Source organism: Nicotiana tabacum, chromosome 19 (assembly GCF_000715075.1).
Source record: "Nicotiana tabacum cultivar K326 chromosome 19, ASM71507v2, whole genome shotgun sequence".
In the NCBI taxonomy this organism is placed as follows: Eukaryota; Viridiplantae; Streptophyta; class Magnoliopsida; order Solanales; family Solanaceae; genus Nicotiana; species Nicotiana tabacum.
Window position 1 is genome coordinate 37,535,480 of NC_134098.1, and position 72,089 is coordinate 37,607,568.

The window sequence follows — 72,089 nt, forward strand, 5'->3', positions numbered from 1 at the left end:
GATGCGATGAACTCAAAAAATATGACAAACATCCTTTGTTACGTGTCAAGCAGAAATTTAAATCTAAGAACTAATGCTTAATCTTTAAAAATTGTAAATTATTGATCTTTATACGTCTTTAATGAGAGGATTTTGATTTAACTCCAAGAACGATGATTTTAAGTTTCGGTGAAGAAGAATCCTATCTTGAGTTTGAATTACCAGCTAAACTTCTATTCTAGAAAGTTTTCTCAAACTTGTCTGCAACTTCTCAAGTGTCCTTGCTAGTTTCTAAAGGACCGTACGACATCTTCTAAATTTGTATAGGTTTTATATTTAAACCACATAAATGTTTTAGCCTATTTCGCGATCTTTATTCAATAGATGAAGAACATGTGTTGGTTTTAATTAATTGTAGAAGCGAATTACGCAAAGGAGTGTAATTTGACTTGAAACAAGTTTAGTGTATCAATGACCATATGATAAATTTACACATCGCTGATACATTTACATAGATAACGCATGTTTATTTAAGCAATTATATAAACCCTTTTATATTAGTAAGCAACCACGTATGTTGACTAAAAAATTGAACAGAGATGAACCTCAGTCATGGCGAAAAGTTATACTAATAATTTGTACAAAGTATAAATATGAAAACTTAGTTACAAATAACAGTATGTAAGTGTCAAGAAACTAAATTTTCCATCTTCCAAAGAAGAAGAACCTAAATTTTCATCTTCCAAGTTCTTAAACCACAAAATGGGTGGATTACAAGCTGGTACCGTATTTGGTTCCAAGAGGCTGAAACAAATTAGATTTGTATCCTACTGCTATCAGTCAAAATTTTGTTTTATTTTGTTCCATACTGACGTCTCTATTTCTGTGTAAATACAAGAACGTCACAATTTACAACTTACAAAATCACTACAGGCTGATTGCCTCTTCTCAAATACACTATAAGCCGAGCTCTCAATCTTGTTAAAGCACTGTTATGTAGAATGGATGGCCCTGACATGTTCCCGACAAAGCTCTCAATTTGTCTCCATTGTCCCCTTGATAACTCGGGGATGAAAAACTCCAGTGCAACGAATAGTTTGATAGATCAAATGTGCCGGGTGAGAACACGCAAATTTCAATAGGAATTTCCCTAGAAGATAACGGCTCGAGTGCAAAATGAGTAGAGCTTGAAGCTGACCAAATGAACGGTGGAACTGTGTCAGACGACGTTGGCTTCACGACTCGAGCTCCCAGGACATCGGATGTGATTTTGATGTCATTCGACAGTGACAAATCGTGCCAGCCTACTTCATTTCCAGGAGCTGCAGATGCATTGCCTGATACTGCAGAATCAGAGGGATTACAGCGAATGGACACAACAACATCAGAGGAATTATGGACAACCATTCTTAGTGTTATCGCACAGAAAGGTTCCTTAAAGTCATGTTTCACAGTTCGGGGGCCATCCATTGTCCACCATATCCGGCTACTGGTCCTGACACTGTAAGACGAAAAAACAAGATCATATCCATAAAAAGTGAGATACATGTATGCGCACACATATTTATCATTTCATCTCAGAACACTTGCCTGCAGTGACAACTGTGATGTGAGAAAATATTTGCACATTTATTCTCCTCACTTTGTGATCTGGATACCAATATAAAGTCTACTGTGTCTTCATGCTCCTGATCAATTCAAATAAAAAGAAATGTTTAAGTACAGCGTTAAGGCATAGTAAGGGACTATACATCCATTTCCCGGTCATAAATATAAAAGCCAAGTGAACTCAGAAATATAATAGTAGGACAAATTTATTTCTCTGAACCACGGAGCAATCAGAAGTATCAATCATTCCAAGTTCCAACTGTCCATTTAGTACTCTAGCAGCTGTTTATAGTTCAACTACCACTACAAGCCCTAGAACCACACAATTAATAATCCTTTGAGGAATTACAGGACTTCCCTACTGTAGAACCAGGAATATATTCCACAGCGAAGGGCAAGGAAAGATGATGAAAATAATTTACTCTTAATCGGTATTGATGACAATTTAAATACTTCCCTAATTACTGAGGAACACAGCAAAATAATGAATGAACCTGATCCAACATTCTCTGATGTACTCTTTCATAATGGTGAAATTCTGACAAGGGAGAGCTGTATAGATCAAAAAGCATTTCACTGCCGCGGAGCAAGTTGACGTCTGCCTTCTCCAGAGGGCGAAGAGAAGAAACACAGTCTTCATCAGTTACCAATCTACAATTCTGTTAGCAAAAATGAATTCCATTATATAAAGCAAAAGCAACTATTTGATAGGTAAAAAATAAAAATAAAAATGAATCCCAATATCAGATAGGGGATATATCTGGGAAGCTGAAGTAGGACTGCGTCAAATTAGTAAACAAACCAAGGAAACGCTCCATTTCTAACCTTGAGCTTGAAAAACCATGAAATTGCTTGACCAGCAAGTAGAGAATCTGAAGGGAGGACCTTGGTTGGTTCGAGCAATGATATCTCCCATTCATTTCCAACAGATGACAATTGGTGAACCTGAAAGCCTTTTGAGCTAGACCTATTGACAATATCCATTCGGACAAGGAACTCCCGCAGTCTAGATGGACGAGGACTGATTTGGAAAGAAACATCCAAAGATGGTAGTACCTATCAAATGATATATAAGATACTTCACAGCAAGGAAAATACTCCAAATACTTGTAAGAGAATTTTGGAAAAGCATCTCATACTTCAGAACAATACACACACCAGCTGAGAAGACGAAAAAAAAACTGTAAATCTAATAATACTTGCTCAGATTGTGATACTAGTCTCAACTGGCAACATTAGTAACAAATCTACACAATCAATATCTAGCAAATAACAGGTATCAACCTCTATATTGAAGTGCAAGCGTAAGGTACGATATGTCATAACACTTGATATGTCTCCCATCTCGTAGTATACTGCTAAATGTAAGGATATCTTTCCGGGAGCTGCAGCCCTAAGCCAGAGAGGCCATGAGATTGGAGCTCCATCCGCAATTGCTGTGTCCTAGAAAACAAAATAAAAGGCATAAAATATAGGGATCTGATCCCAGCTTAAAATGTAGATGGCTGACATCTTTAGCCCGCACTCACCTCAGGAAACAGAAAAATGTCATCTGTTACTTTATCAGTCTTTGACCTCAAAGAACTTTGTCTTGAACTTTTCCTTTCCAAGCAAGCAGGAAACTGAACTTCCAAATCTTTCTTGTGTCCAATTTGGAGAAATCTTGGTGGACTGACCTTCATCTTTAACTTCTGCCAGGACATTACAGCTATCATCATTAGAACTAGAAATTTTTCTAACTTCAATCCAATATGACGCTCCAAATTGATATTGCTAGTTTAACAACCATAAATGCTAGTTCATCTTCATGCAATAAAATGCATGTATACATTTAGAATACACATGTGGCTTAATTTATATGTATCTAAAAACATTGATGTCGGTGACTATACGTTAATTTGGTGAATCAGACCTGTAACCTATTCGCTTGTAGTAGGGCAGATTCTTATTAAGACATATCAGATGCTTAACCCAGAAATATATTAGGTGGTCACAATAGCAATTGAAGATATGCAGTTTGGTAGATTAGCTGGTAACTCTGCTACTTGGCTTAGAAAATATATAGTTATATTTTATATGAAGGTGATGGCATCGAAGGAAATTTTTTTCCCAAGAGTTGCTCTTCAGTTTCCTACTTCTTTAGCTGTAAATGCTGAGTCTCTATGAACAAGAGAACCTCCCCTTACATTTCCAAACTTCATTGCCAGCCTTAGTTATAGTTACAGTGATTCTGTATTTGAGAATTACTGTTTCGCATAGAATATCCTCCAAGATATAACAGCAAGGCAATGCACCTCTCCCAAATTTAATATAGGCCTCTGCTTCTGCGGAGTCCTGCCTAACGAGCTTTCTTTGCCCAAATATTAGGGAAGGTATGAAAACTGCCTTTTGAATCACGACCCATTTTCAGCCAATGCAACAGCAACAATTGCGCTGCTAAGATCAGCTAAGATAAGCCAATCTCTATTGAAGTGCATTCTACATCTTTATTAGTTGATCACATTTAGGGGAAAACAAAACCTAGGCATGTTTCTCTCTCTGACGTTCAGACATGAGGAAATGCTTTACATGCTGCAAAAGAAGAACCATACTTTAACTGGAATTTTAGATGGATTTTTCAACTCCAGAGTAATACACCGCAAATCCCCAACAAAAACTGTTTCGGGGAGGTGATGAATGACGCCCTCAAGCTTCGGTAGACTCTGCATATGGTCAAGTCATATAGAAATGTAAATGTGGCCATCCAAGTTAAAAATAAATGCTAAAAGATATTAAACTGGCTGCATCACATGTAATAAATGCATAGACTTGGAAGGAAGAAATCACCTTTATTACTAAGAACTTCAGGTTATCGATTGTAGATCGTTTAGATTTCCTGTTTCCTTTCACAACTTTCTTTCTGACTAAGTCGGAATCAAAAGTACAAAATCCTGCCACGGAGCCTGACAGCTTCCATCTTATACCGACTATCCTTAGAGTACCTTCTGCTCTTGGAGTAACTGTTAGCTGTACCTGAAAGTTGAAACAGAATTATGATAATTAACATGACAGACGTGAACTATAACCACGGCACATCAGACTCATGCTGATACTGAAAGCAAGAAATGCGTATAAGATGCTGGAACAGCAACACAGAACTGCACCCAAGGGTGCGGCCTAGTGATCAATGAAGTGGTAATAAAGGCTCTTGAGACCAGAGTTCAAATCCCAGCAAACACCAGGTGATTTTCTCCCATTTGCATATATCTTGGCGGCCAGCGTTTCCTGATACCCGAACTGGGGGGAGGTAACAAGTTAACCCTGGATTAGACAAAATGCGCATAACCTAATCCGGACATCACCGCTATCAAGAAACAAACAGTGATACTTCAATCAAAGAAATGTTATCCCCCTATCCATAAACCTAGATATCGCACAGTCATCTCCAAGAAATAATCTATTCCTACATAGTACTTCTGTAATAACCCTATCCTGAGCATGTTTTATGTATACAAATGCCATAAAGGACATGCATGAAGGAGTTGTCACTAGCGTGAGAACAGTTGGAGATACACAGAGGAGTTTCTGGTAACAGTGGGTCCATACCAGGGATCAGCAATGAGCCCCTTGTTTACCCTAGTTATCATACAAGATGAGGTCTCATAGTGTATGCTATTTGCTGACGATATAGTGTTAATTGACGAAACAAACTAGGGTGTCAACTAAAGGCTTGAACTATAGAGAAGCACTTTAGAGAGTAAGAAATTTAGGATAAGTAGAGGTAAGACAAAATACATCCATTGCAATTTTAGCTAGTAGGAGAAGAGCAAAGTTGAGGTGAAACTAGACAGGATTGGGGTGTCAAAAAGCAAACAATTTAGATATCTAGACTCATTATTTCAAGAGAATGAAATGATAGATGGATATGTTACTCATAGAATTAAACTAGGGGTGGCAAAAGTAGCCCAAACCTATTTGACTCGCCCAACCCACCCAGGTTTTAATGGGTTGGGCATGAGCTACTTTAGTGATGGGTTAAGTTTGGACACAACCCAACTAAACCCATTTATTTTCAATAGCCCAAATCAGCCCATGATTTCAGCCCAAACTGACCCATGAATAGCAATTGCCTTTAAAGCTTCGAAGGATGTGTTGGGGATGAAGGAAAATGTTTTCCTTAAAAAATATTTTCCTGAAAAATATTTTCCTAGAAAATGAGTGATTTCATCACTTATTTTCTCATATTTGGTTGGTGAGTGGAAAACTTTTTCCGTAAAATATTTTCTAGTGTTTGGTCAGAGAGTAGAAAATAGTTTTTAGGAAAATAATTTTCTATGCTACTCTCCTCAACCCCCCTCCACCCAAATCCCCATTCAAGAATCCCCCTTCCCCTCCCCTCTCCCAATATTTTTTAAGAAAGTACTCATTTTATTGAAATGAAAGAAAATACTTTTTCTACAACATGAAATGAAAGTACTCTTTTTGTTGAAATAAAATAAAATACTTTTTCTATAACATGAAAAGAAAGTACTCATTTTGTGAAAAAGAAAATATTTTTTCCACGTCATGAAAAGAAAGTACTTATTCTGATCTTTGTTGGATAATAAGATAAAGAACAATAAAGTTCTAAATCTAAATTGAGGAAAGAAATCATTAGGTATGAATTGGCATTTATTCCAAAACATAAGACAAGAAGCAACAGGAAAAAAAGAAAAAATTTCAACATCATAAACCATTCCAAAATGATATTTACGAAAAATGAAAATAAAAATCATTATATATTTGTGAGAATATTTTATATATGCTTGTTTAAGAGTTGAAAATATTGCAAAGACTTGTATCAATTTGGGCGGGTTGGGCTACAACCCATTGTTTAGCCCATCTTAACCCAGCCCATCTTAACCCAAGTGAACTTTGAGGAGGGTTGGGCAATGACCCATCTAATGAGTTAGCCCATCTTGACCAGCCCAAATACAGCCCAAACAGCCCATTTGCCACCCCTAAATTAAACTGGATTGAAAGGGTGTTTTGTGATAGAGCCTATTGTAGTGAATGGTAAATTCTACAGAATAGCTATAAGATCGGCAATATTATATGGTAGTGAGCATATGGCCACCAATGACCAACATATCCACAAGATGAGTATTGCAGAGATGCGGATGCTAAGATAGATGTGCATCCATACAAGATTACATACTATTAAAAATGACCACATCCGCTAAGAGATACAAGTAGCACACATTAAGGATAAAAATGAGAGTAGGTTGCTTGAGATGGTTTAGTCATGTCCTAGGTCAACCCAGATACACCGATACGTAGGTGTGAAATTATAGTGAGTGAAGGTGTTAAAATGGAATGAGGTAAATCAAAAATCACATGAAAGGAAAATTGTCTCAAAAGACCTACAAATTCTTAGAATCAATACAAACTTGGCTAAAGATAGGACACAATGAAAGAAAAGATCCATATAGGTGATATCTACTATTGGGACTGAAGTGTAATTGTTTTCTTACAAGAAAATTATATTACGTTTTCTCCCCAACTTGCTCGGTATTATGGCATAGTTGTTGTTTATCCTTACTTGGAATAGAGTGGTATAATAAACATGCTCTTTTGAGACTAGATTTACCATAAGAAATTGACATAAAATATTCCTAGATGTTTTACCTTCTTCAACCAGTACCAAGAGGAAGTGGCATATAAGAATTAACTAACAAAGTACTCACCTTCAAAATGTAAAAATTAATATATATATAATAATGACAGAAATATTTTCTAATTGGTCTTACTAGGAAAAAATGAGGTTTCTAGAATAATGATTTACTTGACTACTTAATGATTAAGCATCCAAGACTCAACTCCTAAACATTCTAGAAACCTACCACCACCGCCATTTGAAAATCTTAATAGCTAAAGCACCACATTCCTGACTTATATTGCATCTCTCATTCAAGCATGCACGTTAGTATGTGCTTTGCTCCAAAGTCCATTCTTTCCATAATTCAAAAACCTTCCTTTGATAGGTAACCTTTTGTATTTTATATGTTAATTATTTTCTACCTCATTTGTGCAATATAAGCATATAACAATACTATTTAAACAAAAATAACTATTGTTGTATTCAGTATGTAACATGGATACCTAGCCTATCGGATCCGGATGAGAAAGTACATAGCATGGATACCTAGCCAATCGGGTTGGGATTGGACTGCTGAAATAGAATCCCTGATGCTCATGATTTCTGACTCTTGAGATGTGATTATCCATCAAAATATGAACATGATATTTGTTTTAGATTCAGAAATGAGTAACGGGGAACAAATTTACTTTCATTACGGATTGTGAATGCCTTTTTCAGAAGTACTAGTACAAGCATGTTTAAATTCTTGTCCCAACAGACAAGGATGATTATTGGTTCAGTTTTCGACCTTAACGACAGAAAATAGGATTGATCAAATTCTATTGAGTCTGACTATAGTGATCATTTATCAACTTGCTCATTGGGTCAGTAGACTTACTCTTCACTTTCGTGTTTTACAGACACAGATTTAGACCCATAGATGAACAAGTAGAAGCTAGTGCTTCTAGCATCAGTGAGCCCCAATTCTTCATCGCGGGCACTAGAGTTAGCTATTCTGTTTTTGTTCCAAACGCTTCGAGTGTACAGAAATCTAGTGTAATGCTACATGTACTCACTGGTGATATATCTTTTTTTTTTTTTGGGAAATATTAGCAAAGAAACATGATGTTATACATTTAACTGCATAATTAACAATGATTTTGAAATTTAAAAGACTCTGGTCAAAGGCTTTGGGTCAGCCCATAATAAGTATCTTCAAAGAGAGAACTAATTATAACAGTGAAACCACCGCTCCCATTTTCTCATTGACTTCAGTTCCCAGCAGTTGAGCAAACATAGCATAAGTCTCCGGCTTCCCCAACTCTATCTCAAATTTGTGCCCTTCTTTCCCCGCTCTCTTACACGTTTCTATCTTTTCCCTCCCTTTAATGCCTCCAGAAAATCCAACAACTCCTCTGCTATGGTTTCTTCATTGAAGTGTCCCAAGACGGACAATCTCATTACTAGAAAATGAACGTCAAAGTCATCAACTCACTTGCAAAAGAAGGTACAGATCTTTCCTCCCAACAAAGAAGGAGCAATGGCCACCAAAGAAACTACAGGCATCCTGCTAAGCATAACAGGTGCAACCTCAACATAAAAGGAATAAACCATGCTAGACCTATAATTTTCCATAAAACACCTTAGTGTGTCGAGTTATATAGTTGTACGAAATTGATTGTTTAAGGGCTTCCAAAGAGATCTATAAGGGTCTTGGGATACTTCCTCCTGTGCCTAAAGGTTTTGAGTTGGATGCTCAAATTCTATTGCATGGCATCATAGCCAACTTTTGGCCGATACAAACTTTTGGTTAGTCCATTCTCACTTATGTAAGTCCGCATCGAAGTTTATGTGTGAACCCCGAAATGAAGTTACACGTGCTGGAGGGAGTATATAAAGACCTTGGGTTACTCCACTTATTGCCTTAAGGTTTTGAGTTGAATACTCGAATTCTTTCAGACAAGTCATGGACAAAATGGCTAGTTTTTTCAATGTTACTCGCATTCTGATTAAACCAATATCTACAAAGAAAAACCTAAATCCTCAGTTCTTACAGCATCATAAAACTAGATATATAGAAGTACTACACACACACACACACACACACACACACACAGAGAGAGAGATTTAGGAAAGAGGCAATCAACATACAGCAAATTACTATTTCCTTACCATTAAAAATACGCAAATAGAACTGGTAGTTTAATGTAAGAATGAAAAGGAAGTACTCCGCGTGCAGCTAATGCTTTGTCTGTTTGACCAGCAAACAACAGAGAGCAAGGCAAAGGGCAAGTCTAGTTCATGATTTAAGCAAAAAGATTGATGGGATAAGTTTTGTTAGTAGAAAACACAATAGTGAACCCTAATTTAATTGAAAAATCAGATAGAAAAGTAGTTTGTGCTATTTGAATCTGAAATCATAATCCTCGGACCTCCAAGCTTTGGACAATTTAACTGATTAGCCATGTAAAAGGTAATGGAGAGCTTCAACAGTGGAGGAAAGGATATAAAAGTGAAGATGTAGCACTTCCTTCCATCTACTTGAATTTTGCTGAGGCCCCAAATTTACAAGCTCCAGTCTTTCATAAATAATCTTTGTTGCTAGACGGTGGATGTTTATTACGCCTATGTTACTACACTAGAAAAAAAGATTATGCCATCTTTACCAATAACAGCTTAAGCACCCCTCCCAAGTAGAACGGGGAGGACAAGAAAAAGAAAAAATGAAATCTACAAGCAGCCCGATAGACATGTTCAATTACTTGTCAAAAACTCACCAGTACTGTTTCACCATCTCCTAAGGCAACGTCAGCCTCAGATAATGTAAATAAAGATGTATCAGAAGTAAAATTCCTGAAGGATCAAACAACATGAGCAGCATGATAAGCATGTGTAAAGGGGATAAAATTTTCATCTTAAAATACACAATCGAGCTGGAAAGTCGAACTCTGGAAGTTTTTATACACTTACCCACTAGTGGCTGACTTGTTAGATGTCTCACCATTTTGATCACCAATTGAATTATTCGCATCTACATCATTCACAATAGAACTTACTGTAATTGGGGATATTGCAATAGTCGAATTAAGGGAGACGATATTTGTGAAGGAACAAACTGAAAAAGCTTATTAATTTTATTGTCGGGTGGAAGGGAATGAAAATAAGTTATTTCTTCAACCAAAAACTCTTAAATTTATGCTTTTTGAAGGAAAATTTGACCATTGCTACAAAAAAATTGCACAAAATATTTGGATATCTGAAAGCTACATGACAATTATTACAGGGGAAAATTATTTCTTTTTGAAATATAAAGCTGTTAAGATTGTGGTCAAAGTTCAATAAATTGACTCTCAAAAGAAAAGGGTGAGAATTTTGGGGCAGGCATGGAGTTGTAGAAAGAAGATAGCATTTTTCTTTTTCGACAAGTAGAAAGAAGATGGCATTAAACTGCCTATTCTACTTACTAGGTTCAGATACTGCTGGAGAATGTTCACAAATTAGGGTAACACCAGATACTGAAACAGGTATTTGGAGTGGATTTTTGAATTCAATGGCTAACCCAATCGCCTCTGCAAAAATGAAGCAAGAATAACTCAGATAATTAGGAAATTAACAAGAAGGTAATGCAGAAAAGCAAAAAACCAATGTATGTATTGCTTGGAGAAAATCAAATTCGTTAATTTGAGGCCATTGCTAATCACCCCGACTTGTCTTGAACTTACTATTATGGTAACTACGAGTTCTACCCTCCAATAAACAAATTAATTCATATGGAATACCTATTGCTAATCCTCCACCTCCTTGTTCTTCTTCTGTACATGTTTTTTTTATCATCCTTACAAGAAAATTCCATAAATAAAAAAAATCAGACAGATCATAAGTCAGTCAAGGAATTCAGGGTATATTAGAATTGATCTGGAAATTCCTGTTCAATTTTGATCCCATCTATAAATTCCAGACAATTTGACGAAATTATGCCTTTTAGATGCATTTTGCAGCCTATCTTTTAATGACACAACAAACTCAACCATGGGTTAATAACAAAAGCTCATCAGCAAAAGACAGGAGTAAGACATTCAAATTTATCAACAGTGAAATAGGATCTCACTCACCTCCAGCTACACAAATATTTGATTCTTTAAACTTCTTTGGCAAAATTTTAGATTGCAGTTCCAGCCAATTACTCTTACTTGACAATGTTGGAATCATGTCTTCCTCTAACGATCGCCACAGACTTTCTTTTACATGAATCTGAAGTTCCCCCAAAATAAACGGAGGAAGAACAACAAAGATGGTATCAGAAATTTTAAAGAACTAAAATTATATATAAATACATATAAGCAATTACATAATTAAGTCCAATAACTTCGATTTTGTTCATTGACTTCAATTAACCCTATATACATACACCAGTAACAGACAATAGTCTGGGTGGAGTTGAAAAGATAAAAATACTGAACAAGAAAGACAAATAAAAAAAGTGAAGACCAGAGAAGTGTGTAATTGAGTCAAGGATTTGAAAATATGGTGTTGAGCATTACGAGGTGGAATAGTTGATTCAGAAGCAGGGTTTTTTAACGACATTCATGAGATGCACATCTGGAGTTGTTAATTGGGCAACTTTGAAGGCTAGAAGATTTACAGTAATTAACTGAGAAATTATACAGCGGAAAAAGCACACCCGCGAAGTAATAACCAACAGCAAAAGGCAAAGAGAGGAAACCCAGAATGTTGATCATACAAAACGGTCACTATCAAAGAGATGAGGAATGATTCCCCAATCTTCACGAAGAATACGTTGAACCAGAAGCAGCGAAGAACACAAAGTAACACGTCCAATGAGGATACTGGGACACGCATTACTAGAAAACAAAGATATTTCATGGTGCAAAACATTTTATTTTCTTTAACAATTGTAAGCAACAGGAATGTCCTAAACCAAATTAGAATATATTCCCAGGATACATAATGTTTTGGGCTCATACGTCTTAGATGTTATTATCGATTAGCAACAGCAGGTTTAGAATAAATGTTGTTTTACGAACTTACCTCAGTAACTAGATGCTTGATCGTTTCATATCTTGGATAATACTATGAATAATATATTTTTTATGTTTTTCAAATTGAAAAAGTGGAAAAGAACATTAGCTGATGCAGATCGTCAACAAATTCTATTATAGAGTGTTACAGGCAAGTCGAATGCAAAGACAAATCACAAGTTTGCCAACTCATCAAGTTAAAACATGAAATCATTCATGCGCACAATTTTTGGAGAGGATTTGTGACAAAAATCAGGACAGTAACTGTGACCATCAGAAGAAACAATTAATGAACTCTGGGCAGATATAGAATTAGGTAGAGGATTTCAAGATTAAAATGTTACAGTTTATTACATTAACGAGACTCTGCAACGTTAGCCCAGACTTGCAAAAATGTTTTCAGTGTATTCCCTAACAGTAGAAGGCGTTTGATTTGGTGATAGTGAACTCGAGCTTTCAGAAGAGGGATGAGCACTTGGTTACCTTCCAGAGTACGGGGGCCAAGACCCAAATCAATTATCTCCTTCTTAGGAGGTATGATAAAGGTCTGTGCACTGACTGCAAGGTTATCCCGAGTGAGAACCTCGCGACCCAGCATAGGATTTTGGTGACGGACTTGGACATCGTGATGATGAGGAAGAAGAGGGTTGGGTGGGGTCGTTCGAAGATCAAGTGGTGAGTCTTGACTAAGGATAAGGCTCAAGAGTTGCAAGAGAATATGTTGGTTGTAAGTGCTTGGAGGAGTAGTGGGGACGTGAGTGGTATGTGGACGTGGACGGCGAACTGCATTAGGGAGGCGCGAGAGAGGTGTTAGGGGTCTCTAAAGGTTACGCCGGCAGCCACAAAGGGGACTGGTGGTGGAATGAGGAAGTCCAAAGGAAAGTAGAAGCTAAGAAAGCGGCATATTTGAAGCTTGTAGAGAGCACGGACGAGGAGGAGAAGATGACCAACAAAGAAGGGTATAAGAAGACAAAGAAGGAGGCGAAGCTAGCGGTCACGGAGGCTAAGACTGCAGCGTTTGCTCGTTTGTATGAAGAACTGAGGGACAAAGGCAGGGACAAAAAGTTGTTTCGGCTGGCCAAGGTGAGAGAAAGGAAGGCTCGTGATCTGGACCAAGTGAGGTGCATCAAAGACAAGGAAGGCAGAGTTTTAATGGAAGAGGCACAGATCAAGCGAAGGTGGCAGACTTACTTCCATGAACTCTTGAATGAAGAGGGGGATAGGAACATTGTGCTGGGCGATTTGAAGCACTCCGAGAGTCATCGTGATTTTAGGTATTGTAGGCGCTTTAGTTTGAAGGAGGTCGCGGGGGTTGTGCATAAGATGAGCAGGACAAGAGCGACCGGACCAGATGAGATTCCGATTGAATTCTGGAGGTATGCGGGTAGGGTTGTCTTGGAGTGGCTGACTGGGCTATTCAACATTATTTTTAGGACGAAAAAGATGCCCGAGGAGTGGAGGTGGAGTACGATGATCCCGTTGTACAAGAACAAAGGTGATATCCAAAATTATAACAACTATAGGGGTATCAAGTTGCTTAGTCATACTATGAAAGTTTGGGAGAGGGTGGTGGAAGCGAGGGTTAGGAGGACTGTGTTTATTTCCGAGAACCAGTTCGGTTTCATGGCGGGACGTTCAACTACAGAAGCCATCCATCTTGTTAGGAGGTTAGTGGAACAGTACAGGGATAGGAAAAAGAATTTGCATATGGTGTTTATTGACCTAGAGAAAGTGTACGACAAGGTCCCGGGGAGGTCCTTTGGAGATGCTTGGAGGCTAATGGTGTTCCTGTAGCATACATTAGAGTGATTAAGGACATGTATGATAGAGCTAAGACTCGGGTGAGGACAGTGGGAGGTTACACCAAGGATCTGCGCTCAGCCCGTTCTTATTTGTTTTGGCGATGGATGCACTGACACGTCATATTCAAGGAGAGGTGTCATGGTGTATGTTATTCGCTGACGATATAGTACGGATTGATGACACGTGAGGCGGTGTGAACGAGAAGTTACAGGTTTGGAGACAAACCTTAGAGAGTAAAGGTTTCGAGTGCAAGTTCAGTGTCGTGACGGGGGGAGAGGATATAGACGTAAGGCTTGACTCGCAAGTCATCCCCAAAAGAGGTAGTTTCAAGTATCTTGGGTCAATTATCCAAGGGAACTGGAAATTGACGAGGATGTCACACACCGTATAGGGGCGGGGTGAATGAAATGGAGGTTAGCATCCGACGTCCTGTGTGATGAGAATGTAGCACCAAAACTTAAAGGTCAATTCTACAAGGCGATGGTTAGACCGATTATGTTGTACAGGGCAGAGTGCTGGCCAGTCAAGAGCTCCCATATCCAGAAGATGAACGTAGCTGAGATGAGGATGTTGCGATAGATGTGCGGGCACACTAGGTTGGATAGGATTAGGAATGAGAATATTCGGGAGAAGGTAGGTGTGGCCCCAATGGAGGATAAGATGCGAGAAGTGAGGCTTAGATGGTTCGGGCATGTGAGAAGGAGAAGCTTAGATGCCCCAGTGAGGAGGTGTGAATGTTTGGCTCTGGCGGGTATTAGAAGAGGTAGAGGGCTGCCTAAGAAGTATTGGGGAAAGGTGATCAGGCAGGACATGGCGCGACTTCAACTTACCAAGGACATGACCCTTGATAAGAGGGTATGGAGGTCGAGGATTACGGTAGAAGGGTATTAGGTCGTAGTGTGTTTCTCTGGTCCGTTCCGGGTTTATTAGGGCTAGTCTACTAGTACCTTGTCGTTGTTCTTAGAGTGCTAGTATTAGGGTTGCTTTCGTAATATCTCCTGCTTCGGTTTTCTAGTACCTTGTCGTTGTTACTGCTTGTTGCTATTGCTATTGCTATTGCTTTCTTCCATCTATTTTGTCTGGTTCATACATTGTTGGTATCATTTTCCTGGCCTTGTTGTTGATATTTGCTTGTTTCTATCCTTCCTCTCGAGCCGAGGGTCTTTCGGAAACTCTCTACCTTCCCAGAGTAGGGGTAAGGTCTGCGGCTCTGCGTACATGTTACCCTCCCCAGACCCCACTTGTGCGATCCCACTAGGTTAGTTGTAGTTGTTGTTGTATTCTCTGACAGTAACATGAATGCAAGAATATGAGGAAGAACACAGTGGATCAATGGCTGGAAACTAAGGGTAAACACATAATCAAGGGCAGACAAAAGGCAACAGTAATGAAAGAGACCATTGAATAGGAAGGCTAGGCATGCATGATTAAGTAGCGGCAAAAATTTACATCACTCGCTGACTTAAACCTGATGAAGGACAGAGTAACAAGTCAAAAGGCCTTGGGCATGGATTCCAGAACAGAATAACAAGTCAAAAGGCCTTGGGCATTTAACAAATTCCAGAAAACAAAAGAACGGAAAGAAAAGGAAACGACAAACAAATAGAAAAAACTAAAAGATTGAAAAAGTTCTAATTAGCTTACAGCTGCTTGGGATGCATAGGTACGATGATCCTCGTAAACCACTTTGACTGAAGGGATGTTGATTACCGGTAACTGAAGCTTTGGAACCTCATATGTTCTGCCTGTTTGCTTCAGAATATTACAAAATAAAAGAATAAACAAGGACAACTTAGCTTTCGGATCAAGAATGATAATGACTAAAAATAGGCAACACAACTAGATGAGAGAAAAAAACCAATCTCAACAAAACTAGATGAGAGAAAAAACAGAACATATGTTAACTCTTGTAAAGCAACCAGTGTATGTTTCACACACTTGTCGACTAATCCATAAATAATTCAAATTAAACAGAAATGGCTGTTACAAACCAAGATTAACTGAAGTCAAAATCTAAATAGAGGTATGAATTTATATTGAGAGAACTATTCCACATGTCAAATTTTTTTCTCGGTATACCTGAGAAAGAAAAACTCGACATTGTGGATGCTTATCTAGTCTAGATAATTAAAAACAAAAGTCAAGAAAATTGTCTCTGGCAATGCTGAAGCTAATAAATACTAGCACACCAAATTATCTTCGGCAATCTTTAGCAATTACCATTTTTTAAAGCCAATAGTGGGCTAAATTAAACTGCTCAGTTTAAATCTAGAAGCATCGCATCCTGCAATCAAGGAATCTTTTTTCCTTCTGGTCTGTGAATTACTATATAAAGTCACTAGCATCTAACTTCCATTGGATGTGTTAAATTGAAATTTCATCTGAATTCTGTTTCTAAGTCCTGATTGTTCAAAAGATTAGAGTCGGTACATGGTAATTTATAGCCTGTTTGGCCAAGCTGCAAAAATCAGCTTATTTTGAGAAGTACTTTTTCTCAAAAGTGCTTTTCTCAAAAGTACTTTTGCTGAGAAGCAGCTTGTGTTTGGCTAATCAACTTGAAAAGCACTTCTGAGCAACATTTAGTATTTGGCCAAGCTTTTAAAAAGTGCTTCTATGTGTATTTTTCTCAAAAGTGATTTTCAAAAAAGTGCTTTTGAAGAGAAGCTACTTTTTTTTGCTTCTCTAAAACTGCTTCTGCTTCTACTCAAAAGCACTTTTTTTTCTTCTAAAAGCTTGGCCAAACACTACAACTTTGAAAAAAAGCACATTTTTTGAAAAGTGCTTTTGGCTTTGGAGAAGCTTGGCCAAACAGGCTATTAATCTCCGCAAGGAAAGTAAGCAACCAGTACACCTGTAAATCCAGAACTCCATGACCTTTTAACTGGTGATCTAATGATCTGTGATATATAACCAGTTTGACTGTAGAGAATAATATTTATCAACAAATGCACTAACAACATTGTTTTGAAGTTGATAATCTTTCCAGGAACCAACCAGGTGGGGAGTTCATCGGTAAGACAGAGGCTGTAAGAAACAGGAGAATATCAGGACGCAAAACTAATGCTTACCTGAATTATCTGAAAGAAATCCTTTAGGAATAACTCCTGTGTCGTCTTAGATTGATGACCACAAGCTAGAACCTCCAACATATTTTTAACAGCAACATCACAGATCCCCAAGAAACCATACCACCTGAATAAAATGACAACCTTATTACATTGCCCCCTATTTCCCTAATGCTATTAACTATCTTTAACGATTGTAACAAGTAACAGCGGAGGGAGGAGATCTTTTGCTAGATTAGTACAAGGATATGCCATAACCAAAGGCAATTAGAGAGTTAGAGGAAGAAAGACATCAACAAGTAGCCATGGGGACAATGGTAACTATCAACTGCTTTTCTGAGCAGTTTGTCTGTAGACAGGACTATTACGATCTAGGTACGATTTTGCAAAAACAAGGAGGTTGTTAATAACTTACTTCCCTATGTGGAAATGAACATGGTCTCTAATGTGCCTCCATGTAGTTCCTTCAAAAACAGAAAGAGCGCCTTTGTATGTTCGAATTGCATGTTTTGTCTGATAATGGAGACAGAAGAAATAGTTATACTCTAGATCACTGCAACTTTTTGAAAATGGTAACAAGAAGATCACAGCATTTTAAGCAGCTATATGCATGATTGGGTGAGAACAAATACCTGATCACATTTTTTATACAGGTCCCCAGAAAGAACAAGATGAAACCCGTACTTGCGCAACATGGGGGGAGTGGAAAACAAGTAACAATAGGATGCTTGCTCGAGCATTACTGCTGAATGGAGGGGTTCCTAAAGAATAAACCTCTTCAGAACAGGAAATAAAGATTGTCATCCACCAAAATGTCAAAAATTGGGCATTACCTCACCAGAGATACGGAAGTATACACTGGCAGCCTCCTTATACTGATCTCTGGCCTTCAACATCTCTACCCACCATAGACCACAACGTGTAGCATTTCTCTGACCCGATGATCCGATTTTCTGCAAAGAAATTATGTGTCATCGATCTACCAAAACCATACAAAACCTTAGATCATATTATACCAATCATATAAGGCCAATAATAAGCCAAAAAGTACAAAAGAAGCAGCAACAATAATAGAAAAACACTTGATCCATAATATCATTACCTAAATAAACTACAAAGAGGCCAATAAAACTTACTTTTGTCAGAAGTTGCTACGTCACTTAAAGAGCCTAACACGCAGACCTTATAAAAAATAGGTTTCTAAACAATTAGGGGCAGTGAATACTACCATTTTTTCCTTGATTTTCAAAAAATAACTTTTATACCCAGAAATATTAAAAATCGTTAAATACATTCTCTTCCTTTTTTCTTTTTTTCAGTGGTCGCTGGTGAAGAAACTAAAAAGACAACTGAAGTAAAAATGACAGACCAGAGTATAGTTGATATAACTGACACAGAAGAGGGATGCGTACATACTAAATATGTGGTAAATGCATTCTCCATGCAATATTCACCATCCTTTCTCGACTGATCCAACATGAAGTAGGTCAGTCCCATCATTTCCTGCAATATGAAAAGAATGAGAAGAAAAACGTTAAGGGCAAGATGCATCAAGAAAAGCTTGTAATCACAAAATTGGATTTGATATCTGTTTTAGGCAGTGTTATTGAAAGCCCTTGCATCATCCTTTAAAGTAATGCAAAGCGAGAGGTTACTGCTTCATGGGCGAAGCCAAGCGCTTTAAAAAAGTGTACGCTTCAAACAAGGACACCAAGTTGATCCTAACAAGAAAAGTTGATTCTTTGAATCTCAACTTTGAGGAATTGGATTAATATCAGCATTCTCGTAAACTGGATGTTAAAATTAGCTATTTTCTTTGCAATTTGATCATTATAATACTCTATCCGTACATTTTTGGTGTTTTTAAAATTTTCTGTAACTTGTGCGCTTCATTTCTCGCTTTTCGCTTCAAGCCCCATGGACCTTGTTGCTTTTTTTGTGCTTCTTGCCTCTAAAAACATGGTTGTAGGTGAGAACACAATGGAAAGGTTATAAAACCAAACAAAGCATTAAACAGAAATCTATCATGCATGCCCTTCCTATTATTCCAGTTGATTATAGATGTATGTACATCTATATCTATATTATATTAAAAGTAAGAATCCCTAAATTAAAAGGGTTAAATTACTTTAATGCCCTTCTTAAATCTAAAACTACCCTACTTAAAAAAAGAAACTAACTCTTGAAAAAGGGAAAACAAAATAACGCATGCAGAAGAGTTGCCACTGTTTCAAACCCCACAGCAGCAATACTTAATTAGGCGACAAGCTTTGGCAATATCAATTTATTCACAAGGAAGACAAACATGGCTTCTTTCTTCTACACTCTTTTTTCGATCAATGCTTCATCGCTTTTCATCATTGTGCGTCCACAAAGAAATTCCGCGTTGCCAATTCACTCAGTAAGCCAATCTCTTATCTTTGTACAGCTTCTATAAAATAAATGTTAATCGAATTTCTGTACAGCTTCTATAAAATATTATTTTTATTCGACAACATTTCTTTATATGTACGCCGTGGTAAAAAAGGAAGCTATGGTTTCTTAAAGACAAAGCAGAAACTTTAAGACGTGAAACATTTGCAACCGTAGTCGACATTGCACATACACATTTAAAGTGTGTTTTTGAAGTATCTAAAAATAAAGAAACAGTCAAGTTGAATATTTGATATATTAGAAGAACTATTGTCGTTCGAACAATACTTTTGTTGAATTGAGGTTTATGTTCAACACAATATTAACAACATATATACAACACATAATGGTAAAACAAAAAATGAATTTAAACAAGTGAAAAAGATAAAACAAGTGAGAAAGAAAGGAGAGAGGACACTATGTTGAAGACAAGCATGACTCCAAAGAGGAACAAAGGTAGTCTGGAAGTTCAAAATTTGGTCTTTCACATGAATATTCCAGAGTCTAGCTCGAAGAACAGGGGGAAATCCGTATGCGGCAGTTATCAATGAAGATTAATATTATTTCATGGAATGTTAGGGTATTGAATCGTAGGGATAAAAGAAGAGTTGTTAAATTGCTAATTGAGAAGTGGATGGCAGATATATATTGTTTACAAGAATCCAAGCTGGAAGGGGATGTACAGGGATTTGTGAAACAACTATGGTCAAATAGATGGGTTAAATTTGGGTGTTTGGAGGCCAATGGGAATAGGGGAGGAATTCTAGTGATATGGGATAGTAGCAGGGGCGAAGCTATGTTGGCCCAAGGGTGGTCGTCAACTGACCACCCTTCGCCGAAAAATTATACTATGTATAAGGTAAAATATTACTTGTTATTGATTAAAAATAGTCTTTGAACACCCTTGCATAGCCCACTGGCAAAGGGTGCCCCTTATTGAATTTCCTGGTTTCGCCACTGGATAATAGGGTATGGAGAGGGGAAATGATTAATGTAGGAAGCTACACGATTACTTACAAGTTTGATTCTGTGGTGCAAAATTTTTCATGGCATATGACTGGGGTATATGGGCCTCATTGCAGAATCGAGAGAAGGAATGTTTGGTGGGAACTAGCTTGCATCCAGAGGAGTCTGTGAAGGTCCATGGGTTATTTGTGGGGACTTTAATGTAACAAGATTCATGGAGCAAAGGAGGGATTGTTATAGAGTAACAAGAGCTATGAGGGATTTCACTAAGTTCATTGAGGACTTAGAACTCTATGATCCCCCACTTATAGGGGGAATCTTCACTTGGAGCAGGAGAGAAAATTCACGTACTTCCTCAAGGATTGACAGATCTTTGTTCTCTTGTGAGTGGGAAGATGAAAGTAGTTGAAATGAGGAAGTTGAGATGGATGTGTGGGCAAACTAGGAAAGACAAGATTAGGAACGAAGTTATTAGGGACATGATGGGAGTAGCCCCTGTGGAGGACAAGTTGCCGGAATCAAGGCTGAGATGGTTCGGGTATATGAAGAGACGAGACATAGCTGCCCTGGTTAGGAGGTGTGAGAGGTTGACCATGGCGGGTCTGAGGAAGGGCAGGGGTAGGCCAAAGAAGTACTGGGGTGAGGTGATTAGGCAGGACATATCATTGTTTCAGCTTACCGAGTACATGACCCTCGATAGACCAGTACTAGTACTATTTTTGTATTTTCTTATTCCTGGTTCATTATTATTACATGTTGTGTCATTCGCTTCCGCTACCCTATTACCTTATTGTTGCAATTGTTTGTTGCTTTATTTTCACTGTTTCTTGAGCCGGGGGTCTACCAGAAACAGCCTCCCTATCTTCATAAGGTAGGGGTAAGGTCTGCATACACATTACCCTCCCCAAACCCACTTGCAGTTGCACTGTGTTTGTTGTTGTTGTTCTAAGCGGGATGACTTTCAAAAATATCAAGCAATCTGTTCTTCCTAAGGTTGCCTCTGATCATACTCCTTTATCTCTACAATGTGGTGACTGGGAAAGCAATAAGTCCTATTTCAAGTTTGAAAATTGAGGGTTAGGGAAAGAGGGATTCAAAGACAAAATAACAGTTTGGTGGTCCTCCTTCAATAATCAGGGCAAACCTAACTTTATACTTGCCAGGAAACTCGGATTGCTTAAAGGCAAATTGAGAGATTGGAACATAGCACAAGGGGGCAATCTGGAGGTTATGAAAAATAATTGCTTGAACAAGATCCTAGAACTCGATTTAGCACAAGAAATCAGGGACCTTGACGAAGATGATTATTACAGAAGGCTGGTTTGCATATGGAACTGGAACACATTGCTAAAAACGAGGAGTCATCTTGGAGGCAAAAATCTAGAGTTCAATGGTTAAAGCGGGGAGATAAAAATACCAAATTTCTTCGGAGAGTGGCTAATGCTAACAGGAGGTTCAATACTATTGATAAGCTAATTATCAATGAGACTTTAGTTGGTGATATGAATGTGATTAACAGGGAGATTCTGGATTTCTACCCGCAGTTGTACACTGAGCCGGAAGGTTGGAGGCCTGATTTTGCATGCCAAGATTGCCCAAAAACTAATGACGAAGAGGAATGATGGCTACAAAGAGAATTTGATGAAAATGAAATCTTAGAGGGTCTCAAGGCTTGTGCACCAGACAAAGCACAGATGGGTATACCATGTGTTTCTTCATTCATTGTTGGGATGTGGTAAAAGCAAATTTGGTTAAAACTTTTCAAAATTTTCATTCTCAAGAATATTTTGAAAAAAGTTTCAATGCTACTTATGTAGCATTAATCCCTAAAAAAGTTGGAGCTGAGGAGTTGAAGGATTACAGACCTATAAGTCGTCATCTCAAAGGTTCTAACAGAGAGATTGAAGATGGTGATTCACAAGCTGGTAGATTCTCAACAAATAGCCTTTATCAAAAATAGACAGATTATGGATGCTACTTTGATTGCTAATGAGTGTGTTGATTCTAGAATCAACGGCAAAATTCCTGGGATTTTGTGTAAACTACAGATTGAAAGGGCTTATGACCATATTAACTGGATCACAGTTAGGTTCTCTATTCTAGTAAATGGATCTCTAGAGGGATTTTTTCATCAGGAAGAGGATTAAGTAAAGGTGACCCTTTGTCACCTTTCCTATTCATCATTGCAATGGAAGGTCTGAACGGTTTGATCATGAAGGCTAACCAGGAGGGATGGATAAAGGGTTTTAAGGTTTTAAACAATGTTAGCAGCAATCTGGAAATCACTCATTTGTTATAAGCTGATGATTCTCTAGTTTTTTGTGATGCTGATGAGGAACAAATCAGACACTTGAGGATGATTCTTTCTATCTTTGAAGCAATTTCAGGCTTGCATGTAAATTGGAGAAAGTCACAGATGCAAGATGCTTAAAGCCTTTCGAGCTGCTGTCGCTCATTCTTTCGTTGTTGCTAGCTTGCGGTCACTCGTCTCTTTGTTGCTAGACGAGGCTTTTCCTTCGCTCATGTCGCTTGCCGGTCGCTCGGTATTGTACCTTAACCTCAGTACACTTCACACCCACCCAATCGTGAGAAAATGACGATTCACTAAAAACTTCTCTTTTTGTTTTGACGTTGTCAACATCCCGAAAGAAAATTCAGGAAGTCAGGTTAAGACGTCGACTTTGACAGGGGAGATGAAAAAGAATTCCTGTCTTTAGAAGTAAATCCCACTAAACTAGACCCACCCGAAACAAAAATGAAGTCCCCAACATTCAGAGACTAGCTGGAGTTTTAGGTTGTGAGGTGGCAGTGTTACCAACCACTTACCTGGGTTTACCTTTAGGAGCAAAAAATAAATCTGGAGTGAGAGTGCTGGAGAGGTGTGAAAAGAAGCTTTCCAAGTGGAAAAGTAACTATCTATCATTAGGAGGAAGGGTCACCTTGGTGAATAATGTTTTAGATTCTCTTCCTACTTATATGATATATTTATTTCCTTTGCCAGTGAATATAGAAAAAAGACTTGATAAATTGAGGAGAAAGTTTATTTGGCAAGGAAATAAGGAGAAGAGGGGTTTTCATTTAGTGAATTGGAAGACCTTGACAAACAGCAAGAAGGATGGAGGATTGGGAATCAGAAATTTGATACATCACAACAAAGGTTTACTAATGAAATGGCTATTGAGATTTCCTGTGGAGGCACAAGCTCTTTGGAGACAGGTAATTAAGGAGAAGTATGGGGCAGACGGTCTCTGGTGTACAAGAGAAATTTCTACCAGTTATGGGGTAAGTGTTTGGAAATTTATAAGATCTTTATGGCCAGCTTTGAAAAGCAATGTCAGCATAAAAGTGGTAATGGTGTCAAGGCTATTTTTTTGGAATGATGACTGAATTGGAATGGTCCTCTCAAAGACAGTTTTCCAGATTAGATCAACTTAGTGTAACAGCCTCAAGCAACAGCGGCAGAGACCTGGAGTCAACAAGGGCGAAATTTTACCTTCAGAAGACTTCTAAATGACTGGGAAGTTACTAGAGTGACTGAACTTTTAAATCTTTTGGAAAGTTTCAAAGGCACTACAGAACAAGAGGAGAGTCTAGTGAGGGAAAGAAACAGCAGTGAAGTTTTCTCGGTGAAGTCAGCTTATAGGGTGCCAAACAGGTCTGGATTACATCATATTGGGCCTTGGCATTGGAAGAACATTTGGAAGGTGAACATCCCTTTCAAAGTGACATGTTTTTGCTGGCTAGTGGTTCAGGAGACTGTCTTGATACATGATAGTTTGGTGAAAAGAGGAATACAGTTATGCTCTAGATGCTTTATGTGCGGGAGAGATGGAAACAAACAGTCACTTGTTTCTACATTGCAGAGTAATCAGCAAGTTGTGGCAGTTATTTATGAGTTTGAAAGGATTAATCTGGGCAATGCCCAGGACAACTGCAGATATGCTAGCATGTTGAAATGATCCAGTCAACTTACCGAGGAACAAGACTTGGTGGAACATGATCCTGCATGTATTTGGTGGATAATTTGGAACGAGAGGAACTTAAGATGCTTTGAAGGTATAGTCAACTCTTAACAGAAGATCATTATGAGTTGTCTATTTTTGTTTTTGTTAGATAGTTATGTGTAAATAGTCATATGTAGTAGGAGCAGAATATGTCCTAATCTCATATGTAGTAGGAGTAGAATATGTATTATATATAGGGCTCATTGTATCATTATTAATAAAATAGATTTTTTTCCCGTGCATTCTCACATGGTATCAGAGCTTCAGTGACAAAATTATCGGTGTGCGTCATTCCAGCGACATCTGGGAAGAAAGATCTCATCGCCGTGCAACAAGTTCATCTTGTTCCCAGGGTTCATCACTGCTACAGTGGAACTGTGCATATACCAGTACCACCATCAGATCCAAAACCCTTGTGCGACCAAACCCCAGAAATCCAAGTCCCATCGGAACAGAAAAGTCAGTCACCGTGCGGCTTTCTAGTTGACGACTCAAGATTGATTTGCGTTATCTCCTCACCGGTAAGTGTTGTGCAAAAGCCAACACTACCATCTTGTTCGGAAAAGTCAGGCGACAAAACCCCAGTCAATCGGTCTGGCAGAAAGTCGTGTCGCCAGAACTAGGGTTCCGGTGAGCTACAATAACTTTTCCGGCGCGTGTGATCCATTCCGGCCGCTTTTTGACAAAATTTCTTCAAGACAACTTGCTCGTCCAGTGATTCCAAGCCTACAACAACAACAACAACAACAACAACCCAGTGAATTCTCACAAGTGAGGTCTGGGGAGGGTAGTGTGTACGCAGACCTTACCCCTACCCCGCAGAGTAGAGAGGTTGTTTCCGATAGACCCATATAAATTACATCGAATTCTGACAACTTTTTTTAAAAAAAAATCCGGTGTGAACAGTGCCCCTTTTTCGGCGTGAACAGTGAGATTCCCGGCGTGAATAGTAATTTCCAGAAAGTTTCTGTGTTTCTAGTGGTGTTTTAGAACCTATTTTATAGTATGGAATTCGGCTTAGTCTCACTATTTTTAAATTTTTCCGGCGACCTTTCGGCCAACTTCTGTTTATCAGCAACCACCTGGTTTTGTTGCTCAGGGAGAGTCTATGGCCTTGTATGTTGAATGATCAGCTTGTAGATATTTTTACCAAGTCCCTCACTGGTCCTCGTATTAGTTACATATGTAACAAGCTCGGTACATATGATTTGTATGCACCGACTTGAGGGGGAGTGTTAGATAGTTACGTGTAAATAGTCCTAGTCCCATATGTAGTAGGAGTAGAATATGTCCTAGTCTCATATGTAGTAGGAGTAGAATATGTATTATATATAGGACTAATTGTATCATTGTTAATAAAATAGATTTTTCTCCCGTGCATTCTCACAGTTTCATTTTTGGTGCAAAGAAACATTAGTAGAAGATGTAGATTCAGTAGTTGACATCTTGGGGTCTTTGAAACTAGCACAGGACTAACTTTTTGTTCTTTTTTGGGGTCCAGTAACTCAGGTTCTTCTTAGCAAAGTCTTTGTGCTAAGGATTGCTTTCATTGTTAATAATATACATGTTATCTGGTTCAAAAAAAAGTGATACCTACTCAATTGATTATGTACAGCTGCAAACTATGACGGTGACCGAAGTAGAAAACGATACTACTAAAGAAACGTCTCTTCTCCCCATATTTAACTTTGATTGTTCATTTTTTAGGTCTAAACGATATTCAGTCATCTTGACCTTGAACAAACAAGTCTAGCATACGACGATCCATATTGATCATTCATACAAACTTATAATTTATTACAACAACATGCCCAGTATTATCCCACACTGTGGGGTCTGGGGAGGGTAATGTGTACGCAAACCTTACCCCCTCCCTACCTTGTGAAGATAGAGAGGTTGTTTCCAATAGACTCTCGGCTCAGAAAAGTATAAGCACCACATTAATGAAAAAATAGACAAAAAGGACAGCACCAAAAAGCCATGTAAAAGCAGCATAAAAACAACAAGTTAATAAGATGACCAAAATGAAAGAAAATGACGGGTAGTCATAGAAACCTACTACCAACAGAATGCGAGAGTGTGTACTAATACTACCGGTATGAACAATCTAGACCACCTACCCTACCACCCTAATCCTCGACCTCCACACCTTCCTATCAAGGGCCATATCCTCGATCAGCTGAAGCTACGCCATGTCTTGCCTAATCACCTCTCCTCACTTCTTTTTCGGCCTACCTCTACCTCTCCGTAGGCCCTCCAATGTCAACCTCTCACACCTCCTCACCGGGGCGTCTATGCTCCTCCTCCTCACATGTCCAAACCACGTAAGTCTCACTTCCTGCATCTTGTCCTCAATAGGGGCCACTCACCTTGTTGCGAATAACCTCATTCCTAATCATATGTAACCTGGTGTGTCCGCACATCCATCTCAACATCATCATCTCTGCTACCTTCATCTTCTGGACATGGGCATCTTGACTGGCCAACACTCAGCCCCATATAACATAGTCGGTCTGACCACCTCTCAGTAGAACTTACCTTTAAATTTTGGTGGCACCTTCTTGTCACATAAAACACTGAAAGCGAGTCTCCAATTCATCCATCCCACCCCAATACGATGTGTGACATCTTCATCAATCTCCCCATCCCCCTGTATAATAGACCCAAGGTACTTAAAAACTTCCTCTCCTAGGGATGACTTGCGAGTCCAGCCTCACCTCCCCTTCCCTGAGTCTCACCACTGAACTTACACTCCAAGTATTTTGTCTTGGTCCTGCTCAATTTGAAACTTTTAGACTCAAGAGTCTGCCTCCACACCTCTAACCTCGCGTTCACATCGCCTCGTGTCTCGTCAATAAATACAATATCATCTGCAAATAAATTGCACCACGGCATCTCCCCTTGGATATGGCGCGTCAGTGCGTCCATCGCCAGGGCAAACTTATAATTTATTCTTTCAAGTATAATTATTTACTCAAATTATTGTTTTAATTATAATATTAATACTCTTTTTACAAAAAATTGTATATTAAATTATTGGATATACATGTGCATTGCGCGTGTCGAGAAGCTAGTTCATTCAATATGCTTCAAAACAAAAGAAAGGAGTCAACGAGAAGTTAAACTGCTTCTCGTGTCTATTGGATCTCCCCTCCTAGGAAGACTACATGATGGAAAATGCAGTATTTGGATCGATCTTATAACACATCAAATAGAAAGCCAAGATATTTCAAGTTCTCCCCACCAACAACATACTCTAGCTCTAGTACAATGTATTTAACACTCCAGTTCTATCAAAATGTTTGATAACCTTCACATTATCCGATAAGTAGGCTTTATCCCAAAATAAATTGGATATGCAACTACATTCATGAACGGTTGCATGTAAAATAACAGGTAAATGGAAAATAGCTAATTTTATTAGCCCAATCACTTTCACCGCACCAAATATGACAATCGCAACAAATTTCTATTTATCCCAAAAAAAAGACAGCCATGCATCATAAGGTAAGCAGACTTGTTTTATGAGCACAAACGAAGGGTCGATATTCGAAGAGCATTTTTGTTTTCTAAAGCAAACACGGAGTTGTTAACTGTTTCTGGAAAACCAAAAACAGCGAAAGGCTATTTTCCGAAACCAATTCTTCCACCATACAAACCAATTCTTTCAAACCAAATCCAAACACATGTTGTTCCCAAGGATCAAAATCAAAACAAAACCAAACTGTTTTCTAATCCAAATCCCACACGTCAAACTCATAATGAGTAAAGGTCTATTTCTTCGCAAATTTCTTTCACAAATAATTGTGAAAGTAGTGGTTTAAAGCCAAATAAGAAAAAACTTTTATTAATGCCACAAGACATGAAGTTAGAAATATACTAAGAACTTCCGAAGTAATTATGTTCAGAGTAAATATGTTATCTTTTCATTGTTTTAAAAGGATAGGTAAGGTGCATTATAGTATTTTATTCTAAAATGGTAATCTGAGGATATAAATAGAAGACACACATAAGGATAGTAATAGAAGACACACATGGGGCCTAATTCAACCCCAAAAGCTAGCTCATGAGATGAGGATTGCTCAAGAACATATAAGGAGACCAAGGATCCTAATACCCACCGACGTGGGACAATTAACAATACTAAAACATTTCATTGCTAAAAACAAAAAGTATAAAAGAAATGTGCATTATTCAAAGATTATTAAATGCTTTTGAGCCCATATTAAGGATGGGTTGGGTACCAGGGTATTAGTACCAAACATTCATATATGAGGTACGTTAATCTCTAAGGTTGGAATATAGATGTGAGTAAATTATCAAGGAGATTTCTCCAAAATCTACCCAAAGCCGAGGGAAAGTATCTTCTTTCCCTTGTCGAATCTGAAAAGGAATTACATAGGATAAAGACGTAACATCACTCTTGTGAAACCAAATTTAACTATTCAAGTGTCAGCCAAAGAGGAAACTGTTTTCCTCCGTTTTCTTTAGCCCATTCAGTCATAAACAAACAAATAAGGAAATTTCGGAGCAAACAGTAACCAGTTTTGTGAACAAATTATCATTAACATATTCTCAAACTTAGGGGCACTATGAATAACCATAGCCCCACAGGAAAACATCAAGAATACGCCAGTAAGAAAAGAATAACCGACATTCTTAATCATCTAATTGCTTAGCATAGTGATCATAATAAAAGGTTGGTTTGGGCCAGCACTGGAGTTATATTATGCTCCAGTACAGTTTCAATAGTTAAGATAGACTATTACAGTTTTAATAGTTAAGAACAAACAATCTGAAGCTCAAACCATTAATCCAGCAAAGCCAGTGGACAGTAGTTCATATTTTTATTCATCTTTTAATAAAGTGCTAACAAATCCAAGCAATTCATAACAGAATTAGCCAAACAATGTAAAAGACCTAGACCCAAATGGAATTTAAAGTTCAGCCTGTACAAGAGTAATAAGAAAGCAAGTACTCTTTATTTTACAGGACAGAGAACATAGAAGTAAATTGTGACAATGATTTTCGTTAGAAGGAAAACACTACTTAGAGCATCCAAAGAAAGCACAAGTCCTGAGCAGAATCACATAGTCTACATGGTACAGAGGTGGATCTTTAAAAGTTATATATGCAATGGTGGAAGATAAGAAATTAGTCACCCATGCTAAAATGTGGAATATAGAGGAGGGAAGCTAATTTACATCAACATCCATTATTTTGTTTTTAAGAAACAACATCAACCCAGTGAATTCCCGGAGGGTAGTGTGTACGCAGACATTACCCTTACCCCGAAGAGTAGAGAGGTTGTTTCCGATAGACCCTCGGCTCAAAAAGACGAAAAGAGACAATATATCAGTACCATCAACAGAACCATAGGAATAATAGCAACATCATAAGAACCAGAAAATAGATGAAAAACAATAACAAAAACCAGTGAATAAGGCCCGGTACTATGAACAACGGAAGAATAGTATGAACACAACAAAAATCGCTAGCAGCCTAGGACAAAACTTTATGAGACTAGCCTCACACCCGGTACGAAATAGAAAAATGCCCAGCTACCTCCTAACCTACCCCCTAATGCTCGACCTCCACACCTTCCTATCAAGGGCCATGTCCTCGAAAATCTGAAGCCACGCCATGTCCTAATCACCTCTCCCCAATACTTCTTAGGCCGCCCTCTCCCTCTTCTCGAACCCACCAAAGCCAACCGCTCACACCTCCTGACCGGGGTATCTGGGCTTCTCCTTCGCACGTGCCCGAACCATCTAAGTCTCGCTCCTCGCATCTTGTCATCCACAAGGGTCACACTCACCTTCTCCCGAATATCTTCATTCTTAATCTTATCCATCCTAATGTGCCCGCACATCCACCTCAACATCCTCATTTCTTCTACTTTCATCTTCTGGATATGTGAGTTCTTAACTGGCCAACACTCTGCCCCATACAACATGATCGGTCTGACCACCGCTCTATAAAACTTACCTTTGAGTATCGGTGGCACTTTCTTGTCATATAGGACTCCAGATGCTAACCTCCATTTCATCCGCCCCACCCCTATACAATGTGTGACATCCTCGTCGATCTCTCTATCCCCATGGATAACCGATCAAAGGTACTTGAAACTGCCTCTTTTGGGGATGACCTGTGATCCAAGTCTCACGTCCAAGCCCGCTTCCCTCGACTCAGCGCTGAACTTGCACTCCAGGTATTCTGTCTTAGTTCTGCTCAACTTGAAACCCTTAGACTCAAGGGCCTGTCTCCAAACCTCCAGCCTCTCGTTAACGCCGCCTCTCCTTAACGCCGCCTCGCGTCTCATCAATCAGAACTATTTCATCAGCGAACAACATACACCATGGCACAATTTCTTTGTTTTTAAGAAATTGTTTAAGAAATTATGATCAAATCATTTTTTATGATTGAGCTATAGATGTAATATAGAATTAAAAGATCTATTAATTTTAACATAGTGAAAATGAATTTTTATATGAAACACAAGTTACATTTCTTTCCAAGTAATATTCATAAATCTCAAAGTAAGACAGTGAAAGAAGAAGAACATTAATAATTTGTGAGGCACATTTTGCCAATACTTAGTACCCAGCATTTCTTCTAATGAACCAGCTAAGACATTAACAACTAGAGAGACGACTAGCATGGATCATTTTAAATAAAATGAAAAACAAGTTGTTGCCTGACGCACCTAAAGGATTAAATGAAGGCACATATGTTGCCCGTATGAGCTCATCAGCTAGCACTTACTATTTTCCTAAGTTGCTCGGGCTCTTAACTTTCGGTGCCGCACCCGTGTAGACACGACATGAGTGTGGGTGTGGGATCCGTAGTGGATATGGTCAATCGATTTTGGGTACTATCACCAAATTCGAAGGTGAAACTCGGGACAGATACAATGATTACTGAAATCAAAATAAAAGCTAAGGTGAAATTGAAGAAAATTGAATATGAATTTCTATGTCAGTCTTTTTTCCTTTTATCTCCTTCTCGGATTCTCCTTTGGAAACGTAGAAGGGCTACAAGTTCCAATTAGAAAATGCTTTTTTGTTTTCTTATTAGCTTAGTTCAAATTTTAATGTTCTTCATTCTTTATGGTTATTGAACTTGTGGTCCTTTTCCTGCACTCTACAAGCACCAAGTAAGTTTTCCTTATAATGTCTCATAATTTAGGCATATTTTTATAACTCTACTTTTAGATATTTGAATTATTTTTAGCCGAATCCCCGCACTCTATCCATACCCTCGAATCTTAAAATTTAGATCATGAAGAATCCAACCTCTAGATCCACACCCATGTCGGACACCCGCACCTGAGTCCGAGGCTCCGAGCAACTTAGCTATTTTCTCAATTCCAATGCATTTAGTGAAAACGTGCAATAAAGACACAATGCTTCATATTTTCGAAGACATGTATTTATGATTCAAGAATGTGCCAATTGAATAACTCCTTAGGCCAAATAGACATAAGAACTTACAAGAGAATTCATAATCAAGCAAAAATACACAAAAGGACCGAGGTTTCATTGGACATTAGTTATTTTGCTCATCTAATAGTATGGACCAGCAACTGCACCTTGGAAACCCAAGTCAAGAAAAGACACATATTTCATTAAGTGAAGGGCATCATACCAGAGCCATGTATTATCCAGAAAAGTAGCTTACAACAAGTACACTGCTGCCTAGTAAATGGAAGCTCAATACATAATCTCAAGAACTACCTGAACACCAGCATAGTGTTTCCATGCTTTGTCGAGCTTGTAGTCGGTAGAAAGTAGACGATAGTTAGACAATGCAAGCTCATAATCATGTAACATGAAGGCGTAATCACCCAAAACTCTTATTTGTGATTCAATAGAGCTGAAAGTATACCTTGAAAGGCAACCACAAACTTTGATTAGTCATGAAAAGAAAAATGAAAACAGAACCATGTAACAAACTAGACAAAGGATGAGCTTGCAAGCAAACTTACGTTGGACCAGCTGGGTTTTCTGGTGTATCTTCTTTCCCCTTTCTCCACCACAAGTTCTTTATTTGGTTTCTAAAACCTTTTCTTGTTGCGGAAACCTGCAATTTAGCACTGTAAGTCACAAAAAACCACAGAAGCAAACAGACATGTTATCATCACCTTCCAAAAAAAAATTATTTTTTTTTTTTTTTTTTTGGGGGGGGGGGGAGGGGGGCGGAATACCTGCTGATTGAGAAGACGGATTTTTTGCTCCATATGAGGAATAATATGTTTAGACGCTAGATCTTGTATGAATTTCTCCAGCTGCTCGATTCAACGCATAAGTAAATAATTACTTACATCAAGGAGAAAGATATTAATAACCAGCTATCCTAAGAAAGTACCTCAAAGGTCAGCCATACAAGGTTCAGGAACAAATACCTCATCCAAGTCATCTGAGCTAAGGAAACAGCGCAACTGCTGGCCATGTGAAATATCAGTTTTCTGTCGGACAGAAGAAGATAAACTTTGTTTACTTCATCTAATAGACAAAGATAATAAATCCAATAAATATGATGTGAAAAGGATAAACTCAGGAAGATTATCTTACAAAAGCAGCCCACAGATTTTCATGTTCTCCTGACCCGCCCTTAGAGGAGTTGATACACAGCAAATGACAACAATTAGCCCCAAATGTGCTCCTCATCTCTGCCAAGGTTTTGGTTGCTCTGTAGAAAATACAGAATATCATTAACAGTGACATCATGCAAAATTGAGCTCTATCTTTTTGTAACCAAAAGACCGCCACAATACGACTAAACCATAAGCCTAGAAACAGCTTTGATAGTTTGAGAGGCAATAGGGAAAAGGACTATATGATAGCCCTACAATAGTAGGAACTCCTCTTGTGCCCCTTTTAATAGTTGTGTACCGTATATTCATTCCAAGACTGAGTTTAATGTGAAACCCTTGATGATACTAGATGAACTTCGCATCAACATGACTTAGAGAGGCTTTGGAACTTGTTAAGTGATGAATGCCATGTTGTGACTGAACAGTGAACACTGACAAGGCTCCTTGTTGAGTGTGAAAGTTATTCAAACAATGAGATAGCACTTGCGAGATCTAGGAAAAGAAACGAATGACAAGAGACAGGTATCAGAGAGCCGAAGAAGCAAGAAATGACCTGATGGGCAGTACCTAGGCGCTATCTCAGCAATACTGAGGTGCTGAAAAGCAGAAAAAGAAGATTAGCACATGCCAAGTGCTTCAGAGCAGGAAAATTATGCTTCTAAAGTTCTCCAACCGCTAGGCACCACATGCCCAGAGCCTGGTTCTAGGCAGCAGGTGTATGTTGTGGCTGTTGGTCAATGACTAGGCACTCCAACAACAGCTCCTAGGTGCTGATAAGCATTTTCTAGGTTTCCATTAAGAACAACGACAAAATTGCCTTCTGTCTGTTGCCATGGAATGTATAGGTAGGGATTTTTTAATGCTTGCAAAGCCCATTGCGCGCTCTCTATCCCCTTTTTGGGGCGTTCCTAAAGAGAAGAGAGTTCAGTCTACAAGAGCCGTTGGGCCACATCCATCCATCCTAAACAGTAACCCTTTCCTTGTTTGGTCTTCGGAGAGGGAGCTAGACGAGCACTTGCAAGAGAGCGACCGGCAGATCTAAAATTGCTATAGTAGAGTAGTTAAAAAGTACCTCCCAAAGGTTCTAAGGTTCTACCTTTTCTTGTGCGTTTGGGAATAGATAGAAAGTTTCTAAATGAATAAAAGACTCTTGATTGATTGAATGTAATGTTCATGAGGTTCTACATCATCCTCTTCACCATAAATGATCCGCTTGCCCGAAAATGACATGGATCAATATGGAAATCCCAATTCATTTGGCCTTTCGATACAATCAAATAGAAAGCCCCAAAGGCGCCATATTCTAGGAGCTCAAACTATGTGCTTGAATAAATCCTCCTATTGGCCAAGGGACAAGCCTTTCCATGTTCTATGTTATATATATATATATTGAGGTTTTCCACTGAAGTAAGATTTTGAGGATGCAATTCGTTGAATGAAGTGTTAGAGAAATCATAGTCCTAGATTTTATATTGAATTCCATAACATCGCAACTGCCTTGTCTGTCATTCGGGGTGGACGTCGGGTTCGGTTTGGATTATGAAAACTTAAGCTTTTTTCTTTGGTAAGGTAAAGTTTAAATGTGTCTGCCGGGAGTCTGATTTTTTAGAGTTCGGGTTCGAATTTCGGTTTGCTTATTTCAGATTTTCATTTGAACCTATATGTTGGGCTTCTTATTCTTCTAACAAAAAAAATGAACCTCCAAATGCTAGTCATGTCAATTTGCCTTAATAAATTCTCATCCCCACCACAATCATCTAGAGATTTGGTAATTGTAACTTTGTAGGTACAAATGCAAACCCTTGATATAAGAAAAGATATTACAAGAAGAAAAATAATAATAATAATATTATTAAAATAATAATAATAATAATAATAATAAGACACTTGTCATTATCCTTTACAAGTTCAGTTCTAAAATAAGTGAAAAGTTGTGGGTAGTACCAAAGATTGTCAACCTATTCTTAAGTGGGTTGTTGGCCTTTACTAATTATTTAAGCTAATATTGGCTTGGGATTGGGCTAATGTCTAATGGATATGCTTGACTGATTTAGTTGTTAAGGCCTATGGGCAAAACATAAGGTACAAAAATTTCCGGATTTTTGGATATCTGAAATTTATCACCGCGATTCTGAAATCCGAATTTTTCAAAAATTAAAACCAAACACCAAACCGTAATTCAAAAAATATGAAAAATCCAAATTTTGGTTTTTGACCAAACTATTTTTGGTTTGGATTTCGGTTTTGCCCAAACTATGCCCACCCCTATTTGTCATTAGGTTAGTACTTACAATAGATTTAGTTGTTTGAACAAATCCTAGTTGTTGTCCTTAGCAATTAAATTAGTGCCAATTCGTCATGGGACTGCACTAATACGAACTGTATATTACTTGTGTACATCCACGTACACTTATGTGTTTGTTGAGACAACACTAACTTTATTTGAGCCGGTCTCAGAAGTATGTTTTGTTTAGTTCTAGGTTCAGATAAAAGCATTTATTCTTATTTAGGGAGGTTGCTTGAAACTTCTCAGTCAGTTTAAAATGCCTAGGGTATTTTGAGTTTAGCAGTTAATTCAGCATCAGGAATCAGACGCTCAAATCAGACATGCTTGTCTCAACTCCCAAAAAGAATTTGCACTAAAAGTTCTGTAATCTGATTAAAGGCATAAGGTCTCTAAAGAGGTCTCTAAAAAGTTCTCCAGTTGTGTTCAAAAAGCACACACCAACAAAGGCAATAAAGTACGACTTCCTTCATCTTTTCTTTTCTTGTTTGATGACTAAGGCCAACTTCCCTCATTTCAAGCTTCTTCCCGCACAGGAATCTCAGGACTTCCAATGTCTTTAATTTCTGTGTGTCCCTAGCCTTGTGCAACTTAGGGAAATCTTATGTTACTATTTGAATTCAATACAAGCAGAATTATGAGTTTATTTCATGGTTTCCTTTAAAAATCTATGAGTTCTTTGACTGCTAAAAGTTAATGAAATAATTTTTTGCAAGTACAGTTAAGTAAACAAACTTGTTTCTTTATTTTCAAATACTTTCTCGTCTTTCTAGAAACATCTATCCTTTGCTTCACAACAGCATTATTTCAAAAACTTATGCTGATCAAAGTATCTGGTTTTATTAAAGTACTTCAATTTCCACTCTTCAAGATCTGTGATTGTGATGTTAACAATCTCAGTGTTATAAATCACCATGTCAGATTACATTGGACAATTTCAGAAGGAAGGAAAGAGCATCAAACCTTTCTAATGAGGCGTCCTCACCATCGTGTACCAATACAAAATGCTTTAGAATTTTTGGATCCATTGCACCAGCATTGAGAAGGGAAGGCAACTGATTAGTGTTAAATAGGTCAACAAATTTGTTGATGGGATCTTCATCCCGTGAAGAAACAGCCAAAAGACCTATATTGTTATCACCACAGAGGTAGAAGCACTGTAAGCTAGAAACGGATATTCAGAGAAGTGAGATGGAACCTCATTTCTGAAAAAGAAAAGAGAAGTGAAAAAGAGGGAGTACATTGGGGGGAGTGACTCAAGAAAGTGTCAGAAAAAAAAAGGTAGCTTACATGTCACAGGATGGTCAAAAGCTTCATGTTGTGAAAAGGAGACCGTATGTACTAGCTCATTGTTGAAATATTGGAACCATGACGGTAGGAACTCGTTTTGCGAAGCTACATTGGAACATCATAGGGGAATTAGTCCAACAAAATTCCATACTTCCAGACAGAAAATTCTTTTTTAACTCCAAATCACAGAAAGTAAACTAATTGGTTATGGACTACAAATACAGCAAAAAACTAACTGGGCCAGTATCAAAACTGCAAGTTATAAATCTAGCTGTCCACAATGAATTGTAATCTTGCCAGGCCTATGATTTATCTGTTGATACACTTTTGTTAATAATAAACTTGGAGATCACATATCATTCTTTTTTTAAGATGAGAAAGAATTTAACAAGTTTAATGTAGTGGGCAAAAAAATTACAGTTGAGCACAGTCTCAATTTCCAGAGGTTCTGAACATAAGTCAGAAAGATCTTTCTCTCCAGCATCAGTGATAACTTGGTTTAACCGCTCCTTTGCAACCTTGAGAAGAAAACATGTCAGTTCTAAAGCAATAAGCTTATACAGAAAAAAGATATCATCATTCAGTTCTCAGGTCATAGAAACCAACAAATAGAACATAAACTTCAACTTTAACGTATTGCCCTCAACAGAAACAAATTTGAATGGAATAGGCCAATTTGACAAGAAAGTAAATGAAGGGGGAATGTAACCCAATATTTTCTATGTAACACTAATTCCTTCAGAATACTACTCGCAGAAAATGTTTTGCTAAATTCAATGCATGTTTTGAATGAAGGGGCCGCTTGGAGGCTTGAAACTTGAGAATCTGTCTAAAAAAAGGTTATAAACTTTTCTGACTCAAAAGAGATGTAGACATTTCTAGTAATGCAATACTTTACTCACTTTTTGAGCTACTCTACATAAGTGACATTCTAGTCATGTTAGGATGCTCATACATAGAGCCACAATAGGTTTGTTTGTTATGCTTTCAAGAATCTTCACTTTATCAGGTCAAAACTTGGTTCCAAAGCTTCAAGAGTCTTTCTTGTGTTTACTAATAAGGTCCTCAAAATGTATCAAGGTTGAACTAGTTCTCTAAGTCATGATTTTCTCCAAGACATAGTGTTTTATCTATGAAGCTCAATGTTCTATTCCAATGGGTAGTAAGAACTGCCTTTGCAGAATGTGAGGTTACTGAGGTTAAACTAACTGTGTTCCATTGGTCCCAAAAGGTTTCAATCCCCCAGCCCTCATATCCTTCTCTTCTGTCTTTGCTGCTTTCCCACCTCTTTTTTCTACACTACAGCTTTTCAACAGCTTGCTACCTTCACTATTCACATTGAACAATAACCCCCACCAACTCCCCCCCACCCCTTTATTTCCTCATCTCTAATAACTTTGAGTTTAATAACAGTTCACGTATTTTGCACCTCTTCTCAATTTAACCCTCCAAATTCCCAAGGATCAAGGCAATAAGTGCACCCCAATCCAATTAATTTTTTTTTGAGATGGTAACAAACCAATTAATTTTTATTTTTACCTAATGTACAAACGTAGAGAAAGATGGTTTATATTTTGGATGAGGAGAATGCTCTTTGGAAGGAGGTGTTCCGGAGAAATATGGGGTTTTCGAAGGGGGACGGAGGACTAAAAATATTACACTTCCCTACGGATGATGTTTATGGAGCAATATTTTGAAAGGGTGGGAAGAGTTTTTTGGGAATATATCATTTTAGGGTTGGTGATGGGAGTAGAGTAAGCTATTGGGGACACAGATAGGGTGGAGGTAACATTTTGAGTATCACTTTTCCTTAAATGTACACAATTTCATGCCAAAAGAAGATGTCAATTCAAAGCATACGGAGGCTGCTAGATGGAGAAACACATAGGGATTTGACATTTAGGAGGAACTTGCAAGATTCGGAGATCGTAGAGTTCTAGAGATCAGTGTTATCAAACGCGCGCTTAAGCCCTGAAGCGAGGCTCAAAAGAAATTGAGTGTTTCGCCTCGCTTAGCGGATGCTTTAGTGTTGTCATCAAGGCTCTAAGTCATAATTTTCCTTGACAACGAGCATAATCCTGAAGAGGCGACACTAAACAATTGATATTTCACTTTATCGTAAATTTTCTTCAATTTCTTTGTCCATATATTTGGTATTCATGCTAATAGATATTAGTCTTGGACTACACATATATATTTATAGTTTTTCTCCATTTGCGCCTTTCTTCATTAAAGCCCACGCTTTATTTGCGCTTAAGGCCCCAACAGACCTTAAAGCTTTTTGCGCTTTTTGATAACACTGACAGAGATTGATGGAGTTGCTCCATTAACAGAATATTCCACACAATAGCCATGATGCTTATAGATTTTGTGTGTGGGTGGGTGGGGGGTGGGGGGGGGGGGGGCATTGGTTTTTCCCGTAAAGTCTTATTATGGTTTGCTACTGGGTAGGGAGGAGGCAGTCTTTCCTCATCTTTCGGTTCGGATTCCTAAAGTACTGAGAAAGGTGTGTTTCTTTACATGGCTAGCTACAAGGGGGGTGATTCTACCAGCTAAGAATTTGAGGAAGAGGATTACATGTGCTAGTTAGTGCTTCATGTGTAAGTGCTCGGATGAAGATGTAGATCACCTACTAAATACACTGTCAAAGCTCCACGGCTGAAGGTTGTGTGCATCACTTCCAAATCAAGGTGAAGTATTACATAAAAGTTCTGTGCAATTACTTCATTATTCAGTCGTTTAGTAGCTTCTGGTTGAAGCACTACATGAATTTAGTTTTACGACAATAAAGATTGAGAAGCAATGAAATCATTAGCAAATGATTTAGTAGCTTACTAGCTTAATACTCCATTAAAGTAATGTGAAATAAAATTACCACTCCCTCTTTCCCATTTTGTTCCACACAATCACTATTTCAAGAATCAATCAAATAACTTTTTCTTTGACTACACTTATCTTCTTCATTTTTTATAAGTACATTTAATTATCCAAAATCCAATTATAGTAGTACTCTTCTGTAAGTAATGAATATATATTCCAATTTTATTTTCAGCTAAGAAAGTACCTCAATATTAGGCTGCCGAATATCTGAAGCATAAAACAAGCGCAATTTAAACTTCTTGAGCCTGTAAGGCTGATCACTTGCAGTTCGAACTGGCACTGCATATTCCAATAAAGTAAAACATTTCACAAACAGTTAATTCTACGAAAAAATTACAATTAAATTTACATTAAGATTTTATTGAAACGGAGTTGACCGTCGATATTGTTGAAATTGCAGAAAGGAGAAAGCAATTGGATGAAGGAGAGTTGATTCTTCTGAGAAGATTCCTCAACGAGAGGGGTGCGTAGGACCATGACCACTGGAGTGATCTCCTCCAATATCATTCGCCCTAGAGTTGAGTTCGCCGGATCCATCGTCGCCGGTGACTGGATTGCAATGACTCGTGACTCACCAACTCGCTTGAGCTCACCGGCTAACTATTTTGATGGGTGTTTATGCTCAGAAGTCAGATCCGGAGCTGTTGTACAACGAAGTGAAATGAAGTAATGGAAATCTGGGCTACTAGTCCAAACCAACTCTATTTAAAACATTTTTTAAAAATATATATAAAAAAAAAATGAAATTGAAAAATAGTCAGATTTATAGAAGTGTTAATTGAAAAATAGCCACATTTTCAGAAGTAATCGAACTTTTTATGTAAAGATAAATCTGAACGAAAATATTATTAAAAAATCGAAAAATATTCCAGCATAATATACTAGAGTTCCAGTATAATATACTAGATTTTCATTATAATATACTGGAGTTCCAGCATAACATACTAGACTTTCAGTATAATATACTAGAATTCCAATATAATATACTAGACTTCCAGCATAATATACTAATCCAACATAATATGTTGAAAATTCATACACAAGTGCTTCAATCTCCAGTATATTATGCTGGAACTTTCCGTGTGTTGGAGTTCCAGCATAATATGTTGGAAGTTCATACACAAGTGCGCCAACCTCCAGTATATTATGTTGGAACTTTTCGTGTTACAGCAAAATAATGGCTATTTTTCAATGACTTTACAAACGTTGACTATTTTTTAATTTTTAGTCCGAAAACTGGCTCGCCCGTGCTATTTTCACAAAAAAAAAATGCTAAGAGCCCTTAAAAGTTTTATGACCAAAATATAATATGGCCATTTTGAACATTCTATTACCCAGTTGTCCCATCACTTCTTATACCTCTCTTTTTGTCTTTTTCTTTTTTGTTGGTCTATTTTACTTTCTTTTTATTTTTCTTAGTATATATTTTTTTTCACTATATTTTTTTATTTTTAATAAAATTTTACACTCTTTTTCAATTTTTTATTTATTTTCTTATTTTTTTAGTTATATTATTTATTTTATTTTACTTTTTTGTATTCTTTTTTGTTCTCTCTAGTAATCTCTCTTTTTTATTTTTTATTTTTCTTATCTTAATTTTTCATTATCTTTTGATGTATTTATTTATTTTCTTAACTTTCATCCAAACTATTTGTCACTTTTTTCTACTTTCTTTTTTTAATTATTTTTTTCTTGTATTACTTTTTCAAGTAAAATTCCTTTGTCCAAATATTTTATCACTCTTTTTTACTTATTTTTTTGTTCTTTCAAATTAAATCGGTGAATCCTAATATTTTTGTTGGGTCACTTTATTTTACAGTATTTTTGAAATTCTTTATTTTATTTTATATTGTAGATGGTTTTCTTTTATAATTTTCAAACAAATTTTAAGATTTAATAAAAATTATCTCAAAATTTTTATATATATAATTAAATATAATATTAGTATATTGTGAATATCGTTTAGCATAGCACTAACCACAGTAGACAATGATTCAAAACTAATAACAGTATACCATTTTTCTACCGGATCGCTTCAATAGAATTAGAGGATAAAATTTTACTAAGACACCAGCCCTGTCAAGCAAACCTTAAACCACGGTCATGCTCATGACTCTCTCAATGCCCACATGGCTAATACGAGTCTTAAGGACCACTGGTTATGTTACCATAACCAATATTTACTGCCTGGACTGTTAAACTGCCTAGGCTCTACAGTCTTAACCTCGGAACCATCGGGTGATACAGTATAAAACTAGCAACAAAACATGTTTTAAGAATAGACTAGTATGCATAAGTTCAACACAGTATTATTTAGCCTATCATTTAGGCTAAATGAATATCTAAATTATAAGAAACAAATCAAATACCTGAGGCTGCCGAGATTGTGGCCAAGTAGCCTTTTCTGATTTTTATTCCAAATATAAAATTGTTACAAAGGGAGATTTAGAAAAGATGAGATTCTAGAGAGATGGGAGATTTTTTTAGAGAGAGGTGAGAGCTATTAGCCGAAGCCTGGCTCTAAACTAAAAATTGAGATCCTTATATAATGGATTTGTCTCTAAAACAAACAAACAAAAACTAAACAATAAAATGGTCGACACAATAATTATATCATGGTCGACAAGATAAAAAGCTAAAACCTAAAAGTCAAAAAGAGAAACGGACAAACTTTATAAAAGTAGATTCCCCTACAGTGGTGGGGTCTATTACTTTATTAAAGTTATTCGTCCTTATTACCCCAATTATTCAATGATGGGGCCTTCAGTGTCTCTTTCAGTGTTTGTTTTTTCCTTTAGTATTTTTGACGGAAGATTCTTTCGTGATTTCTTTGAATTGTTGCAGAAATCTTTCTACACTTTCGAGGTCTACTTCTTCATTATCTTCAACCTTTTGAGATTCTCTTGCTATGACTGTGTCATCTTCCATAGTGTGGTATGTTGGGCCTCACGAGTCATGAGCAAGTCTAGTAGAGTCTTGCGGATTTGTACAGAGACGTCTGTACTTATCTTCGAGAGGCTACAAGACTGTTAGAAAAACTTCTCTTTCTTTTATTATCTATCGTGCAGATTTATTTATCCCGAAGTTTGAATCTTTTCTCTCATCTCTCACTGATGGTAAGGACACGTTCTTCCGGAGCAGCTAAGTAGGCGTTAGTATTCCAGGCCAGAGCCGTGAGAGGTTGGGGCTGAGGTAAAGATGGAGCACGCGCCACAGTTAGGGGATCTGCTAGAGTAGCCATTGTAGATCCACTAGTAGCTTCAGTTGAGGAGCAGATTCCTGATCATATTAAGCCGGTGGGACTAGCTCGGGATCCTAAGGGACCTACTGCTACACCAAGACTCCATGAGACTTTGGCTCATTTTCTGAGCATGTTTGAGGGTTTGACTCAGGCGGGTACGATCCATGTTGCTCTAGCTAGTTCACGGGCTGGGGAAGGAGCTAGACTCCCACCGCACATACACCAAAGCAGTTGGCTCATGGTTATCAGACACTGGGAGTTCTACCGATATATGCAGTCATTGCAGTTCAGCCCGGGATTAGACCAGCCTTCACTGTTGAGGAGCAAAAGAGGATGGAGAGATTTCAGAGACTTCATCCTCCTTATTTCAGTGGAGAGCCTACTAAGGATGCACAAGGTTTCCTAGATTAGTGTCATCAGATTCTGCGAACTTTGTGCCTGGTGAACTAGAACGGGGTTGACTTTACTACCTTTCGGTTGTCAGGGCTAGCATACATATGGTGGCCAGATGGTGCAACACCACTCACTTGGTCTCGGTTCTCAGTTCTCTTCTTGGAGAAATTTATTCCACACACTTGCAAAGATAAGTTGCACAGTGAGTTTGAGCATCTACACTAGGAGGGTATGATTGAACCCAGTACAAGATGAGGTTCACGGAGTTGGCTCGACATGAAGTATTTTTATTCCCTTATTGAGAGGGAGAGAGTCAAGATATTCATTGAGAGCCTCAACTACGGTATCCAATAAGGGATGGCCTGAGAGGCCAACTGGTCTTACTTTCCAAGATGCGATAGAGATTTCGAGGTGCTTAGAGCCTGTCCACAGATAGTAGAGAGAGAGGGGGGGATGCCAAGAGGTCCCGTGATTCAGGTGGTTTTAGTGGTGCCTCATCTGGAGGCCAGGGGCATCATAGTAAAGACCGTCCTTTTAAGCCTGCTCAGTCAGCCCATCAGGTTCCTCGTGATTCTTCAGTCTGTCACGATTCATACAATGCTCGTTCAGGCCAGTTATCTTTCAGTGCACTTCCAGCACAGAGTCCATACTATGCTTCATCGATTTAGGGTTTTTTCGGCAGATATTAAGGTCCTCGGGTCAGTCTTAGAGCTAGCAGCCTCACCAGATGAGAGGTTGCTTTGAGTGTGGAGACTTGAGTCAACACAAGAGAGATTGTCCTAGACTTCTGAGAAGTGTACCATGTCAGGGCACCCAATCTATGATTTCGAAGACAACAGCTACACTACTCGCACAACTATATAGGGGTGGAGCCTAGTCTGATCAAAGCCGTCTTAGAAATGGAGGTCAGTCCGGTGAAGGACAAGCCTATTGTTATGCATTCTTGGGGAGGCCAGAGGCAATTGCTTTAGATATTGTGATCACAAGTATTGTTCTAGTGTGCCACATAGATGCTTCGATATTTTTTTACCCTGGTTCCACTTATTCTTATATGTTATTATATTTTTCTTCTTGTCTGGTTATGCCACGTGATTCTCTTAATATTCTTGCTTATGTATCCACACTGGTGGGAGATTTTAATATTGTGGATCGAGTCTATCAATCTTGTGTGGTCACTATTTGTGGTTACGAGATGAGGGTAGACTTGTTGTTACTGGACATGGTTGAATTCAAGATTATTTTGGGTATAGGTTGGCTATCTCTGTACCATGCTATTCTTGATTGTTATACTAAGACTGTGATGTTGGCTATGCCGGGGTTGCCAAGGTTGCAATGGAGGGGGGTTTTGGGTCATATCCATAGTAGGGAGATTTCATTTTTGAAGGCTCGACGGATGGTTGAGAAGGGTTATTTGGCGTATCTGGACTTTGTTAGAGATGTTAGTGCGGATACTCCTACTATTGATTCAGTTCCAGCAGTGAAAAAAATTTCAGATGTGTTTCCTGCAGACCTATCGGGCATGCCACCCGATAGGGATATTGATTTGGTGCCGGAAACTCAGCACATATCTATTCTATGGTATCATATGGCTCCAACTGAGTTAAAGGAATTGAAGGAGTAGTTACAAGAGTTGTTGGATAAGGTGTTCATCAGGTCGAGTGTTTCACCTTGGGGTACACCAATGTTGTTTGTGAAGAAGAAAGATGGTTCCATGAGAATGTGTATTGATTACAATCAGTTGAACAAGGTCACTATCAAGAACAAGTATCCACTGCCTCGCATTGATGATTTGTTTGATCGACTTTAGAGTGCCAAGGTATTCTCGAAGATTGACTTGAGATCAGTTTATCATCAGTTAAAGATTAGGGGTTTCGGCATCCCTAAGACGGATTCAGGACTCGCTAGGGGCATTATGAGTTCTTAATGATGTATTTTGACTTGACTAATACCCGTGCAACTTTCATGCATTTGATGAATAGTGTGATCCAACATTATTTGGATTCTTTTGTTATTATGTTCATTGATGATATCTTGGAATGTTCTTGTAGTAGGGAGGAGCACGAGCAATATTTCAGGATTGTGTTTCAGATTTTGAAGGAGAAGAAGTTGTATGTAAAGTTCTCCAAGTGGGTATTTTTGTAAGATCAGTGGCATTCTTGGGCCACGTAGTGTCTAGTGATAGGATCAAGGTGAATCTGAAGAAGATTGAGGCAGTTCAAAGTTGACCCAAACCTTCTACAGCTACATAGATCAGGAGTTTTCTAGGTTTGTCTAGCTACTATCATCGTTTTATGGAAGGGTTATTGTGGCTCCATTGACCAAGTTGACTCAGAAGGGCGCTCCATTTAGATGGTCTAACGAGTGTGAGGAGAGCTTTCATAAGCTCAAGGCTGCTTTGACTACAACTCCAGTATTGGTTTTGCATTCAGGATCGGGGATGCATATTGTCTATTGTGAAGCTTCGCGTGTTGCTATTGGTTATGTATTAATGCAGGACGATAAGTTGATTGCCTATGCATTTTTCCAGTTGAATCCCTATGAGAAAAACTATCTGGTCCATGATTTAGAGTTGGCGGCAATTGTGCATGCGCTTAAGATTTGGAGGCACTACTTATATGGCGTATCATGTGAGGTTTACACTCATCATTGGAGTCTTCAATATATGTTTAAACAGAAGTATTTGAATTTGAGGCAGCGGAGGAGGTTGGAGCTATTGAAGGATTCTGATATCATTATTTTGTATCATCTGGGTAAGGCAAATATGGGAGCGGATGCCTTGAGTAGGAAGGCAGAGAGCATGGAAAGTTTGGTATTTATTCCAGTTGTGGAGATGCCTTTGGCTATGGATGTTCAGGCCTTGGCCAATCAATTGTGAGATTGGATATTTCTGAGCCTACCAGAGTTCTTGCTTGTGTTGTTATGCATCGTCCTTGTTTGAGCGCATTAAGGATCGTCAATATGATGATCCCCATTTGCTTATCCATAGAGACACGGTGTTATGAGGTGATTCTAAGGAGGCGGTTATTGGTTATGATGTTGTATTGCACTTCAGGGTCGGAATTGTGTTCCTAATATGGATGGTTTGAGGGATTTGATTCTTGAGGAGGCCCATAGCTCGTAGTATATTATTTACCCAGGTGCTACAAAGATGTATCGTGATTTGAGGTAGCACTGGTGGTGGAGGATGAAGAAAGACATTGTTGGGCATGTTTTGCGGTGTTTTGTCAGCAAGTAGAGTACGAGCATAAAAAACTAGATGATTTGCTTTAGAAGTTAGATATATCGGAGTGGAAGTGGGAGCGTATTACTATGGACTTCGTGGTAGGCTTTCCACGGACCTTGAGGAAGTTTGACGATGCCGGGTCATTGTAGACAGACTAACTAAGTCTGCGCATTTCATTCCGGTCATGACTTCTTACACTTTAGAGAAGTTGGCTTAGATCTACATCAGGGAGATTTTCTATTTATATAGAGTGTATGTTTCTATCATTTCGGATTGGGGCACTTAGTTTACATTGCACTTTTAGAGAGTCGTTCAGCGTAGTTGGGCACGCGAGTGAAGCTGCGTACTGAATTTCACCCTCAAACGGATGGACTGTCTGAGTGGACCATTCAAATCCTTGAGGATTGGGGCACTTAGTTTACATTGCACTTTTGGAGAGTCGTTCAATGTGGTTGGGCACGCGGGTGAAGTTGCGTACTGCATTTCACCCTCAAACGGATGGACTGTCCAAGTGGACCATTCAAATCCTTGAGGATATGTTGAGAGCCCGTGCTATTGATTTTGGAGGCCAATGGGATCAGTTTCTACCATTAACAGAGTTTTCTTACAACAACAACTACTAGTCTAGTAGTCGGATGGCTCCGTATGAGATATTATATAGGAGGGATGACGTTCTACGGTTGGTTGGTTTAAGCCTGGTGAGGCTAGGTTTTTGGGCACGGATTTGGTTCGTGATGCCTTAGAGAAGGTGAAGTTGATTAAGGAGCGACTTCATACAGCGCAATCCATATAGAAGAGTTACATTGATAGGAAGGTTTGTGATGTGGCCTTTATGGAGGGTGAGAAGGTTCTTCTTAGAGTTTCGCCTATGAAGGGTGTAAGAGATTTGGGAAGAAGGGCAAGTTGAGCTCTCGGTATATCGGTCCATTCAAGATTCTAGAGAGAGTTGGAGAGCTAGGTTGTACGCTTGCCTTGCCACCCAGCTTGTTGGGAGTTCATACGGTATTTTATGTTTCCATGCTTCGTAAATATCGTGAACATCAGTTGCATGTGTTGGATTTAAGTTCAGTGCAGTTGAATGAGAACTTGGTATTGCACCCTATTTTGCACAGGTCAAAATAAAATATAACTTTTGGTTTCCCTGAAGTTGATAAAGAAGAGTCACCACCTAATGTTTAAAGGTATACTAGGGTACCTATAAATCTATAACGATCATTATCTTAAAGGTCTACTAAACCAGTGAGATCTGGGTAAGTGTTCTAGTTATTCTAAGAGGAAGGTGTTAGGCATCCCTTAAATTCTACCTGAGGTAGTTCCTTAAACTTAGGTTAGGTGCAGGGAAGGGATTGTCTATATCCTAGTTGATTAATTATTTAAGCTACTAAATGGGCTTCTATAAAAGTCTTGTATAAATGAAGGAAATATTTATTTTTGAGGAAAGGTTTGTACCTCCTTTAAAATGGCAACATTTTCTTTTAAAATCATGTCGTAAGGTCTACGAAAACAATGGATTATTTGAAAATGTGTACTCTATGCTACACCCTATATAAAATAAAATGTACCTTGTTTGTTTATTTGAAACGTTGTTTGGCAAGATCAATACATTTCCCAAAGGATATTTGATTTTGTTTCTTTGCAAAATTGAATCCCTCTGTATAGCGAAATTGCCTCTTTGTTTTAAAGTAATTCATCCACCTATGTGATTCATTTGAATGTTTTCAAAGAGAGATTCTTGTCTAAACTCAAACAATTCTGCCAAGGCCTATAGAACAAGCAAAACTCATTAGACAAAGTAAGTAAACGAGGAAATATTATTTTTGCTAAGCGATTAGTTTTAAAACATTCAAATTCCAAAAATGTTATGATTGTTAAAATGATTAACCTTATTAGTCACAGTTACCTTATTAAACTCAATTTGCCTAAAGTCTTCCTAAGTGATCAAAGTAAAAAAAAAAAAAGATTCCAATGTCAATGTTAGTTCATATACAAAAATAAGACAATAATAATAATAATCGTTTCAGATGAAGGGAAAGAAAGTTAAACTCTCATATTGGGCTGACTGATCAGTCAGGCCCAGCTAGGCTCTAAGCGGCAACAAGCTTCAGTAGACAGCAAGGATACAATCTAATTCTTTGAACTTGGGCCTGAGTTCTTAAGTCGGCCCAATGATCATGCAAAGAAAAAGAGAGGAAAAAAAAGAAGTCAATTAGTATGTGTAAATAAAGGTAAAGTAAAAATAAAGTTTACAATAAACATGATCTAAATATAACAGAGCTAAATTTTTCTTTGTGCTAATCCCCTGATGATTAATTAAGGTTGGTAATTATGGGCTTAGGGTGAACCATATTTACTTATAAGGTTCCTCTGTGAACCCCTGGCACTTCAGAGTTCACACGGATCTCTTGGACCCTGATCAGTGTTTGTGCCAGGGAGATGTACCTTAATGGTAAAGTCAAGCCCTCACCAAACACCCTTAAGTACTGAACCTCAGTCTTCTACAGAGGTTTAAACACAAAGAAACCTCAACCTGACAGTCTCACATAATTAGCATGAAATAAAAAAGTACTGAAGATCCATTATAAGACTTTTTAAAGATTCAGCCACCCAAAGATACCAACAACTTGGAACAAACAACCATGTTAGGAATTGCAATCATCATTAGAGTAAAAAATCATAGCAACTAAGAACTAATACAAGCTTGATCTTAAACTATTTATCAGAACACAAGATATAAAGATAGGTCATCACATGTGAATTCTCAAAGTTTTAATAGTTGCAAAGGCTTAAAGGTTGGTTCTAAACCATTTCATGTAGCACAACATTTACAGAATACTCCCGACAGTCACTACTGAAACACAGTCGAGAAAAGGTTACAAAGCACAAAAGACTAACTATATACTCCTGTAGATAGGCTCTACTATTTACAATTTAATTTCAAGACTGCCACTATAAATGTTAAGGCATCAGTAGTTAGCAAAACACATTGCACTCATTTACTGATTTTATTAGAGATCTAGTGCTTCATGAGGATCCAATCTAACAGAATTCCTTTAAAGAAGGATTAGATTGTTAGAGATAACTATAGAACACCAGAGTAGTCTCAAGATAGTCTTCCAACAATAATCAAACACAAAGTTGTAGGTCTCACTATATGCTAAACAATCCAAGCTAACACTTTATTCAAAATCTGTCTAAAGGAGTCATACTAACAGTAAGAATTTATGAGCACATTGAGCATGAGTAGGATGGTCAACTTCTTGTCCCACTATCATATCCTATAGGCAAAACATGAAATTGCACATTAGGGTGAATAATACTCATTCAAACTACCAAGACCAACAATGTCTCCATATATTGCATAACGACCCTCTGGACAGTTTTCAAATACCACACATGCATGAGATGGCAATAATGCTTATTCACAGTTGATCTAGGAAGGAGGGATATGTGGTTACAAGTTAGCATCTATTTGTTCAAGCAATCATGATAAATAAACATATGGATCACACTGATATAATTGAACATAACAATATGATACTATAAATGAAGTAGTCAGTTAGAATCATTCAACTAGCTAATCAAAACAACATGATACAGATCATCCAAGTAAGATGGTATAAGCATGAGAATCAACAAGGATCCTTCAATTAACCAATTAAAGAAAAACAACATGGTAAGAATTATCCAAATAGAATAACATGAGAATCACCCAATTGGTTAAACAGGAGAGCAGGAATGTTTATGGACATATTCAATTAACTTGATCAACATGAGAAAAATAGCTGCCATCACAGAGATTAATTAACTCAATCGACATAAGGAGTTAACAGTATGAGGCTCACAATAACATCATTTCAATTAGTTAAGGAATATACCAAATGACATATCAAAATGAGAAAACAGAATCTAATCATAAAATGTTGACTCAAATAACAACATAGGAGATAATCATAGTTATTAGCAAGAAATATTAATTAACCAAATGAAGAGTAACACAAGCAGTGAAACACACTTGAGGATCACATACTTGACTAATGAGTGTCATGAAGAAGAATAGGCCACGATTAACAGAAAACATCAAATGAACAGAACCACATGACAATTACACAAAATAACTGAATAATAAAAGGGGCCAGTGGTTTACTGACCTTCTTCGGAGTACCAAATCAAGTAGAGGTAATTACTAGCTATTTAAAGACCCAATCTCAGAATCAATTTGTAGTGGTCGAACTCGAGCAAAAGTGAAAAATAAGAAGATTAGAGACTTTCAGAATATTTTAAGCAGATAGCTTTTCTTATATTTTTAGGGTAGTTCGTGTTAGGTGAGAGCATTAAAGCTCCTATTTATAGTGTCCATCAGAGCCTTTGGGTTTGTTTGAGTTTGAATGATTTAGTGGAAGATGACGAAGACACTGATGAGAGCAAGAGAAGAAAAGATGAGGAAAAAACAGAGGGGGAAATCAGGAGGAGAGTTTTACCTGCTTGAAATGATGGAGGAATTAAATGTTGAGGCCAAACGGATTGCTGGTTAAAACTAATGTCCAGAGGTAACTGTGTTTGACCTCTGGACCAAGAATCATCATAGTGATGTCTAAGATCTCATAAATCTATAATATGCATGCAATGACTTGAACGAACAGAAGATGAAATGATTATATTCTTGTTCTTTCGTATTTTGGTCTATTTCGGGGGTTGGGATTCAAAATCGGGTGAGAAAAAAGAAAATCTCGGCGGGATTCGCGGTTGACAGAGGAAGAATGATAAAACTTTGACCGATTTGAGTGACCTTGAATGATTTTGTGCAAGGTTTCAGGTCTGAGAGGGTCTGAGAAGATGAGAAAAAAGAGGGAGGAAGAGAAAAGAAGGGCGGTCGGTCTCTGATGGAATGATTAAGGTTTGTGGAGGGGTTGGCTAATTAAATCGAGAGACTGGACAGGAGCCGTTGGATCACTTTGATCAATGGCTCCAAATATTTGGAGATGAAAAAGAGAGAAAATGTTTAATTAGGATATAACGGGGGCCGTTAGATCATTTTGATCCAATTGTGGAGATAAAATGATGAGGGGTTAATAACTAAAAGGGAAATAAGATTAAATTTGGACTGTTGATGACTTTAATCAATGGTCTAGATTATTTGTGTTAGTTATGTGAGTGGTTCGGAGGGATGACATGTCGCGTTGTGATTGGTAGAGAGTAAATGGCGTGGATCGCCAAGTAGGATGGTAATGGGGCTGCCAGACGGGGTCAAGGGTGTTGGGCTAATGTTTCGGGCCAATTGAAGGCTGGATGGGAATTTAAATCATGGTCATATTGAATTAAAATCAATTGATTACAATTGTAGCATATTTTAAGTTTTAACACCCTTTATAATTAAATTAATTAGACTTATTTAATCCCAATAAAATCTTATAAGATATAATTAACACACGTATTATTAATTAATTAATGTAATTAGTTTTAGATTATCAAAAATAATTATAATACTCATTTATAAAATTATGAAAGCTAATTTTATTTAATTAAAGTAATAGAAGTAATACAGTTATAAATATTTAAGACTAAATTATTTTTAATTATAGAATGAATACTATTAACTATTATTATACTTATTATTACCTATTATTTATATCTTGAGAAAATAGATATTGTTAATTTTTAAAAATACTCTACTACATTTATTGCTTACCAATAAGTGTAAAAATCTAATGTAAAAAACGGGAGGGTCAAAGTTGGCTGCCAACAGCCTCCCCTCTTTGACCGGATATTCTAAAAGAGTTTGCGAGCAAAAATATTGACTTAATGACCAATTTTGCCCTGACTTTAGACATATATTACAGAGATGGTGTATGAAATTGTGAAAGACCATGACTAATGAGATTACAGCCAAATTCTGACTTTGAATCGCCTATATACCTCGGGCTTAACGAGGATCGTGATATATGTAGTTCTGGAATGATGATTTGGAGAGTGTTATGCTTGCATGAATTGCTCCAGTATCGTGTTATGACGATACCGCAAAACTAAAAGATTTCAAGACCTAATAACTTCTAAATTGCAGCTTGATTATAGGATTTGAGGGATTTTGACAATTTGGAGTTCTACTGATCGAATTGAGTTGGAAACTAGATCCTTGGCTCACTTATGGGTCTGTTGTCCCTCATAGCAGCGTAACCTGGTTTGCTGCTTAGGAAAAGTTCCATGTTTGTAATGTTTGATCGTGCAAAAAGGAAGATACACACATACCCATATATTGTAATGCAAATATGTTAGGATATAATGAAAACATGCAGGAACAACAATGCCTGGCTGCCGCCTACTCTTTATTTGGGATCTCTGGGCGATAGCATGTTTTAATCTGAAGTCTTCGAGCTATGGAGCATTATTTGGGATGTCGGGGATGGGATGTTTGAATTTTGACTTTGACGATTAGTCGGGCTGTGTACCGTTCCGAAGTTGTCGGAGCCTTTGACTTTGAATTTGAAACTCCACGCGATATGAGTATTTGACGTTGAATTTGTCTTTGAATTTGAATTTCCTCGCAATGGGAATATTCAACTTTGAGTTTGAATCTTCGCACGATGGGAGTATTCGACTTTGAATTTGAATCTCCGCGCGTGGGGAGTAGTTGACTTTAAATTTGAATCTCCACGTGATGGGAGTATTTGAACCAAACAAGAATGTAAAAATGCATGTAAGCTGCACGAATAAAATGCCAAAACATTCAAGATTAAAATAGGAAAGTAAATGAGCATCCCAAGAGAAACTCTTGACTGCAGAACTAATTTACGATCATCCATCAGTGGAACATATGACGAAATTGAATGGTCCGTCGTTCGATTGGCAAAGTTGGCGACGAGGTTTGCACATTCTATTTTGGAATCTCCGATCTGGCGGAGCAACAGTGCGATGTATACAAAAGTTCTCTATTTGGAAGAGCAGACGATGTGATCTGTATAAGGTGCTCTGATTGGTAGAGCAAACGGTTTGATATATACAAGGTGATTCGATTGGCAGAGCAGAAGGTTTGATATGTAGAAGGTGCTCCGATTGTCAGAGTAGATAGTTACATACGTACAAGCTGATCTGATTGGCAGAGCAAACGATTTGATATGTACAAGTTGCTCTGATTGGCAGAGCAGACGGTGATCTGGTTGTGTCGAAGGCTTGGCTCTATGATACTTGTAAAGAATTCAATGTTAATCCTTAGCTATATGAGACTAAAATGAATTGAACGATAAAGGAGAATTGAGAGCTCATGAAGTTGTAGCGAGTCTGGCGTTGATTCTGGTGCTATCTTGCGCCTTTTGATTCTTGTCAATCCTGCTCTCAAAGAAAAATTCTTAGTAGGGGAAGGGAGTTGATTCGTATTGATCGTAAACCTGGCCTTGCCCTGAATTAGTTGGATTATGTCATGAGGTTTGGCAAGTGGAAAAGTTGTTTTTTAAAAAATGATTTATGTTTATGGCAAACTCCGTCATTCTGGATTATGACATATTTTGACGCTTCCTTCGATACGAGTATCATTTCTGGGTGGCTCTACTCTTCTAACGACGCCTTCCTGGATATGCCCTTGATGATGTAGCTTCCTTGCTGATGCGATCATTTCCTAATCTAGACAATGCATTACAAAGGCTTTCCTAGGGTGGTGACCGAAACTTTTCAGGTTACTTACGTATCCAAAGGAATCAGGTCTGAGCATAGTTTGAGGGTATGTGTAAATAAAATATTGAACCGAGCCTAACTCAGGCATCCTACGTATCCAAATGGAATTAGGTCAAAACATAGTTCGATTACAATAGATGCAAAATGATAGAATTTTGAAATGATATGACTGAGTCTGACTCAGACTGCCTATGTATCCAAATGGAATCAGGTCAAAACATAGTTCGGTTACAGTAAATGACTGAATCCGACATAGATTGCCTACGTATTTTAGCCAAAGGAAATCAAGTCATGGCGTAGTTTTGAATACATGAAAATGATATTTGGATTTTCTATTACAAAGGTGGGACCGAACCCTACGTGGGTTGCTTACGTATCCTACCGTGGGAAGTCAGGTCAGGCGTAGTTATGTTACACAGAAACATAATTCTATCGCCTTCAAATGTAGTATCTCTTGATCATCTGAATTTATGGGCTTCGTGCACACTCTACTATCCATTTCTGCTAAGATTAATGCTCCTACGGACAATACCCGATAGACCACATAAGGACCCTGCTAATTTGGCGCGAATTTCCCCTTAGCTTCTTCTTGATAGGGAAATATCCTCTTCAAAACCAGCTGTCCCATCATGAATTGCCAGGGTTTCACTTTCCTATTGAATATGTTGGCCATTCTATTTTGATACAACTGACCATGGCAAACGACATCCATCCTCTTTTCATCGATGAGCATGAGTTGTTCTTGCCTGACACGTACCCATTCCGCATAGTGAAACTTGGCTTCCTGGATAATTCTTAAAGATGGTATTTTGACCTCTGCAGGTATTACAACTTCAGTACCATATACCAGAATGTACGGCGTTGCCCCGGTAGACGTCCTCATATTGGTGCAGTAACCAAGTAGGGAAAATGATAGTTTCTTATGCCATTGCCTGTGATTGTCCACTATCATTCTCAGTATCTTCTTGATGTTCTTGTTAGCTGCTTCAACTGCTTCATTCGCCTTGGGACAATATGCATGTAACATTTTTCTGTTACGCGTCAAAAGCCCTTACTTTCACATGGCTCTCTTTTACCTTTCTTAAGTGGATGCCTAATTCTCACAGAGTGGAGAACATGCAAATATTTACTTCGGATCCCCCATCGACCAATACCCGAGATATGACTTTGTCTCCACACTTGACAGTGATGTGTAGAGCCCTATTGTGATCTATTCCCTCTATAGGAAGTTCGTCCCTCTGAAAAGAGGTTTTGTTTGCCTCAATCATCTTCCCAATAGTTGTTGCCAGTGCCTCACTAGTGGTATTTCCTGGCAGGCTTACTCCACTCAACACTTTCACCAGAGTGTCTCTGTGACTGTCGGAACTCATCAACAAGTCCCTGATCGATAAGTGGGTAGGGGTCTTTCTAAGCTGCTCTTCTATGGTATATTCCTTAACCGACATATTTTTCCAAAACTCTACTGCCTCTGCGTCAATTATGTTCCTTCTTTGGTTCTACTCTCTATTTGAATTTCCTCGGTTCAATTCTTCAGCAGCGTAGCATCTCCCAGATCTAGTCATCCCATGAACGGTCGTAGTTACTATCATTTTCCCTTTCCTTTCGACTGATAAGACCATGAGACTGCCTTGTACTCCTGATTCCAATCCTGTCTTACGGCTACGACAAGCCGTGGTTGATATTTTTGAACCATTACTGGCGGTTTTAATTGCATAGTGATTAATGGGATTGCCCGAGGAGTTGTCCTTGCCGCTTCAGCATTCCCGATAGTAACAATATTGCCCTTTACATCATAGTCCTTCTCCAAGGTAATCATTTTTTCTCCTTGGTTTCTGTGATTTGTTAGTGGGTTTTGGTTGGGGTGGGGTGCATTGGATAGCTCCACTTTTGATCAACATTGTCACGACCCAAAATCCATTAAGGCCGTGATAGCGCCGGACACCACTGTCATAGCAAGCCAACCATAATCAATTAACTTAATTACCCATTTTAGTATTTTTAAAATCAAAATTTCTTCAATGAAATAGTAAAGATAAAACTCATAGAGTAAATGATAAATATTTTTAGCAACTAAATTTCTAAACAATTCACAACCATTCCCAAACCCGGTGTCATAAGTGCATGAGCATTTACTAGGGAATTAAAATAAAATACAGCATCTGTCCAGAATACAAATTAGACAGGAAAATATAATAACCCTGAAGGAGACTCTGTTAGTTAAAGATCGTAATATAGAATGCAGCTCACCTATATCCCCACAATTATTAACCACACCTCTACGCCCACAAGGCCGCTAGACATATATGTACCTGCACAATAAAATATGCAGCAAGTGCAGTATGAGTACGAAAACTACGTGTACCCAGTAATTATCAAGCCTAATCTCTAAGTGATAGAGATGAGATGACCGACTTTGACACTCACTAAGGGTCATCAATAATAAATGGAATAAATTAAAATTATTCAAATCAACATGATTCACAGAGTTAACAATAATTTTATTCACTTAGCAGAAATAATAAAAATCTTTCAAATCCAACAATTTTCAATCTATTAATTAAATCCTTCAATTTCAATAAAACTTCCAATTTATCAAATAGCTTTACAAGCTGCAATTCAATTTAAATAAATTTTTAATTTATTAAATAGCTTTACAAGCTGCAATAAACTGTCCAAGTATCATGTAATTATTATTATTATCAAGCACGATTTCTGCCGAGGTCGTTCGGCATGATCCACAGTATCGTGTACACTGCCGAGGGACATGCGGCATGATCCATAGATGCATCTATCCTGACGAGGCATTCGGCCCGCTCCACAAGAAAGGAGGACATTTTCTTATGTACCTCCGGAAGGAGAGTATATTTATTAAAAGATAAATTCGGGAGGAAGAACAATTTCTCTTAAAAATTAATTAATTTGAACAGAAATTCAAGCATATGAGATTTTCATCCTTTAATATTTTTATCTAACAATTTACAACATAAATATAAATATATCAAATAATTTAATTAAGTAAAGACTACTATTTATATAAGTAATTCATGCTTTTGAGTCTTAAACTACCCGAACTTTAGATAGTAGCTACGCACGGACTCTCGTCACCTCGTGCGTATGTAGCCCCCATAATTAGCAATAATTGTTTAATATAATCACCTATGGGGTAATTTCTCCCTCACAAGATTAGACAAGAGACTTACCTCTTCTTGCTCCAATTTAATCCACTAGTAGGCCTTTTCCTCGATTATTCAACTTTGATTAGCTCGAATCTAACCAAAAATAACTCGATACAATCACTAAAATTTATAGGAATCAATTATATAAAAAAATACTACATTTTCAATAAAATTCCGAAAATAATTAAACATTTTTCTGTGGGGCCCACATCTCGAAATCCGGCGAAAGTTACGAAATCTGACAACCCATCTGCTCAAGCTCAAGTTTGTCAAAAATGGCAAATGGGACGAATGTCCTTTTTTATAAACTGCCCAGGCAGCCTTAGGAATTGGGCCTCGATCGTGGCCCTCGAGCCTGAGCTTCGGTCATGGCCTCGATCAAGGCCTCGAGCTTGGGACGCAGTCATGGCCTCGAGCCTGGGACTCGGTCATGGCCTCGATCATGGCATCGAGCTTGGGACTTCGATCGTGCCCCTCGATCTTGGGTCTTGATCCTGGCCCTCGAGCCTTGCCTTCGATCATGGCCCTCGAGCTGGACCTTCGATCGTGGCTTCGATACTGAGCCTCGTCCCTGGCTTCGACTCAGTCCGTCGACCCTGAGCTCGATATCTGGGCTCGATCACAGCCCAGAATATCCAGCAGAAGGGAAAAATTGCAACAGCTTTTTAAGTCCAATTTTTGATCCGTTAACCATTCGAAACTCACCCGAGGCTCTCGGGACCTCAACCAAATAGACCAACAAGTCCTAAAACATCATACGAACTTATTTGAAACCTCAAATCACCTAAAACGATGCTAAAACTATGAATTATGCTCCAATTCAAGCTTAATGAAACTTAGAATTTCCAACTTCTACATTCGATGTCGAACCCTATCAAATCAATTCCGATTGACCTCAAATTTTGCACACAAGTCATAAATGACATAACGGAGTTATGAAAATTTTCAGAACTGGATTCCGAATCCGATATCAGAAAGTCAACTCCCCGGTCAAACTTCCAAACTTGAATTCCTATTTTTGCCATTTCAAGCCTAATTTAACTACAAACTTCCAAATAAAATTCCGAACACGCTCCTAAGTCCACAATCACCATACGGAGCTGTTGGAATCGTCAAAATTCTATTCCGGGGCCGTTTTCTCAAAATGTTGACCGAAGTCAAACTTCGCCTTTTAAAGCTAACTTAAGGAACCAAGTGTTCCGATCTCAATCCAAACACTTCCAAATCCCGAACCAACCATTCCCGCAAGTCATGAATCATTAACAGCACATACGGGAAGTTTTATTTTAGGGAACATGGTTCTAAATGCTTCCACGATGGAAGAAATGTGTAGAAATTCATAACCAACTGCCGAGTCAACAAATTATTGAGTTTCTCCCTCTCACAAGGACCATTGCCTCATTATGAACCAAATAACGATATTTGCTCTTTAATATGTTTCATAAAAAAAAAATCTTATCGTACTGATCCCAGGTCCAATAATCTCGTCTCACTCCAGTACAAGCTGCCCAAGCAATAAGCCACCTCAGACACGGCAAAAAGCCTCATATGACGCCACAATGAGCTAATATGCTACAGACTCGATTGCGATACATAAGGAAAGACGAACTCTGGAAAGGATTTCTCATCCCACGTGACTAATTAGACAACTAAAAAGGTGTCATGAACCTTCCTAAAACAAATGGGACACAAACACACAAAATAGAATATATGGGACTGTACTCAACATCACACTGTTGCGGCATGCAACCCGATCCAAACAACATACCCGTGGCAGTGTGCCACCCGATCCGCACAAAACGAATCTACAAGGAAATACTTGCCGAGCTAGAATGCTCATTACTTACAAAATATCTGAATATCGGACAGAAGCACGCTAAGTGCATAATACCATCCTTTAAAGGACCGACAGCTCCATAGGCTACAAAACTCAAGCACAACTAAGATGCGATATATGATCTGAATCTCGAGAGCCATCTTGCTCACATAACAATATCGCTATGCGGAACTTCAACACATAAGAAATTTATCAAGCTGTTTCTCAACTCACACGGCACAATATATTATTACATGTAATAGCCGACGACAAAACAACATCCAACGTCCGAATACTCCTCCATAAGTAGCGCTATGCTGAATGAACACATCCGGCCTGATATAGAGTCCATATTTATATTTAAATCCATCCACAGACCTCAAGCCGATTCTGATCGCACCATACTAGGCTAATAACCCTTCAAGGATCCATAATCACCCTTTTTTCCCATAACACACAAGAACAACCATCAAAACCGGAACAAACTTCCACATTCCACAACCAAATGAACCGAGCGCCCTCCAGGCAAAAAATCTCGAATTAGCGATATCGCCACAATCTTCATACTTGGTTTCAATCTTCACTCAATTAAGTGACTACATGCCATTCTTACACAATCTTTCCGTGAGACACGCTCCCACGACCTTCCGCACCAGGTAACAAGTCTGCACATCCATGCTACCGGTTACTCTAATGCTGTAAAGCATATCAAGAATCCACAAATCAATACACAAGGTCTCTTACACCTGACATCGACCTTAGGTGATGCCGAAAACAATACCATCTTACTTTAAACATCTAAATCTTTTTCCTTCTCATCCGAGCTCATGACATCCTTGTCAACACCCAAATAAATACTTCATCATATAGAAACCTTCTACTTAACTCATTTCAAGAGAACTATTGCAACACGTGACTGAATTCCCATATCCGCAGAAAATACCGGCCTCAAGTAGTGGTCTAAACCACCATAACTCTTTCTGGATCCCTCTACACATAACATGCCATAATACTTGAATTCCTCCAAATAAAATCAATTACGGCGGCTGCCAAGCCTTGCACGTACCGCTATAAATTACATGCATGACTTTATGCGCTGAATGAACTGATCATTGCCACCATCATGCCGATTCAACCATTGTTAGCTGGCCCGTCTTTTTCTCAATTTATTCTCAACTTGCCTTAGAAATAATAATAGCTCCATTCATTACATCACGAACTCAAATCCACACTCATCCCGAGTGACCTTATTTCACGAGACCACGTTGTTTCAAAACCCATTAATCATCTCATATCCCTCCTTGTGCGCACTTTTACATCTTCAATTGGTACACCCATTCTGATACTTCTTTTATGAATCCGAAGTTATTTTCTTCTGTTTCTCTAATGCTACCCCATAACCTGAAGATAACGCAGAGTACTCCAAGACCCATTTCATAATCTGCTGCAAAAGCTCGATACTCAACCATACTACGGACTCGAGATCCTTAGGCATCGTACTTTAAATTTTTGAACCCACTAAAACCGTTATTGAGAGTCACTTGCTCTGACTTGTTCCCAAACATGATCTACTCCAAGGCCCTGCTAGCACATGGATACTTTATCAAGGAAACACCTGACTGTCTCACTTTCACTGTGCATTACATCTACACGAAGCATAAACTTTGAGTCTTCCCAAAGCCTCAATACGAATCGATAAGGCCAAATATGGCACACATTCCTTAAATGCTTTGCTCAGATTACCACTGATGTTTTATTTTCTTAGTCGTAATAACCCACCAATACACCGATAACCAGAAACCGCACAAGTTGACACTACGCAATTCAATCATAGACGGTGAGGCTCTCCCACTTAGCTTGAAGCTACAACTACAAAATTCTAGAATCCACCGAGATTCTTTCTTCATCGTTGACATGATCCTGCACACGCAACTCGCTAAATTTTCTCCAAATCCTTCTATTAACCTTTAATAAACACTCTGAACTACTAACCACATTTACATATTAAATCTGTTACCGGGTAGCCAGTAGAATTCTTCGCAGAAGTTCGTCAACACCACACGACAGTTAACTTGCTCACAAGAGATAACCCACCTGTAAAAATTACATGCCGACATATTCCAACACGATGCAGTGGGTGCAATTACTATGAAATCAATAGATAATCCTGAGTCCGAGCTTATTCACCAGCTGCACTAGTCCGTTCACTCCTCATGGACGTCAACTAAAGGTGAGACAATACATTCCAATCCAAAATCATGTTGTATCCTTCTTCATATCAAGCAACTCCCTATCTTCCTCAATATAGCAGCTAATATTATAGCTTAATTCCGTAGACCTAGTCACTGTCCATCCTAAATCCCAAATTACTTCAAACTTTCCTCAAACCGTGTAGTTATCCTACCACATAACCCATATGCCACCTTGCCACTCTCCCACTTTGGTCAACCATCTCCTTTAAGCACCTACTCAACTTCTATTTTCTTACACTTGGCCTTCTCGGAACCTAACCACCACAAGAGACCTTCCACGTGTCCTTCCTCATCCTTCGCTGCCCAGTTGTTGCCTTAACTAAAAATCTGTCTCTATAGTACTTGAACCAATAGGTCGTTCCCAGCTTTAAACCTTTCTGAGGATCATCTTTCTCGAGCCATCAATACTAGGAACACTGCTTCAATCTTGAACCACTGCCCAGCACGTTCTCTAACAACTGCTTCCCCTACACCAATTCCTAACACCCCGTCGTGAAGGCGAGTTGAAGAAAACTATAACACCGGCAAACCTTAATGCATTTAACAAGGCGATGACATCACATCAAAATTGAGAACTCTACCACGCTCGAAAATATCATGATTTGTTACTCCATCAGCCCCGAACCTGAACATTCATAGTCCGATTGCCTTTTCTCTGTTGGAAATAAAACATAAAACCTCTGAATCATGTACTGGGAAAAACATTCTTTCAAGTCGTTTATTGCCCTGACACATAGACAGGCATTCTACCATTTCATAAACACTATGCGATAACAATGCACGAATCGTCATAACAATCAATGCCAAATCTCAAAACCTTACGTAGTACTGATACTGAACTGAAACGATAGAGCGGCCTTCCGTAAGGTGACAACAATAGCCCAATTAATTATACATGGAGAAGAATCCTGCACTACATCTGTAGTACCATTAAAAATTTCCTCGATCCCCAATTTATAACAAGCGTTTCACGTCGCATAAGATTGAATAGGAAGGAGATGTAGGCATAAGCCTCAAAGGAATCGAATCGCACGATGAGGAATCAAAAAGGGAAGTATTCCTAAAAGCCCTGTAGCCTCTCGAAGATAAGCACAAACGTCTTCGTACCGATCCGCAAGACTCTACTAGACTTGCTCATGACTCGTGAGATCTAAGTGAACCTAGTGCTCTGATACCATGTTGTCACGACCCAAAATCCATTAAGGTCGTGATGGCGCCAGACACCACTGTCAGGCAAGCCAACCATAATCAATTAATTTAATTACCCATTTTAGTATTTTTGAAATCAAAATTTCTTCAATGAAATAGTAAATATAAAACTCATAGAGTAAATGATAAATATTTTTAGCAACTAAATTTCTAAACAATTCACAACCATTCTCAAACCCAATGTCACAAGTGCATGAGCATTTACTAGGGAATTAAAATAAAATACAACATCTGTCCAGAATACAAATTAGACAGGAAAATATAATAACTCTGAAGGAGACTCTATTAGTTAAAGATCGTAATATAGAATGCAGCTCACCTATATTCCCACAATTATTAACTACACCTCTACGCCCACAAGGCCGCTAGATATATATGTACCTGCACAATAAAATATGCAGCAAGTGCAGTATGACTGCGAAAATAACGTGCACCCAGTAAGTATCAAGCCTAATATCGAAGTGGTAGAGACGAGATGGCCGATTTTGACACTCACTAAAGGTCATCAATAATAAATGGAATAAATTAAAATTATTCAAATCAGCATGATTCGCAGAGTTAACAATAATTTTATTCACTTAGCAGAAATAATAAAAATTGTTCAAATGCAACAATTTCCAATCTATTAATTAAATCCTTCAATTTCAATAAAACTTCCAATTTATCAAATAGCTTTACAAACTACAATTCAATTTAAATAAATTTTTAATTTATCAAATAGCTTTACAAGCTGCAATAAACTGTCCAAGTATTGTGTAATTATTATTATTATTAAGCACGATTTCTGCCGAGGTCGTTCGGCCGGATCCAGAGTATCGTGTACACTGCCGAGGGACATGCGGCACGATCCATAGATGCATCTATCCTGCCGAGGCGTTCGGCCCGCTCCACAAGAAAGGAGGACATTTTCTTATGTACCTCCGGAAGGAGAGTGTATTTATTAAAAGATAAATTCGGGAGGAAGAACAATTTCTCTTAATAATTAATTAATTTAAACAGAAATTCAAGCATATAAGATTTCCATCCTTTAATATTTTTATCTAACAATTCACAACATATATATATATAAATATATCAAATAATTTAATTAGGTAAAGACGACTATTTACATAAGTAATTCATGCTTTTGAGTCATAAACTACCCGGACTTTAGCATTAATAGTAGCTATGTACGGACTCTCGTCACCTCGTGCATACGTAGCCCCCACAATTAGCAACAATTATTTAATATAATCACCTATGGGGTAATTTCTCTCTCACAAGATTAGACAAGAGACTTACCTCTTCTTGTTCCAATTTAATCCACTAGTAGGCCTTTTCCTTGATTATCCAACTTCGATTAGCTCGAATCTAACCAAAAATAACTCGATACAATTACTAAAATTTATAGGAATCAATTCTATAAGAAAATACTACATTTTCAATAAAATTCCGAAAATAATTAAAAATTCGTCTGTGGAACCCACATCTCAAAATCCGGTGAAAGTTACAAAATCCGACAACCCATTCAATTATGAGTCCAACCATACCAGTTTCACTCAAATCCGACTCCGAATCGATACCGAAATCTCAAAAATTCATTTTTATGAGATTTCTAAAATTTTTCCAAATTTAAATCTCAAAACACTAATTTATGGTGAAAACAATGATATACTTGTATATGTAGACCAAATCCGAGTTAGAATCACTTACCCCAATATTTTTCCCTTGAAAATCTGTCAAAAGTCGTCTCTGCTCAAGCTCAAGTTCGTCAAAAATGGCAAATGGGACGAATATCCTTTTTATAAACTGCCCAGGCAGCCTTCGGAATTGGGCCTCGATCGTGGCCTTTGAGCCTGAGCTTCGGTCATGGCCTCGATCATGGCCTCGAGCTTGAGACTCGATCATGGCCTCCAGCCTGGGACTAGGTCATGGCCTCGAGTCTGGCATCGAGGCTGTGCCTTTGATCTTGGGTCTTGATCCTGGCCCTCGAGCCTTGCCTTCGATCATGGCCCTCGAGCTGGACCTTTGATCCTGGCTTCGATACTGAGCCTCGTCCCTAGCTTCAACTCAGGCCGTCGACCCTGGGCTCGATATCTGGGCTCGATCTTAGGCTCGATCACCGCCTAGAATATCCAGCAGAAGGGAAAAATTACAGCAGCTTTTTAAGTCCAATTTTTGATTCGTTAACCATCCGAAACTCACTCGAGGCTCTCGAGACCTCAACCAAATATACCAACAAGTTCTAAAATATCATACGAACTTATTTGAAATCTCAAATCACTTAAAACGACGCTAAAACTACGAATTATGCTCCAATTCAAGCTTAATAAAACTTAGAATTTCCAACTTCTACATTCGATGTCGAAACCTATCAAATCAATTCTGATTGACCTCAAATTTTGCACACAAGTCATAAATGATATAACGAAGCTATGAAAATTTTCAGAACTGGATTCTGACTCAGATATCAAAAAGTCAACTCCCCGGTCAAACTTTCAAACTTAAATTCCTATTTTTGCCATTTCAAGCCTAATTTAACTATGGACTTCCAAATAAAATTCCGAATAAGCTCCTAAGTCCAAAATCACCATACGGAGCTGTTGGAATTGTCAAAATTCTATTCCAGGTCCGTATTCTCAAAATATTGACCGAAGTCAAACTTGGCCTTTTAAAGCCAACTTAAGGAACCAAGTGTTCCGATTTCAACCCAAACACTTTCGAATCCCGAATCAACCATTCCTGTAAGTCATGAATCATTAAAAGCACATACGGGAAGTTTTATTTTAGGGAACGTGGTTCTAAAAGTCAAAATGACCGGTTGGGTCGTTACAAACATTTCGATCTCATCCTTCAAACCATAGTAATCCTCGATGTTGGGCTGGTTAGGGATTCTTCCTTCAATTGGGAATAACAATCCGACTCTTTTCAATATCTCAAATAGTTAGGCTAAAGGTTCAGCGATTGGGGTAAATTTCTGGGTTTCGGGCTTCAAAGTTTGGATTGGTCTAGGAGCATAGACGAGTCTATTTTGATGGGTGGTGGTTTGAACATGGGCGTATGTCCGTGGTGGATTTGAGTGTATATTGGCTCGGGGTGGATTATAGTGTGGTTGGGTATTGTAATATGGTTGGGAATTGTACACTGGTTTATAAGCGGGCTGGTTTTGAGGGTGAGTGTTTGCGCGGTAGGGATTGGCTCGACGAGGAGGATTCGATTGATAATAGGGGACAATTGTCATCACCTCTTATTTCATCTTCCTTCCACTGCCGATGGAACGGACTGTATAGCCTTGCTAGTAGCATGTATAGCAGCCATTGAGTGTATCTTCCCGGACTTAATACATTCTTCCAGGAAATCTCCTATTTTGACCAGCTCAGGGAAATTCTGACCCATCATCCTCATCATCTTCTTGAAGTAGATTCCTTCTTGAACACAGATGAAATATTTGGTCAGTTTGTTGTCATCTAGCGGGGGTTGTGCTCTAGTTGCTTCTGATATCCAACGACGACCATACCCTTGAAACGACTCAAAGGGCTTCTTTTGTATGTTCACAAAGCAAATCTATCTGGGGTGATCTCAGTATTGAACCTGAAGTGGTTCATAAAATCTTCGGCCATGTCTTTCCATTCTCTGTAGTTTCTAGGATCATGTCTAGTGTATCAAGTGAATGCTTCCCCAGTCAGAATCCTTATGAATAGTTTCATCCTCAACTTCTCATTCCTTCCCGCTCCTACTAACTTGTCACATACGCTCTCAAGTGGGTGTGGGGATCGCCTGTCCCATCAAAGATATCAAACTTTGGAGGCTTGTACCCTACCAACATATCAACATCTGGATGTATGTATAAATCTTCACAATCTAAACTCTCTCTCCCTAGGGCAACTTGCAGGTTCTTCATGTTTTCCTAGTACCCGTAATTATTCGGACAATGACTCATCTTCCTTGGATTTTGCTCCCTCTCAATAGTATACTGGTCGATCTCATAAGGCATCCTGACCGTGAAAACTATAGTGAAAGTGGGTTCAATTGCGGTATATAGGGGTGGAACATATTACTTATGGTTGGAGGTATGTGCCCCAGGTATACATTGCATATCGGTATTTGTGAATGTGACATTGTCATGAGGAGGAGTTTGGGTCTGATTGATAGTGGTTGGTGGATTTTGTGGGGCTTGAACGTAGTTGGGAACATAAGGGGTGTGTATGTGAGGATTTGGTAGATTTGCAGGGGTAACTAGCGGTATCACTTGGGTTATGGTAGGGCTTGTAGTGGAAATATTTGGGGTATTAGTAGGTTGTCAGCTTGATGGAGGAAAGTGGTCGGGGATTGAATTTGGTGACTGAAAATGGGGTGTTTGTATAAGCATCATCACGGCCAGATGTGACAACTCCCTGATTTGTTGTACCTCCTCCCTTAATGACCCCATCTTTTGTTCCATCTGAGCGATGTGTTCATTATTCCAAGTTTCATCCCTTCCCCTGATCCCCCTAGGCTGTCAGTTACCACCAGAGCATTTCCGCCGGGTTTTCTGTAGCAATCATCTTCCCTTTGGACCTTAGGTTATATGGTGGCTCGGCCAGTTTAGATATAAACACAAATCAACCTTTGTTTCGGGGGTAAATATATAAAGCGATAAAACAGGAAAACAAAACAAAAGTAGAAGTTAGCTTAGGGAATGCACATATAATCACATAAAGTAGTTAATTCACATATTCAACCAAGCACATTCCTAAACATATTCAAGGACCTCCCTTTGTCGGAGGTGGGCCTACATCATGAGTGTTTGACAAATATCCAAATTTGACACATTCAGATTCGGAGCAAGTTCAGTTTTTCATTGATGGAAATTTACTGGTTACATATGGATTACAAAGACTTTATTACTGATATAAAAGATAAGGGGTAGTTGCGAACAGCTACAATGTGGCCCTTCTAGGGTCTACGAAGGTTTATTGGGCTTATAGAGTTGGCCTTAGGGAATTTAAGAGTGCATAATGGAAATCAACAACTTAATAGTCATCCCCCGAATCTCCTCCCAAACTCCCCTCTGCTGGATCTTCTTCAGGATCTTCCTCGAATTCCTCCTCGACATCATTAAGATTATACTCTGGCTCCTCTTCTGGATCTCCTCTAGTTCTTCCTCGAACTCAATCTGTATGTACTCCACTATTTAGTTGTCATCATTTGGCAGCGGTAACATATGATCAACTGATCCCGGTGCTACCCGTTGGTGCATGGTAGGGGTAACAAGATAGTGAGGCAGGATCTCGTGGTATATTTGTAAATCTGCTTTTGAGTCTTCCAACCAAGCTAACCCTTCCTTACTTGTCCTGGCTAGTTGATCTTTTTCAATAATCCACACAAAATACTCGGGCATGCACCATGAGTTTTGCCCCATATCCATCGTGACCAAGTCACTTCACTCGTCTTGTAGTCGTCTTACCCTCGGAATTGGAACTTGCCCATTGTAGTCGTCCTCATACAAAGCCATTCAAGACCAAAGTGGTACGTCTTGAATCAAGCCAAACTACTTAGGACTCTTAGCGGTGCATATGGCTGAACCCTTTCCAATCCCATCAACTCTATGAAATATTTCTCTGGACCTCCCACAATTGCTCTGCCACAGATCCAAAAAAGCTTCCATTTGATGAACTCTCCGGTTAGCTGGGTCAAAAATTCCCGTGATTCTTCTTAACCATGTGGTGTTGGCCCATGCCTTATCCTCTTTTCGTGACTGTGGATCATATTTCTAGTGCCGACAAAGTAATCGATTATCGGCTCCCTTTGGAAGAAATACTTCATAGCCCATATTTGCAACAACAGGTTGTAGCCTTTAAAGAAATCATACCCTCTCAAGCACGCCGATAGTGCCCTAAACATCTCCACCAATAGCATCGGAACAAGAGTGACTCGCAAATTCCCTCGGAAGGTGGCCAATATTAGAGGTAGTGTATTGATATTGATTCACCCCTTCTGATATGGAAAAACCTGAAGTCCCAACAATGCCAAAGAAAATGTCAGGGGGCTAAGTCCCTCCCATGTTGCCTTGTCACATTGACAAATCCTCAAGATGCCAATTATAGCTTTCCCGATGCCCAAATTTGTCAAACAACTGGTCCAGGCTTACCCACCCATCTTCAACACTTCTCAAGTTCCTGTTACTCTTTAATCCCAATGCATGGAGAAACCTGTGATCTGGCATAATGACTAACAATATAGGCTTCCATCCGGCGAATGGCAATTCCGTGAAACTGGTAACTTCCTCGAGTGTTGGTGTCAGCTTACAATTAACAAACTTGAAACTGCCTTGACTGGATCCTAAAACTCTATTAGCAACCTGGTGAGTACTCTGTCAGCTCAGACATTCATTAATGCGGCCAATGCCCCGAGGTGTGTTCTAATTTCATCTTCGTGTTCTCGTTGAATATTTCTCCACCACTGTTTTAGCTTGTGGAGTGCTCCCATGACCTTACTAATTTTCGGGATGTTGTGGTTGATTTCCATCTAAAAGGGGAGAAAGGCTAAGTAAATATTTTTCTTTGAATCCTTGGTGTCTTATCTGGATTGATTTGTCATTCCACAAAAGGCATGTCGTTAAGTGCATAACCTGTTGACATTAGGGTGGCTTTCCTACTCGTGAGTCAATACCAAGGATTGACTCACCTAAGGTGTATGCAACATGACCTACGTTTGCTAAGAGTAGAGTGTTTCCTAAATTGTGAGTTTGACTGAATAACTGTGAGACGATATGTCAGTTGGCCTGACAATATCGTTCTCTGAAACTATAGAGTTTTTGAAAGAATGTTCGGAGGGGTAAAAAGACAAACCTCGCGTGATTTATGTGTGATTGTGTTTAGCAACACCTATTCAAGCAGAATGACCTTAATTTGTAGCAGCAAAGACGGTTAGAGTTGCTGAAAGACTATGATATCACCATATTATATCATCCGGAGAAGGCCAATGTGGTGGCCGATGTATTGAGTAGGAAGGCTAAGAGTATGGGTAGTTTGGCATATTTACCGGTAGTAGAGAGGCCACTAGCCATGGATGTTCATGCTTTGGCCAATAAGTTTGTGAGATTGGATGTTTCGGTGCCTAGCCGGGATCTTGCTTGCGTTATAGCACAATCATCATTGTTGGAGCGTATCAAGGCTCGCCAGTTTGATGTTCCTCACTTGTTGGTGTTGAAGGACATAGTACAACGGGCTGGTGCTAAGGAGGTTGTGATTGGTGATGATGCTGTTATATGGCTTCAAGGCCGGATTTGTGTTCCAAATGTTGATGGGTTGAGAGATTTGATCCTTGAACAGGCTCACAGCTCGCGCTATTCCATTCACCCGGGTGTCACAAAGATGTACCGTGACTTGAAACAGCACTATTGGTGGCGGAAAATGAAGAAAAATATTGTTGCTTATGTCTCTCGGTGTTTGAATTGTCAACAGGTGAAGTATGAGCATCAGACATTGAAGAAATATAATGCAATTTGGGTTATTGTGGATCAGTTACTAAGTCCGCACACTTCATTCCGGTGATGAATTCCTATTCTTCAGAGCAGTTGGCTCGGATTTACATCTAGGAGATTATCCGCCTGCATGGCGTGCACATTTCCATCATTTCTGAGTGAGGCACTCAGTTCACATTGCAGTTTTGGAGAGCGGGGCATCGAGATTTGGACACACGAGTTGAGTTGAGTACCGCGCTTCATCCTCAAATGGATAAACAGTCCAAGTGCACTATTCAAATCTTGGAGGACATGTTACGTGCCTGTGTTATGGATTTCAGAGGATCTTGGGATCAGTTTCTACCGCTCGCAGAGTTTGCCTACAACAACAGCTATCAGTCAAGCATCCAGATGGCTCCTTATGAGGCCTTATATGGGAGGCAATGTTATTCGCCGATTGGTTGGTTTGAGCTCGAAGAGACTAGATTGTTGGGCAATTATTTGGTCTGAGATGCTATGGAGAAGGTTAAAGTGATTCAGGAGCGACTTCATACAACACGATCCAGACAGAAGAGTTATATTGATAGGAAGGCTCGTGATGTTATATATATGGTGGGTGAGAAGGTTTTGCATAGATTTTCGCCCATGAAGGGTGTGATGAGGTTCGGGAAGAGTGGCAAGTTCAGCCCTCGGTATATTGGCCTTTTTAAGGTGCTTGAGAGAGTTCGAGAGGTGGCCTATAGACTTGCCTTGCCACCTAGTCTGTCGGGAGTTTACCCAGTGTTTCATGTTTCGATGCTCCAAAAGTATTATGGTGATCTGTCTCATGTTTTGGACTTCAACAGGTGCACTTAGAAGGGGATTTGACATATAATGTGGAGCCGATGGCCATTTTGGATCGGCAGGTTCGAAAGTTGAGATCAAAGAAAATAGCATTAGTGAAAGTTCAATGGAAAGTTCAGTCGGTTGAGGAGGCTACTTGGGAGACCGATCAGGAGATGCGAACCAGATATTCTCTCTTTTTTGAGACTCCAGGTATGATTCTAGACCCGTTCGATGAAGAATGTTTGTTTAAGAAGGGGATAATGTAATAATTCTGCCGGTCATTTTGTATATTGTAGCCCCATTCCCCTATTTATTGCTTCGTCTATGTTCATTTGTGCTTACGTGACTTTCCGAGGTGGTTGGTTTGGTTTCGGAGCGAATTAGGACACTTAGTCCCAAGGTTGGAGCCTTAAGTTGAAATAGTTAAAAGAGTTGACCGGAGTTTGACTTTTGTGTAGACGACTTCGGAATGGTGTTTTAATTATTCTGATAGCTTTGTATGGTGATTTTGGACTATGGAATGTGTCCGAATTTGAATTTGGAGGTCCGTAGATTGATTTGGTGCTTTTTAGCGAAAGTTGGAAAGTTGAAGGTTTGGAAGGTTGAGAAGTATATCGGGAGTTGACTTTATTGATATTGGGTTTGTATTTTGATTCGGGTTTTAAAAAGAGGTCTGTTGTGTCATTTGGGACTTGCATGCAAAATTTAAGGTCATTCGAAGTTGATTTGATATGGTTCGACATGAGCTTTGGAAGTTGGAAGTTTATTAGTTTCATTAGGCTTGAATTGGGTTGTGATTCATGGTTTTGGCGTTGTTTGATATGATTTGAGGCTTCGAGTAGGTTCATGCTATGTTTTATAACTCGTTGATGTGTTTGGATGGGGTCCCGATGGCCCCGGGTGTGATTCAGATTGAGTTCGGGTCATCTTTGGACTTAGCAGATTTGCTAAAGTTTCTGATGCCTGATGCATTCGCACCTTCGTTGGATTGACCGCAACTTCATTGCAGAAGCGGAGGAAGGCTAGGCAAGGCTGGGTGCGTAGGTTAACTATAGATACAAAGCGCAGATGCGTGCAATGGTCCACAAATGCGGATTTGGATGGAAGCCTGAGAGCTCACATATGCGATAGGATTTTTACGTAGAAGCAGACTCACAGATGCGAGGGTGTGTCCGCAAAAGCAAAAACCGGAGGCTGATGGGGGATCGCATATGCGATATTCAGACCGCACCTGCGGAACCGCAGATGCGAAATCACTGGAAGAGTTTATATTCGAAGGGTTTCATTAATTATCTCATTTTGGAAGTTGTGAAGCTCGGCTAAGGGCGATGTTTGGAGTACTTT

General features: G+C 38.6%; 2 protein-coding genes across 4 annotated transcripts; both read right to left on the reverse strand.

Annotated features, from left to right (window-relative positions):
* Positions 1-661: 661 nt before the first annotated feature.
* Positions 662-40,224, reverse strand: LOC107781699 (uncharacterized). Of its 3 annotated transcripts, none has more exons than XM_075239845.1 (28): positions 39,903-40,224; positions 39,710-39,804; positions 37,064-37,163; positions 36,646-36,750; positions 36,319-36,481; positions 33,049-33,166; positions 32,880-32,942; positions 32,682-32,762; positions 32,463-32,557; positions 32,212-32,362; positions 18,510-18,596; positions 17,927-18,046; positions 17,726-17,854; positions 17,509-17,606; positions 17,097-17,220; positions 15,673-15,780; positions 11,299-11,437; positions 10,651-10,755; positions 10,157-10,217; positions 9,964-10,039; positions 4,414-4,599; positions 4,179-4,289; positions 3,117-3,278; positions 2,872-3,030; positions 2,413-2,643; positions 2,082-2,246; positions 1,570-1,667; positions 662-1,480 (listed from the first exon to the last, which is right to left on the reverse strand). In XM_075239845.1, exons 1-28 carry the CDS (start codon positions 40,060-40,062, stop codon positions 961-963), a joined length of 3,810 nt encoding a protein of 1,269 aa, XP_075095946.1. In that variant the 5' UTR covers positions 40,063-40,224; the 3' UTR covers positions 662-960. The 3 variants fall into 3 exon arrangements, with proteins under 3 accessions (XP_075095946.1, XP_075095948.1, XP_075095947.1); XM_075239847.1 differs by having other exon boundaries at positions 32,843-32,942; positions 39,903-40,202; XM_075239846.1 differs by lacking the exon at positions 4,179-4,289.
* Positions 40,225-54,600: 14,376 nt separating this feature from the next.
* LOC142173431 (uncharacterized) lies at positions 54,601-55,071 on the reverse strand. The gene has a single exon (XM_075239018.1). It carries the CDS (start codon positions 55,069-55,071, stop codon positions 54,601-54,603), a length of 471 nt encoding a protein of 156 aa, XP_075095119.1.
* Between the last annotated feature and the right edge of the window lie 17,018 nt (positions 55,072-72,089).

Coding starts and splice junctions, on each gene's coding strand:
- LOC107781699 (XM_075239845.1), bottom strand. CDS start 40,062: ATGGATCCGGCGAACTCAACTCTAGGGCGAATGATATTGGAGGAGATC. Junction 10,040..10,156: donor AACAAGTCAGCCACTAGTGG/GTAAGTGTATAA, acceptor TTGATCCTTCAG/GAATTTTACTTCTGATACAT. Junction 2,247..2,412: donor CATGGTTTTTCAAGCTCAAG/GTTAGAAATGGA, acceptor TTTTGCTAACAG/AATTGTAGATTGGTAACTGA.
- LOC142173431 (XM_075239018.1), bottom strand. CDS start 55,071: ATGTTACATGCATATTGTCCCAAGGCGAATGAAGCAGTTGAAGCAGCT.